Source organism: Dendrobates tinctorius, unplaced genomic scaffold (genome assembly GCF_039654945.1).
Source record: "Dendrobates tinctorius isolate UK_male_01 unplaced genomic scaffold, ASM3965494v1 ptg000290l, whole genome shotgun sequence".
Lineage (NCBI taxonomy): Eukaryota > Metazoa > Chordata > Amphibia > Anura > Dendrobatidae > Dendrobates > Dendrobates tinctorius.
Window position 1 is genome coordinate 6,122,094 of NW_027361957.1, and position 55,059 is coordinate 6,177,152.

General features: G+C 46.2%; 1 protein-coding gene and 1 long non-coding RNA gene across 4 annotated transcripts; both read right to left on the minus strand.

Moving 5' to 3' along the window:
* Nucleotides 1-10,196: 10,196 nt before the first annotated feature.
* On the minus strand, nucleotides 10,197-39,009 carry LOC141072839 (uncharacterized). Of its 3 annotated transcripts, XR_012226876.1 has the most exons (5): nucleotides 33,335-33,550; nucleotides 24,956-25,082; nucleotides 22,391-22,846; nucleotides 21,496-21,622; nucleotides 10,197-11,225 (listed from the first exon to the last, which is right to left on the minus strand). It is a non-coding gene; the product is annotated as an uncharacterized lncRNA (long non-coding RNA). The 3 variants fall into 3 exon arrangements; XR_012226877.1 differs by lacking the exons at nucleotides 10,197-11,225; nucleotides 33,335-33,550 and adding an exon at nucleotides 38,792-39,009 and having other exon boundaries at nucleotides 21,386-21,622; XR_012226875.1 differs by lacking the exon at nucleotides 10,197-11,225 and having other exon boundaries at nucleotides 21,386-21,622; nucleotides 33,335-33,547.
* An 8,875-nt stretch (nucleotides 39,010-47,884) lies between these two features.
* Nucleotides 47,885-54,271, minus strand: LOC141072840 (transcription factor E2F7-like). Its single transcript, XM_073560022.1, has 5 exons — nucleotides 54,170-54,271; nucleotides 52,630-53,026; nucleotides 52,320-52,524; nucleotides 51,678-52,066; nucleotides 47,885-49,438 (listed from the first exon to the last, which is right to left on the minus strand). The coding sequence occupies exons 1-5, from the start codon at nucleotides 54,217-54,219 to the stop codon at nucleotides 49,265-49,267; spliced, it is 1,215 nt and encodes a 404-aa protein (XP_073416123.1). The 5' UTR covers nucleotides 54,220-54,271; the 3' UTR covers nucleotides 47,885-49,264.
* Nucleotides 54,272-55,059: the final 788 nt, after the last annotated feature.

The window sequence follows — 55,059 nt, forward strand, 5'->3', positions numbered from 1 at the left end:
GTGTGTGACACATAAGCAGGCACATCTTGTTTCATTTATGAAGGATGGACTCTTAAAGTCCCAGAGCCTATTTTACCAGGGCATCAGGCAGCATTAATCTTCTTAAAGGGCCATTATTAAACAGTGGGTCTCCTAAACTGTTATTGCCTATGCAGTGAGTGGATTGGATGCTAAGAATTATGACAGACACATTGTAATTGTTAAGATGCAAGGCAGAGAACCGGCTCCTGTAAGCCCAATGCGTGTCGTCACTGCTGTGACTTCATCAGGAGAAGAAATTTATGTGGGGGGGGAATAAGAGGGTTTCTCAAGAAACCCATTTTACTCCTTCTCATATGTGTTATGTTTTTGATCTTTACTATGGGGCGATAATGATTATATTTGTATACCTCATTACCTTCAGGTTTCCTGCCTACCCCTACTTGCTTATTGTATTTGGTGTCTATTTATACCTACCTCATCTCTAACATTCTTTCTGGTTATGAGAGATTTTTTTGTTTAAAAATACCACTCTGGCTCTACCTATTCAGAGTCATTGGTTTATTACACTATTGGATATCTATAATCTAACATACTATTTGTAGGTGTTTCAGTGTTAATACTTTCCGGAAATGACAGGATTTTTTATCCCATATTACACGATTTAGGTTTCACCTATATGAAGACACTGATTTATCTTTTTATATCATTGGATATTTAAAATATATTGTACCATCTGTAGGTGATTTGGCACTTGAACCCCTGAAATGTTGCAATCGAACAAGATCATAGCATGCCGGGAGCTGGCAGAGGGCAAGACACAGGTTCCCGATCGTTGCCATGGTGACCCGATGTCGGTCGATAATCAGCAACTTTCTCTGTCAGTGCAGAGCTGACAGTTTCTACAGCAGGGGTCCTCAAACTTTTTAAACAGGGGGCCAGATCACGGTCCCTCGGACCACTGGAGGGCCGGAATATAGTTTAAAAAAAAATTAGGACCAAATTCATATGCACACATCTTATTTAGAAATAATAAAACAAAATAGGCCCATCAATGCGGCCTGATCAGCGCCCATCAATGCGGCCTGATCAGCGCCCAGCAATGTGGCCTGATCAGTGCCCAGCAATGCAGCCTCACCAGTGCCCATATTGGGCACTTTTACCACAGGCTCAGACTAGTGTGGTGCAAGAATCCCCAATAGGCAGGTAAATGTCCCCAATAAGCAGCACAGGTCCCCAATAGGCAGGTAAATGTCCCCAATATGTAGCACAGGTCGCCAATAGGCAGCACAGGTCCCCAATAGGCAGGTAAATGTCCCCAGTAGGTAGCACATGTCCCAAATAGGCAGGAACATGTCCCCAATACGTAGCATAGGTCCCCAAAAGGTAGCACAGGTCCCAAATAGGCAGGAACATGTCCCCAATACGTAGCACAGGTCCCCAAAAGGTAGCACAGGTTCCCAGTAGGCAGCACAGGTCCCAAATAGGCAGGGACATGTCCCCAATACGCAGCACAGGTCCCCAAAAGGTAGCACAGGTCCCCAGTAGGCAGCACAGGTCCCAAATAGGCAGGAACATGTCCCCAATACGTAGCACAGGTCCCTAAAGGGTAGTACAGATTCCCAGTAGCCAGCACAGGTCCCAAATACGCAGCACAGGTCCCCAAAAGGTAGCACAGGTCCCCAGTAGGCAGCACAGGTCCCAAATAGGCAGGAACATGTCCCCAATACTTACTATAACAGGTCCCCAAAAAGGTAGCACAGGTCCCCAGTAGGTAGCACAGGTCCCAAATAGGCAGGAACATGTCCCCAATACACAGAACAGGTCCCCAAAAGGTAGCACAGGTCCCCAAAAGGCAGCACAGGTCCCCATTATGCAGCACAGGTCCCCAATAGGACCCGGAGTTAAAAAGAAGAAAAAAAAAAAAAAAAAACAGTACTCACCTATGTCCCCTGCTGCTCTGAAGAGGCGCCCGCTCATCTCCGTCTTCTTCCAGCACAGGCACAGGGGGCATGACGTCATCAGGCCGCGCAGGCGGCGTGATGATAATCACGTCGCCTGTGTGGTCTCTGCTGCATACTAAGGGCTGCGCAACGCCTTTCCTCGGCGCCTCGTCCCGCCCGCAATTACAGGGCCTGTCGGCCCTGTAATCAGTGCAGTTTAATGTCGGCCTCGCCAGGGGCAGGATAAAAGTCCTTCGCAGGCCGCATGTGACCCGCGGGCCGTAGTTTGAGGACCCATGTTCTACAGCATGGGGATGCTACTGCATCCCCATGCTGTAGAAGCGATCAGCCTGCAAAAATAATTTTCCCATAGTCGGACTAAGTATTTTTTTTAAATAATTGTAAAAATATATAAAAAAAAAAATCAATAATAATACATCAAAAGATATTGTATCAATACATATTTTATTGAAAAAAATATAAACAATAAAAGTACACATATTTGGTATCGATGCTTCCACAACAACTGGACTTATAAAACCGTCCCACTAGTTATCACCTTTAGTGAACACTATAAAAATAAATAAAAAGCAAGGCAAAAAACATACCGCCAAACAAGAAGTGGAATAAAATACAATCAAAAAGTCAGATATACCATAAACATAGTACCTCTGAAAACATCATCTTGTCCTGCAAAAAAAAAACAAGTCACCATACAGCTTTCCCACAACTGCATACAAGATTTCTCCCGCGCATCCACCCTACTCTGGAACTCTCTATCACAACATATCAGACTCTTGCCTACCATGGAAACCTTCAAAAAGAACCTGAAGACCTACCTCTTCCAACAAGCCTACAACCTGCAGTAAGCACGGATCCACCAAATCGCTGCACGTCCAGCTCTACCCTCACCTACTGTATCCTCACCCATCCCTTGTAGATTGTGAGCCCTCGCGGGCAGGGTCCTCTCTCCTCCTGTACCAGACGTGACTTGTATTGTTTAAGATTACTGTACTTGTACTTATGTATACTCTTATCACATGTAAAGTGCCATGGAATAAATGGCACTATAATAATAAATAATAATATTATTATTAATACAGCTCCATCAGATAAAAAATAAAAAAAAATAAAAAAGTTAGGCTAGTTTCACACTAGCGTATGGAGGATCTGCGGAGGGCTGTGGGCTTCCTCCGTGAAGCTCCGCCCCTGGCCGCGCCTCCTCCATTGCACCGACCTGCGCCAAACGCAACGTGTTGCATTTTGGTGCACTCGCCGCACCGTCAAAAAGACGCATGCAGAGGCATCTGCATTCATCAGCATGGCCTGCGTACCTAATGCTAAAGATAGGGTACGCAGGCCGCTTGCTGACAGAGGCGGGGCTGAATGGAGGAGGTGCAGCCAGGGGCGGAGCTTCACGGAGGAAGCCCGCAGCCCTCCACAGATCCTCCATACGCTAGTGTGAAACTAGCCTAATAGCTCTCAGAATAAAGCAATGCAAAAATAATTACTTTGTCTATAAAATAGTTTTTGTGTAAAAGCGCCAAAACATAAAACAAGGTATAGATGAGGTATTGCTGTAATAGTACTGACCCGAAGAATAAAACCACACACAGAACGGCATAAATCCCACACTCCCCCCCCCCCCCAAGAAAAAAAAATCCTGAATTGCTGGTTTTTGTTTATTCATTCCCTATAATGGGGCAGATAGAGGCATTGTAGACACAGTCTGACCTGTGATCCGGTGATGTGCATCTTTTTAGGATTGCATAAAAGTGCCGTTGGCCACAGTTTTGTGCACTTCTGAAAAGAAGGACACAGCTTAACAGAGGTGAGACAGAGTCCAGAGTAACTCTGCTGCCTCAATATAGTGAATGGATCCCTTGGGGGTTTCACCTGAATCACGTCACTGAGAGATTTAAATGGAAACCCCAAAGTAAGTGGTCAGCGTAGAGCGCCTGATAAATGTGATCCCAAACATTATGTAAAATGTTCCCAATAAAAGCTTCAACTCAATCCACAAAAAAAAAGCAAGTCCCCACTCAGGTCTGTCATCTGTTAATGGAAATATAGGGGGCTTCCACATTACTGGTAATACAAAGGCTCTGGAAAAGTGAAATGGGTCCTCACCCACCAAAAGAAATTCAGCAAATTCTCTGCTCTCAAATCCAAATGCCCCCGCTCCCTTATGAGCCTCACAGTGTAACCTAAACCACATATTGCATCCACATTTGGCATTTCTGAAGCGATGAGAGCCCGCCTAACTTACAGGTGCATGCCTGCAGAAGAACGTACTAGGCCTAACGTACTGGTGACTACAACATACTGGTCACTACAACAGCAGTTTGCAATATTCACTAGGTAACTGTCATTGCTGCTTGTTTCTGGAAAATACCCATGGAGTCAAAATTGTCACTACACCTGTAGATAAGTTTCCCAAGGGGTATAAAATTGGGTCCATTGAGAGGGGATTCTGCTCTTCTAGCAATTAGGGGCTCTGTATATGGAGTCTGCCTACTGTTCTAGGAAAATTTGCGCTCCAGGAGGCAAATAGCACTCCATTCCTCCCGAGTCTCTCCGTGTGGCTAAGTAGTACTGTACAACCACATATGGGGTATTGCCACGTACAGTAGAAATTGTGGGACAATTTTTGGTACCATTTTTACCCACTTATTGTGTGAAAATGTAAGATCTGGGGCTAAAACAAAATTTTGATGGTAAAAATGTAGTTATTTTTTTTTTTTACTGCCCAATGGTATAAAATTCTGTGACACACCCATGGTGTCAATATGATCACTACACCCCTAGATTAGTTAATTGAGAGGTGTAGTTTGTAAAATGGGTTCACTTATGGGGAGTTCTTCTGTTCTGGCAACTCATGAGCTCAAGCGGGCACTCCTTGCCTTCTGAGCTTTGCACTATGCCTGAAAAATATTTCCCGCTTCCATGTAGCGTATTGGCGCACTGAGGAAAATATGGACCTCAGTTTGCTGTAAAAAAAAATCCTATTAGTCCTTAGCAAAATGAAAAACATGGGACTAACAACATTTTAGTGGTAAAAATGTAATTTATTCTTTCACCGCTCAATAGCAGGGTCTGATGCCCCGGGACACCGGAGAATCCACCGGTGGGCCCCGCCCCCAGCTCCTGCTTCCTTCATTAGTCCCTGCCCTGCATGTCAATAGTGCCTACAACTGACCGGTCTTGCTGTGTGCAGATGTCAGGTGCACCGGTGGCTGGGCACAACTCCTAGACTAGGCGCAAACTCACCTCATCCGGCTGAGAGCACTGTGCCAGCCATTTCCACATCATCCTATAAATCCCAGCAATGACGTCGCTGGGCTGCTCTGTGCGCACAGGACCTGTGATGAGGTCACAGGAGGGGAGGAGTCACTTGATCAGGGTCTCCGTGTGTGCAGGACTCTGCTGTGCTGGTTGTGGCAGGGTGGATGTAGCAGAGCCGTGTGTGTACGAGGTGTATGGAGCAGGGCCGTGTGTGTATGAGGTGTGCGGAGCAGAGCCACATGTGTATGGGGTGTACGGAGCGGAGCCGCGTGTGTACTACGAGGTGTTCAGTGCGGAGCTGTGTGTGTACGGTGTGTACGGAGCGGAGCCGCGTGTGTACATGGTGTACGGAGCAGAGCCGCGTGTGTACAGGGTGTATGGAGCAGAGCCGCGTGTGTACAGGGTGTACGGAGCAGAGCCGCGTGTGTACGGAGCAGAGCCGCGTGTGTACAGGGTGTACGGAGCAGAGCCGCGTGTGTACAGGGTGTACGGGGGAAGAGCCACGTGTGTACAGGGTGTACAGAGCAGAGCCGCGTGTGTACAGGGTGTACAGAGCAGAGCCGCGTGTGTACAGGGTGTACAGAGCAGAGCCGCGTGTGTACAGGGTGTACAGAGCAGAGCCATGTGTGTACGAGGTGTACAGAGCGGAGCCATGTGTGTACGAGGTGTATGGAGCAGAGCCACGTGTGTATAGTGTACGGAGCGGAGCCGCGTGTATGGGGTATGCGGAGCAGAGCCGCGTGTGTACAAGGTGTACGGAGAGGAGCCATGTGTATACTTGGTGTACAGAGCAGAGCTGTGTGTGTGTACGAGTTGTGCGAAGCGTAAACGTGTGTGTACGAGGTTTACGGAACAGAGCCCTGTGTGTATGAAGTGTACAGAGCCGTGTGTGTGTATGGAGTGTACGGAGCGGATCCGCGTGTGTACGGGGTGTACGAAACAGAGCCCTGTGTGTACAAAGTGTAAGGCGCAGAACTGTGTGTGTACGGAGCGGAGCAGAGCCGTGTGTACAAGGTTTATGGAGCAGAGCCATGTGTGTACCAGGTTTACGGAGTGGAGCCATGTGTGCGAGGTGTACGGAGCGGAGCTGTGTGTGTACGAGGCAAAGCAGAGCTGTGCATGTACAAGATGTATGGTGGGGAGTATTCATACCTCCCAACGGTCCCGGATCCAGCGGGACTATCCCGATTTTGAGACTACCCCACTGTCCTGGCCGGGAGCTTACTTTTCCTGCGGACACAGGAGTACACAGCGGAGCCCCTATGAGCACTTTAAAACTCGCACGTGACGTTCCACCGGAAGTGACATGCTGGAAACTGACCGGAAATTAGGTAATTTCAGGAGGAGATTGTGATGGAACAATGGAGGCACTTCAGGGAATGCTTCAGATCCATCACCTTGTCCTCCTCCGACAGCATGGACAGCAGGATCACCTTGGAATCGGAGATGCCGCCCATGTGAGCGGATCATGATATGTCCTGCATCGGGAGGCTCAGGTGAACACTACAATGGGAGCTGGGCTGCTATAGTATCTTAATAGAATCTTTCTCTGTTTCTTTCTCTCTCTCTGTTCTTTCCCCTCTCTAATCTTTCTTTCTCTGTTTCCTTCCCTCTCTAATCTTTCTATTTCTTTCTATGTTCTTTATTTCTCTGTTTCTTTCCCTCTCTGTTCTTTCTATAATCTTTTTTTCGTTCTCTCTCTGTTCTCTCTTTTCTCTCTTTCATTCTGTGTTCTTCCTTTCGCTCTCTGTTCTTTCTCTCTAATCTCTCTGTTCTCTCTTTCCCTCTCTAATCTTTCTTTCTCTGTAATCTCTTTTTTCTGTTCTTTCCCCTCCTTCTTTCTATCTTTCTCCCTCTCTGTGCTTTCTCTGTTCTTTCTTTCCCCTTTCTGTTTGTTTCCCACCTTTCATTCTCATTTTTTCTGTTTTCTTTTTTCCTCTCTGTTCCTTCTTTTCCTCAGTACCAGTCAGTGTGCAAACAATACCAGCCACTGTGCCCATAATGCCAACCACTATGCCCTCAGAGCCAGTGTGATCAGCAGTGCTAAATGGGTGTGGTTGGGGCGTGGACATGGGTGTGACTAGTTGTAAAATGGGCATGGTTGGGGCGTGGCCTAAAATTTACCGCATCGCGCTGCAACATTTGTCCCTCTTTCCCCTCTTCAAAAGTTGGGAGGCATGATGATGGGCCCCAAGAATTTTTCTCTGGTGTGCCCAAGGTACTCCAGTCTGACGCTGCTCAATAGTATAAGATTCTGTGAGGCACATGTGGTATCAGTATGATCAATGAACCACTAGATTAATTCATTGAGGAATGTATTTTGTAAAAGGAGTTCCCTTATAGGGAGTTTCTGTTCTGGCACCTCAGGGGCTCTTCAAATGTGACATGGCGTCCAATCTCAATTCCAGCTAATTTTGCAATAAAAAGTCAAACTGTGCTCCTTCCCTTCCGAGCTCTGCCATGCGCCCAAACAGTGGTTTACCTGCATATATGGGGTATCAGCATACTTGGGACAAATTGTATAACAACTTTTGTGGAAAAAAGTTAAATGTTAATTTTTTTTTTTTTAAACCTTCCAAAAATTACTGTGAAGCACCTGAAGGGTTAATAAACTTCTTGAATGTGGTTTTGAGCACCTTGAGGGGTGCAGTTTTTAGAATGGTATCACTTTTGGGTATTTTCTATCATATAGAGCCCTCAAAGTGACTTCAAATGTGATGTGGTCCTTAAAAAAAAAAAAAAAAAAATTGTGTTGTAAAAACGAGAAATCGATGGTCAACTTTTAACCCTTATAACTTCCTAACAAAAAAAAAAAATTTGGTTCCAAAATTGTGCTGATGTAAAGTAAACATGTGGGAAATGGTACTTAAGTTTTTTGTGTGCCATATCTCTGTGATTTAAGGGCATAAAAATTCAAATTTGGAAACTTGTGAAATTTTCAAAATTGTCGCCAAATTTCCATTTTTTTCACAAATAAACGCAAGTTATATGAATGAACTTTGAAGTACAATATGTCACGAGAAAAGCAGAATCACGGGGATCCATGGAAGCATTATTACCTCATAAAGGGACAGTGGTCAGAATTGTAAAAATTGGCCTGGTCATTAACATGCAAACCACCCTTGGGGGTAAATTCCCGAAACACCCAGACCTGATTATTGCCACACCTGTTCTCAATCAAGAAATCACTTACATAGGGGTCCTGTCCGGACCTAATACAAATAGCCTTTTCTCTAGTTGCACTGCGGGTAACCTTTTTTTTTCTCTTTCAACTTCAATATGCTGAACGGTGGTACGCATGCGCTGATTACCCAGACCCAGGCCGATTCACGGAGGCGCTCATTATGTGACTGCTTCTATTTTATAGATGCGGCTCACTGAGCGGTCTCCAGGGAATTGATGGTCACCATGGGGCGCGGCATTAGCGTGCATGCGTCAATACGCCAACATATACCGTATTTTTCGGACTATAAGACTCACCGGACCATAAGACGCACCCCAATTTTCAGTAGGAAAATAGGGGAAAAAAAAAAAAGTGTCAAATGGAGGTCCGTCTTACAGTCCGAATTCAGCTTACCTGGGAAGGGATCCGGCACAGGTGGAGAAGTAGTCACAGGGGTCATTCAGTGGTCCAGGCTCGTGCGGCTCTGTGCTGGGGCAGGTTGGTTGTACTGGGGCAGCTGCGCTGGGGCAGGGGCAGCTGCACTGGGGCAGCAGTGCTGAGGCAGGGGCAGCAGTGCTGGGGCAGGTGGGCTATGCGGTAGTGGCAGCGGACTGTGCTCCAGTGCAGGGGCGGCGGCTCCGCCGGCATTTCTTCGCAGCCCGGAGGGCCCCCGGCACTTCCCTTGCTGGCCGCCGCCATGTTGCGGTGGCCTCCGGGATCATGGCCGCCGGAAAGATGGCCGCCGGTCTGGGGACGGCGCATGCGCGGGATCAGATCTCGTCCCCCGAGATCTCGGGACGAGATCTGAAGCTGCGCATGCGCCGTCCCCGGACCGGCGGCCATGCTCCTGGAGGCCACCGCAACATGGCGGCGGCCAGCAAGGATGTGCGGGGGGCCTCCGGGCTGCGAAGAAATGCCGGCGGAGCCGCCGTCGCCCCTGCACCGGAGCACAGTCCGCTGCCACCACCGCACCACACAGCGCCGCCTGCTGCCACCACCGCGCCGCAGAGCCCCGCCCGCTGCCACCAGGTTAGTACCGTGTATTGCGACCATAAGACGCACCCCCCACTTTCCCCCAAAATTTTGGGGGAAAAAAGTGCGTCTTATGGTCGGAAAAATACGGTACTTATTATTCCGACACTGCTATTGGACACTGGGTATTTAAATACCTCTCCTCCCCTCACTAAACCACGCCCCCAGAAGAAGCAGACCGCGAAATGTGCGTCGGGGTAGGGAGACGCCGCCACTACATGCTGCCAGGTATATATATATTTATTATAAGAAGCCCTTTATAACATACTTGATATGCTTTATCTACCTCATTGTGAGAATATATGTGATTGCGGGATCATTAATTGGGCTCCTTTTTCACTATTTAAGTGAAATAGACTATATATAATATTTTATTACCTGGCACTTAAACTTTTATAGTTTCCATCAGCACATTATATTGTCTAATAACTGTGGCATTATATCACCTAATATACCCTATAATGGATGGCTATGTTTAAGCACAGTTCTTATTATAATGGGGCATATAACTGACCCCTAATAGCCTCACTTGTATGTATATATAGAGATTTTGTAATGTGAATTTAGTTTGCCATATGAATTGTATATGCTGAATCTATTGATTTGTGGTGGTTTCTTTTTGGAGACATCCTGTTTTTTGTTTTAATTTTTGTATGTCTGTTTTTTAAATAATGAAATAAATCTAATTTTAATAACGGATCTCTGCTACCTGGAGTTTATTTACTCTGGTTTATGATATATAAAGATACCAAATGTAAATTTTTGGTGAAGAATCAACAACAAGTGGAACACAATTGTGAAGTTGAACTAAATTTATTGGCTATTTTAAATTTTTGTGGAAATACAAAAACTGAAAAGTGGGGCGTGCAACATTATTCGGCCCCTTTAACTTAATACTTTGTTGCGCCACCTTTTGCTGCGATTACAGCTGCAAGTCCCTTGGGGAATGTCTCTATCAGTTTTATACATCGAGAGACTGAAATTCTTGCCCATTCTTCCTTGGCAAACAGCTCGAGCTCAGTCAGGTTGGATGGAGATTGTTTGTGAACAGCAGTTTTCAGCTCTTTCCACAGATTCTCGATTGGATTCAGGTCTGGCCTTTGACTTGGCCATTCTAACACCTGGATACATTTATTTGTGAACCATTCCATTGTAGATTTGGCTTTATGTTTGGCATCATTGTCTTGTTGGAAGACAAATCTCCGTCCGGGTCTCTGGTCTTTTGCAGACTCCAACAGGAAAAGGTTGAAAAGTTCCAAGGGGCCGAATACTTTTGCAAGGCACTGTATAAACCCTTTTCTGAGCATAGTCAGAACTATCCCTTGCCAATTTTTTTGACTGGGTGTCCTGGATCTGTTTCTCCCAGGTATCAAGGCACGTTTCCATCTGCTCATTAAAGGTTGTTAATTTCTCATTAGGAATAGATTCTTTCAGACGCACATATGAAGCGTCCAAATCTCTCTCTATATTTTCAATTACCGTTAGGTTCCGTGCAAGTAACAATTCCATAAATTTAAAGGAACTGTTATTGCAAACTTCCTCCCACTTGGATAGGAAACCTTCATCTTCCACCGGGAAAGATGGCAATACTTGGACTCTGAGACCATGTGGAATCATTTGTTTGCTAAGATAATTTTCCAGAAAAGCTTTGTTCCACCATATTTTCATACGTCTTTATAAAAGAAGTCTAGTAGTATCCTGCAGTTCTGTAACATTTCTCTGACTATCTCGATCAATATTGGGAGACCCACTCTGAAAGACCTCATTCAGTTTGGTCCGCCAGGACAAATCTCTGGCTTCATAGTCCATGGGACTGCAACAAACTGTGAAAAAACACAGAACGCATGATCAGAAACAACTTCCGTTTGCTCAGTCCCAGAAAGTAAAATGGGGGTGCACCCCATGCGATAAATGCGTGGCGTGTCCGAACATTCAATGTGCAACTACCTTCTCTTCCTCAGATGGCAACAAGAATTACAAGATTACCCAGTCCATTACATGCTCAACCAAGGCAGTCGTATACTATGCCCGCTGTCCTTGTGAAAATTTTTTTACGTAGGCCTTACGACTAGGGCCTTAAAAATACAGGTTAGAGAGCATGTGCGGGACATTCTTGCTGCCTAACAGGAGATATGTGTAGATCATCTACGCACATTACCAAGACATTTTAAGTTGCACCATCAATGCGACCCCAAGTGGTTAAAAGTTAGAGGCATTGATAGACTCCTTCTAGATATTAGAGGAGGGGAAGTGAGTCGACCTCTAGCACGGATAGAGACCAAATGGATTTGGACTTTGAAGACCATGTATCCACATGGTTTGAATGAAACCTGCAGTTTTGTTCCATTTTTGTAATATGTCTGGGTCATTTTTTATTTCACTTTGTTTTTCTTGTTTTTATTAATTTTATTTAATTCTATTTGCAGAGCATACCTTTGTGTTTCTCATGGGATCATCCTTGATAAGTCATAATACGGATTGGAACATCAAAAAATCCTGGGATGGACATTGGATTGGATTTTTTCACACAAGCGTCATCTCTTCATAAATATAAATATGTATGGTCATGTGATGTACAAAAATCCCCCATTTTGGTGTTTTTAGTTATGGATCTACTATTGTTCTAGTCTAAACGGGGATTTGTTTGTGACAGTCCCGGTAATATCCAACAATTTGTCAATATGGGATTTTATGCACTCTTTTGGCTTAATGAAACATTATCAAATATGGGATATGATATATTCTTCTGACTTTATATGTGCAGGCTATTATCTACATACTCCAATAGGGGCGATATATATGGCTTTGTTAGGACTTACTGCTACATTTAATTACTCGCCGCTATTATGTATTATAACAGTATGTTTCTTTGTGGGCTGATTATATGGCTATACTTGGGGGTTTAACCCCACTAGAGTTCATTTATTGTCTATGGACTTTTGTATGATCCAATAAGAGTTATCTGTATGCCCCTAATTATCACCAATTCCGTTATCATCTGTTATACTATTATTCTCTGTTTGGGGAATTGGCTGATTATGATTTTCTATGTACTACCATGTAAGGCTACTACTATGTTAGGATAAGGTCTAGCATTAACGCTCCCACTATGCGATTCTTTTTGCTACGTTAAAAGCCTATAATATATAAAGCTCCCTCCTGTGGCCTATGTTGTTTTTGGCTGCCCAGGATGTCTGCTGTGCGCATGCGCCCGCCGGGCGACTTCTGGGGTATCGCTGGATGCTGCATTCTGTGCCAGGTCCCGGTCATGTGATCCAGCCCTGTCCGCGTCAGACGTGGGCGGGGCCTGGCTCGCGGCCCGGGGTCTCAGCGTTCTGCCGAATCGTGCGGTTCCCCGGAGCTGCCTTCTTGGTGCAGTGTGTGCCGCTATAGCGGGACACCCTTACTTTAGGGGGGATCAACACATATTTGTTGATATGGGATATATGTGTCACGGAGTGATCAGAGGGGATGTTCATATTGAGAGCTTGTGTGATTGGTTAGATGGACAGGATAATCCTTCCATTATTCAAGTTAGGTACATCCCCATTTGTTAATCTATTGGCCCGTTTGGATTTGGGGCGTCATCATATGGCCATAGTCAGTCATACGACCAATCAGACCTCATTTAAGTTAACAGGATTTGTTATGACTTCCTATTGGGACAACTCCAATATAAAGGTATGCTCCTGCTGGTGTGATACCAACCCCCGGAAGAAGGCTGAACGCTGAAACGTGCCTTGGGGCTGGCACCATCACCCACAGGAGGTAAAGCTTATTTCTGCACTGCATGTACTACTTGTATAGGACTGGTGACTTTTTTGGTATGGAGTTTTTATTAGTGACACTCTCATGGCTGCTTAGCAGTTGAAGAATGATTATTGGGGTTCTTTGGATATGTGCAGCCTCTTACCATTTTGAATGTGGGTTGTGGTGCCCTATTTTGGGTTTCCCACTTTTTAATCCTGTATGTTATGTATGTCTTTGCAACTTAATAAAGATTGATATATTTTTGTGATGTTTTTTTCGGATATTCAATTTTATTTGAACCCAGTAATGGGTCCATTACTGAGTAAGGGGTTACACAATCTTTTTTTAACTTAATATTTTGTGGAATATGCCTCGTATTTTGACTTCAACACCTTTGTCAATCATTTAACATGTATGGGGTCTTCCCATCTCTCCGATGACAAATGTGACCCCAGATTGATTACCGTCATGGAGGAAATATTAGTGGTAGAGTTGAGCGAAACGGGTCGAAAAATTTCAAAAGTCGCCGACTTTTGGCAAAGTCGGGTTTCATGAAACGAAACCCGACCCTAGGATGAGGTCGGCCACGAGGTCGGCGACTTACGCGCCAAAGTCGCATTTCAAAAGTTTGTTTTGCGCTCTTTTTCAGCCAATCAGGATCCACGGACACTGTGGGCAAAGTGATGACATAGGCAGGGGTCACCACCATCTTTCAGAAGGGCATGCAAGTGATTGGCTTGCTTTGGTGGGCGTCACAGGGGGTATAAAAGGGCGTGCACGCCGACCGCCATCTTACTTCTGCCGATCTCAGTATAGGTAGAGGTTGCTGCTGATTCTGTAGGGAGAGCGTTAGGCAGGGAAGAAGACAAAAAAAACTGCTTCTGCTGCTAGCGATTTGGCCTGCACAACACACCAGTCACTGTGTGTGCAGTGCAAGGGGAGGCTATATAGTGGTGTATCAGTGGTGTTGGTTGTTGGGCTGCCTTCTAAGGCTTCCTGACATTCCTGCATTGCTGTTTACCCACTGCTCCGCAAACTGCTTTTTTAAAAGCAATCCCAATTTTTTTTTTTGTCCTGCTGAGAAGAAAAAAAAACTGCTTCTGCTGCTAGCGATTTGGTCTGCACAACACACCATTCACTGTATGTGCAGTGCAAGGGGAGGCTATATTGTGGTGTATCAGTGGTGTTGGTTGTTGGGCTGCCTTTTAAGGCTTCCTGACAGGCTGGCATTGCTGTTTACCCACTGCTCTGCAAACTGCTTTTTTAAAAGCAATCCAATCTCCCTTATCCTCTAGTCACTTTTGTCACAGCTGTGCCATCGAGCCTGTGACATAGCGCTCAGATATCAGTGGCCCTCACACAATCCAAAAGTGTCCAGTGTCCACAAGTGTCTGCAGAAATTCAAAATCTCCCTTATCCTCTCGTCACTTTTGTCACAGCTGTGCCATCGAGCCTGTGACATAGCGCTCAGATATCAGTGGCCCTCACACAATCCAAAAGTGTCCAGTGTCCACAAGTGTCTGCAGAAATTCAAAATCTCCCTTATCCTCTCGTCACTTTTGTCACAGCTGTGCCATCGAGCCTGTGACATAGCGCTCAGATATCAGTGGGCCTCACACAATCCAAAAGTGTCCAGTGTCCACAAGTGTCTGCAGAAATTCAAAATCTCCCTTATCCTCTCGTCACTTTTGTCACAGCTGTGCCATCGAGCCTGTGACATAGCGCTCAGATATCAGTGGGCCTCACACAATCCAAAAGTGTCCAGTGTCCACAAGTGTCTGCAGAAATTCAAAATCTCCCCTGTCCTATAGACACCTTGTACCTTGTTTTACATTACTATATAGTTTGTTGGATTTTGTCTACATTTCTACCAAAAATGAGGAAGGCTGGTGGAAGAGGCCGTGGAATTGGGCGGGGGTTGGCAGCTGGTAATGATGGTGTTGGTGGTGGATCTGATGGTAGTGGCAAGAGCAAAATAGGACCGAATGCAGGAGGTGTTGATCCTGCGTCATCGTCTGGGTACATAAGGCCTCGAACGCTTAGTTTTCTAGGAGTTGGCAAACCGCTTTTAAAGCCAGAGCATCAGGAAAAAGTTTTGTCTTACATTGCTGACTCAGCCTCCAGCTCTATCGCCTCCTCTTCTTCAGTTGTAAAAAGTAAAAGCACTGAGTCGTCATTGGAGGCTCATGTTCATGAACCACACCTTTCCTTGTGTCCTTCACCCCAACCAAGATTGAAGGATGACGCAGGCCATACTACTGATTACTCCATGGAGCTGTTTTCACATACCATGCCTGGATTATCAAGTCAAATGGTGAATTACCCAGGCAAAGATGAATCTGACATGGAGTGCACTGATGCACAGCCGCTGATGGATGATTCTGCTGGTACATTCACTCAGAGCACTACATTGTCCTCGCAGTGTACAGAGCCAGATTCTGACCCTGATGAGACTCAGGTGCCCCTTCCCGCACACTATACCACCATACACGGTGACACAGAGGAAGGTGCACATGACATAGAAGAGGAGGTGATGGATGACCCAGTTGTTGACCCAGATTGGCATCCATTGGGGGAAGAGGGTGCTGCTTCCAATAGCTCAGATGAGGAGCATCCACAGCAGACATCGACATCGCAACAGCTGTTATCTGGCAGGCCCGGAGCACTCCAAAGACAGGTTCCAAACATCAAAAGAGTTGCTGGACAGCTTGTCCAGAGGGTCAAAAGATCACAGCGTGCTAGGCCGCAAAATGTCTGCCAAAGTAGGAAGAGTGCAGTGTGGCACTTTTTTGACCAAAATCCTCATGATCAGGCCAAGGTTATCTGTAAGAAGTGCGCAAAGACCTTTAGCCGAGGGAAAAATCTGAAAAATTTGAATACCAGTTGCATGCTTAGACATTTAACCAGCATGCACTTGCAAGCGTGGACACAACACCAAACCTCAAGTGCCACATGTGCAACTGATCACAACGAAGGTAGTCAGCAACGCTACATTGTTTCCCCCACTGTAAGCCCACCGGTTAGCACAGCAGCAAATGTTGAGGTGTCGTTGCAAGGCCACAGCAGTCAGGGAATCCCACTGTTATATCAACGAAAGACTGATTCTAGGCCATCAGAAAGAACACCAACTCCATCACCATCATCAACCCTCTCTCAGTCCGCCCTGTCCACCGCTACTTCCACCATATGCAGCTCTCAAGTCCAGCTCACCCTCCCAGACACTATGAGTAGGTCAAGAAAGTACTCAGTCTCTCATCCGCGTACACTGGGTTTGAACGCCCACATTGCCAAACTAATCTCGTTTGAGATGATGCCCTTTCGGTTGGTGGAAAGCACAGCTTTCCGCGAACTCATGGCCTATGCAGTACCACGCTATGACCTACCCAGTCGCCACTTCTTCTCTCGCAAAGCCATCCCAGCCCTCCACCATCATGTGAAAGACCGCATTGTCCATGCACTCAAGCAGTCAGTGAGCGGAAAGGTGCACCTCACAACTGATGCATGGTCCAGTCGGCATGGCCAGGGCCGTTACGTGTCCATCACTGCGCACTGGGTTAATGTGGTGGATGCAGGGTCCACAGGGGACAGCGGTGGTGGGACAGTGCTACCTAGCCCACTGTATAGGAAACAGTTGGCTGTAGGCGTTCGACCCTCCTCCTCCAGAAGCGAAAGCTCGTCCACAGAGCGCAGTCGTACGAGCACTCCATCTGCAGCTGCCACTGTTGCACACGATGTGTCCCCCTATCGAGCAGCTAGTGGAAAGCGTCAGCAGGCTGTGTTGCAGATGATGTGTTTGGGCAACAGACACACCGCCTAGGTGCTGGCCGAGTACTTGAAGCGACAAACTGAGTCATGGCTGGGCAGTGTACATCTTGAGGCAGGCAAGGTAGTTAGTGATAACGGCCATAATTTTGTGGCAGCCATAGCCCTTTCAAAACTCAGCCATATACCTTGCTTGGCTCACACCTTGAACCTGGTGGTGCAGTGCTTCCTCAAAAATTATCCGGAGTTAACAGCCCTGCTCCAGAAGGTGCGAAGACTGTGCGCGCACATCCGCCGGTCGCCTGTACACTCCGTTCGTATGCAGAAGCTGCAGCGATTGCTCCACCTTCCCAACCACCGCCTCATTATCGACATTGCAACAAGGTGGAACTCCACCCTGCACATGGTGGAGCGGCTGTGCGAGCAGAGGCAGGCCAAAATGCATTTGTGGGAGGATACACGGCCAGGCACTTTGAGAGCAGACATAGAGTTGACAGGTGTGCAGTGGTCGAAGCTGAAAGACCTCTGTAAAGTCCTTCAGTGTTTTGAGGAATGCACACGGCTGGGAAGCGCAGACGACGCCATCCTAAGCATGAGCATCCCACTTATGCGTCTTCTCATGCAAACTTTGACGCACCTTAAGGAGCAGGCGTCTGCAGCCAATGTTGATGAGGAGGAAGAGGAGGAGGGAATCCTTGATGACATTCAGCCATTGTCTGCTCAGGGACCTCTCCTGGACGAGGTGGAGGAAGAAGAGGAGGAGGAGGATGATGATGGGGATGATTACTTAGGGGAGGAGGATGCATCTCGTGGGGCAAGTGAAAATGTTGGCGTGGCAAGGTCTGGTACAGGGTTTGTGCGTGACTGGAGGGATGTGGATTTGCCAGAAAGTGCTCCTCCAACCAGCACTCGCAGTGCATCATTGACACCGGGAACATTGGCCCACATGTCAGATTATGCCTTGCAGATCCTAAAAAGGGACCCCCGCATTGCCAAAATGATGAACGATGACGACTACTGGTTGGCCAGCATCCTGGATCCACGCTATAAAGGCAAATTACAAAACATCATGCCACAGGAGAACCTTGACCTAATATTGGCTAATAAACAAGCAACTCTGGTAAATCGGTTGCTTGAGGCATTCCCAGCACAGCAGCGGTGATGGTTCTCACACGAGCCGTACGGGCCGGGGGCAGCTTGGCAGAGGTGTTCGTGGTGCACACAGCAGAAGTGGCGTTGGAGACAGGGGTTTCATGACAATGTTGTGGACTGATTTTTCAAGTACCGCTCACACAACTGGTAATACTGCATCGATGGAAAGTGACAGGAGACAGCAGTTGTCAACTATGGTTACAAACTACTTTTCCTCCCATATCGATGTTCTCCCACACAGGTCATTCCCCTTTGACTATTGGGCCGCTAAACTGGACACCTGGCCTGAATTGGCACAATATGCCTTACAGGAGCTCGCTTGCCCAGCTGCAAGTGTGCTATCGGAAAGAGTCTTCAGTGCAGCTGGATCAATCCTGACAGAAAAAAGGACCCGTCTGTCAACCCAAAATGTGGATGATCTAACCTTCATTAAAATGAACCACGCATGGGTTTCCAAAGATTTTGTCCCACCTTCCCCTGATGACACATAGGGTGACAGAAAAATGGCTTGCTTTGGTCCACCTCTTCCTGGGACTTGACCTATTTCACCTTTTGCATCAGCTGAATGTCCAACATCAACATATGCCACTTTCTAAAACTCCCTAACTGTGTTGCCCCCCCCCCCATGGCCGGGGTCACCACCTAGCGCACGACACCGTGCGAGTGCCGTTGCCCTGGACAGGTGGGTAGGCCGACTCTTGGGCGCGGGCACTGGCACAGGGTCCTTCATAGTGCAATCAAGTGTCTCTGATGGTGGTGGTGCACACCCGCCATCAGACACACCGCCGTACTATGAGGGACCCAGTGCCAGTACCGACGCCCACGAGTGGGCCCCCCTTGCTTGGGCAGGGCCCCAGCATTTGCAATCTTTACCTCTCCCTGCTCCTCCGCTGTGTAGTCTGGGCCGTCAAATCCATACTGTGCCTGACACCGTCTGAGCCTGCCTCCTGATGTATAGACATATATTTTGAATGTGTACGCTATCCATACATGTTATCCGGGGAAAAGGTACCCTTTCTAACCTTTGTGCAATCACGTGCAATCCATACTGGGCCTAACACCGTCTGAGCCTGCCTCCTGATGTATAGACATATATTTTGAATGTGTATGCTATCCATACATGTTATCTGGGGATACGGTACCCTTTCTAACCTTTGTGCAATCACTTGCAAGCCATACTGGGCCTTACACCGTCTGAGCCTGCCTCCTGATGTATAGACATATATTTTGAATGTGTACGCTATCCATACATGTTATCCAGGGATACGGTACCCTTTCTAACCTTTGTGCAATCACGTGCAATCCATACTGGGCCTAACGCCATCTGAGCCTGCCTCCTGATGTATAGACATATATTTTGAATGTGTACGCTATCCATACATGTTATCTGGGGATACGGTACCCTTTCTCACCTTTGTGCAATCAGGTGTAATCCATACTGGGCGTGAGAACGGCTGGCGAGCTGTTAAGCAAGCTACAGCACCTGTGGTTTGCACACGTAAGTTTTTCATTTTTTCAGGAATGACGGTTAGGCCTAATTCCGGAACTGCGGTTGACCTGCACTTACTGGGAAATCATTGTTCGCGGGTAATAATTGTAATCAGTGATCCCCATCACTAACGTTGTTCAGCGGGTTATCTGCACCTGTAAGCGACAAACGCTGGCCTTTTCAGTGTAGCGCACATGCAGCCACGGACATGTAAGGGCATGACACACCAGTTATTGGCCAATCTCATGTGCCAGAGCCTCACGTGTCCCTCTAGTAAGCCGTACTCGGACCGCGGGGCATGACGGAGTCTCGTTCGTTAACGGAATTAAGCTTGCAATGTGTGCATCTGTTCTGTAGCTGGCATGGTTGAGGTTTCCCAGGTGGAGTCGAATTTAACCGTAGGCTCCACTCCTGGCGGTGCCCTTCTGGACATTCCTTTAAGGTTCAGCTTTGCAACCATACTGCCCACGTAAAACAAACACTTTGCCTTCATGAACGCTGTTTGGAGGGTCATGACTCGTGGGAATAACTCCGCCCAATCAGTTAACCTGCTAGAGAGATCGTTCGTTGCACCCAAGCATGACATCACACTCCCTAGGAAGAAGGTAATGCCACTGTGGCGACCGTACTCCTGGGGACGACACAAGTGCACTGATGCCCAGCCACTGCTCGATGAATCTGCTGGTACATTGACCCAGACCACTACATTCCCCTCGCACGCTACACGACCTGAATCTGACCCTGATGAAACTCAGGTTACCCTTCCCATATACAGTTCCATCTTACACGGTGACAAAGAGGAAGCTGCAGATGAAAGTGCAGGTTCGGCCCACCCGTCATCAGACACACCACCGTACTATCAGGGGCCCTGTGCCAGTGCCGTCGCCAACAAATGGGCCCCCCCTGCTTGCTCAGGATCACAGCACTTGCAAAGTTGAAATACTGTGCAGTGAGATGGAAGATGGGGACGACGAGGAGTCCAGACAAGTACAGGGATTCCCTAGCGAGGAGACTTATTTGATTGTTTTCAATGTTGGGACAGCAATTTTTGGGGAGCACTATACTCTGGAGAATGATAGATGGGGCCTACCATACACTGGAACATTCCAAAGGTGGACATCAGACACTGGAGCAGCATTTACAGGGCCCATTATACACTAGAGCATTAGAAATAGGGCCCATTATGTTTGGAGCATTATTTGGGCCCATAAGACAGTGGAGCTTCATCCATGGGGACCAACATATACTGTAGCATTATGTAGAGCTCATCATATACTGTTTCAAACATTATATGGGACCAATGATTCTGTATGGAGAAATAGATGGGCCTCGTCATGAGATGTAAAAAGTGAGGTATTTTTCATTGTACTATACCGCTATTTCTCTGCCGTATCGGAGCATGATGAGTTGTGGTATGTGTTAAAGGGGCGCTCTTTCGCCCAGGGCACATGAAAACCTGCAGCCAGCCCTCCCCCTCACAACTTTAGCCAAATAACCCCCATTTTTCAGTGCGTAACTTGTATTATGAAGTTAATTAAGGTTGACAAGCTTAAGTAAGAAGAATTGATGCTTTTGGCATTCAAATGGGCGCTGTAGGTGTGTTTCCTGTCCTCCTCTCACTGCCGACTTTTATTCCCCATTGACTTACATTGGGTTTCGTGTTTCGGGACGACCCCGACTTTTCCCTATAATCGGACGATCTTGCTCAACCCGACTTTTGGAAAAGTCGGGTTTCACGAAACGAAACGCGACCCTAAAAAACCAAAAGTCGCTCAACTCTAATTAGTGGTCCAAGTGTCATCTCAGCACAGTAGGGAGGCACAGACCAGCTACCTTTACACTTTTAGTAACATTATGAATTTGGAAAATGAGATTAAAGCTATGTGAAGCTATTATTTTTATAATATGAGTCTGTATAGAAGATCTCCTTGAATATTTACTGGCACAGGAATATGTGGCGGACACATTCTAAGGGATTCCACCGAGTCCTAGTCAATACGCTGGAAAAACTTATGGGCTCTGATGTACATTGACTCCAAGGCGCCTGGCAGAATCTTCCCAGAAGACCTACAAAATAAGTAAAATATTTTAAAATTATTTAACAACTTAGTAGATATTTAAATATAAAATTAAATGTTACATTTTATATCTTTGTGTTTTATACTGAAATCTACAATAAATGACCGGTAATATACTATATACACGATTACTACATCCCTACAGTATATTAAACACTGGACCTGCCAAGATATTGGGACATTTTTCTCCCTTCCACCAACAAAGCTGGATATTATAGTAAATTACCACTAACATCAAAATAACACAATAACAAAGCTGTAATATAACATATCATGTACTGACTTATTTAATAATGTTCTTCGCCTCCTTGCTGGAAGCATTGAAGAGTCCTTGTTGGTATTTGGACCTGCTGGTAATCATGATGTTCAAAATTATGCCAATCCACTCCAGCAATCTACTCCTCCACAGCCAGCTCTCAGGAGCAATGAAGCCTGGTGTCCCAACATATTCTGTGGCTGTCCGGTCTCCATAGATGTTCTCAAGTGCCAGACCAAAGTCTGCAATCTTTATGTGGCCTGTCGCAGCCAGCAACTTGTTATATTAGTATTTTTATGCAGAAATCTACAATAATATATGACAAGTAGTAATGACTTACTACATCCCTACAGGATATTGAACACTTAACCTACCTAGAAATTGGGACATTTATCTCCCTCTTCCACCAACGTAGCTGAATATTATAGTACATTACTGCTAGCATCATAATTAATAAAAACTAATAACATAGCTGTGTTATAACTTATATCATGTACTGACCTTTTTAATGATGTTTTTCCCAACCTTGCTGGAAGCATTGAAGAGTCCTCATTGGTATTTGGACTTGCTGGTAATCATGATGTTGAAAATGATGCCAAATGCGTACCAGTCTACTCCAGCACTGTACTCCTCCACAGCCAGCATCTCAGGAGCAATGAAGCCTGGTGTCTCAGCATATTCTGTAGCTGTCCGGTCTCCATAGATGTTCTCAAGTGCCAGACCAAAGACGGCAATCTTTATATGGCCTGTCGCAGCCAGCAAGATGTTTGAAGGCTAGAAATCTTTGTGAGGAAGCCACATGGGTTCTTATCAGTCTTCACTGCATAATTATCAGTAACGCTTTATACAGTCATAGCCAACACTAGGCTTGGGAGAATTAGATGTATCTCTAGTTACCGGTGGATGATGCCCTTAGAATACAGGTGTTGAATTCCACACACAAGTTCTGGCGTAGATCTAGAGGAAAGAAATAAGCGAAGAGAATATAATATTTAGTGGATGAGAAACTCAGAAATACACACTGCTCAATCGATTAGACAGGAAGAACTGTTCAGGATTTTATATTTATGTTTAAAGGGAATCTGTCACCCCCCAGGACATATATGACCTATTAATATGGGCATACAGGTAATAGAAATGTTACACTAGTCCTACCTGTCTGCCTCATATTAATGATCTTGTTGCTGAGAAATGTTATATTCTCTATGGTAATGATTCCTTCCAGGCTCTGGGATGTGTGGTGCCTGGAAGAAACCCCTGATACCCGTCTTCATTGTAATCCTTACACCCTCCCATCAGTGTCAGTTATGGCCCCGGAATCCTGGGCCTGCGCCCTGCACTCCCTCAGAAATATTTACCTCATCCTTGCTTCTGTGGACACTGCATTCATGGATTTTCTGTGCAGGCGAGTCATTGTGACCTCCAGTGTAAGAGGGAATAAGATGCTTTCCCCGCTTCCTCCCTGCACAGTCATCACTAAGAACAATGTGTACATAGCGATGACTATGCAGGGAGGAAGTGGGGAAGAGCACCTTATTGGCACGCACACCGGAGCGGAAAGTAACTGGCGCCTGTGGAGAAGATCCCTGAATACAGAGCCCATAGAAGGAAGGAAGGGGTACATATAGTGGAGGGAGTGCAGGGCACATGATTCCTGGGCCATAACTGACGCTGATGGGAGGGGGTAAATATTACAATGAAGACTAGAGGCAGGGATTTCTTCCATGCACCGCAGGGAGCCTGGAATAAATCATTAGCCTAAAGACAGAATATAAGATTTCGCACCAACAAGACCATTAATATGAGGCATACAGGTAGAACTAGTGTAACATTTCTATTACCTGTATGCCCATATACGTCCTGGGGGTGACAGATTTCCTTTAATATATAACATTCAGATATTTATGTGTATTATTATGGTCCAGTAGGGCAGTCACACATACAGTGGGTACAGAAAGTATTCAGACCCCTTTAAATTTTCACTCTGTTTTCTGTCCCCCCTGGGACATTGTAATAAAGTTAAAAATCGCTAAATGAAAAAAAAAAAAAAAAAAATATAAAATATATTCCCTAAAATTCATTTTTTGGAAATAAAAAAAAAATAAAATAGTACACATATGTGGTATCGCCACGTCCGAAACGACCCGCCCTATAAAACTGTGTGATTGGTTAGATGGACAGGATAATCCTTCCATTATTCAAGTTAGGCACATCCCCATTTGTTAATCTATTGGCCTGTTTGGATTTGGGGCATCATCATATGGCCATAGTCAGTCATACGACCAATCAGACCTCATTTAAGTTAACAGGATTTGTTATGACTTCCTATTGGAGTTGTCCCAATATAAAGGTATGCTCCTGCTGGTGTGATAGCAACCCCGGAAGAAGGCTGAACGCCGAAACGTGCCTTGGGGCTGGCACCATCACCCACAGGAGGTAAAGCTTATTTCTGCACTGCATGTACTACTTGTATAGGACTGGTGACTTTTTTGGTATGGAGTTTTTATTAGTGACACTCTCATGGCTGCTTAGCAGTTAAAGAATGATTATTGGGGTTCTTTGGATATGTGCAGCCTCTTAACATTTTGAATGTGGGTTGTGGTGCCCTATTTGTTTCCCACTTTTTAATCCTGTATGTTATGTATGTCTTTGCAACTTAATAAAGATTGATATATTTGTGATTTTGGGGTCATATGTTTTTTTCGGATACATTCAATTTTACTTGAACCCAGTAATGGGTCCATTACTTAGTAAAGGGTTACACAATCTTTTTTGAACTTAATATTTTGTGGAATATGCCTCGTATTTTGACTTCAACACCTTTGTCAATCATTTAAAATGTATGGGGTCTTCCCATCTCTCCGATGACAAATGTGACCCCAGATTCATTACCGTCATGGAAGAAATATTAGAGGTCCAAGTCTCATCTCAGCACAGTAGGGAGGCACAGACCAGCTACCTTTACACTTTTAGTAACTTTATGAATTTGGAAAATGAGATTAAAGCTATGTGAAGCTATTATTTTTATAATATGAGTCTGTATAGAAGATCTCCTTGAATATTTACTGGCACAGGAATATGTGGCGGACACATTCTAAGGGATTCCACCGAGTCCTAGTCAATACGCTGGAAAAACATATGGTCTCTGGAGTCAATGTACATCAAGGCGCCTGGCAGAATCTTCCCAGAAGACCTACAAAATAAGTAAAATATTTTAAATTATTTAACAACTTAGTAAATATTTAAATATAAAATTTAATGTTAGGCTGTGTGCACACGCTGTGGATTAGGTGCAGATTCATCCGCGCAGATTTTGTAAAATCCGCAGGTCAAAATACCTGCGGTTTTGCCCTGCGGTTTTTCATCTCCTCAATGGAGATAAAAGCGCAGGAACAAGGAAGCCTTCTGTACTGCCTGTGGCAGATCGCTGATCTGTCACAGCGATCTGTGATGTGACAGATCAGCTGTCACATGACAGTTATGTCCCCCCTGGGACATTGTAATAAAGTTAAAAATCGCTAAATGAAAAAAAAAAAAAAAAAAAAAAAAATATTCCCTAATAAATACTTTTTTTGGAAATAAAAAAAATACGCATGTGGTATCGCCGCGTCCGAAACGACCCGCCCTATAAAACTGTCCCATTAGCGAACCCCTTAATAAAGCAAAAAAATAATGCTTTATCATCATACCGCCGAACAAAAAGTGCGATAACGCGCGATCAAAAAGACGCATATAAATAACCATGATACCGCTGAAAACGTCATCTTGTCCCACAAAAATGAGCCGCCATACAGCATCAGCGAAAAAAATAAAAAAGTTATAGCTCGCAGAATAAAGCGATGCAAAAATTATTTTTTATGTAAAATTGTTTTCATTGCATAAAAAGCGCCAAAACGTTAAAAAAAGACAAATGAGGTATCGCTGTAACCATACTGACCCGAAGAATAAAACTGCCCTATCAATTTTACTGCATGCGGAATGGTGTAAACGCACCCCCCAAAAGAAATTCATGAAATGCTGGTTTTTGTTCATTCTGCGTAAAAAAAAAAAATAAAAAAAATAATCGGAATAAAAAGCGATAAAAAAAAGTCACGTGCCCGAAAATAGTACCAATAAAAACGTCAACTTGTCCCGCAAAAAATAAGACCCCACATGACTCGGTGGGTCAAAATATGGAAAAATTATAGCTCTCAAAATGTGGTGATGCAAAAACTATTTTTAGAAGAAAAAGCGTCTTTTAGCGTGCGGCAGCTGCCAAACAAAGACCCGCTATAAATAGTAAATCAAACCGCCCATTATCACCCCCTTAGTTAGGGAAAAATAATAAAATTAAAAAAATGTATTTATTTCCATTTTCCCATTAGGGTTAGGGCTAGAGTTAGAATTGGGGGGTTTCCACTGTTTGGGCACATCAGGGGCTCTCCAAACGCAACATGGTGTCTGATCTCAATTCCAGACAATTCTGCGTTGAAAAAGTCAAATGGTGCTCCTTCCGTTCCAAGCTCTGCCATGTGCCCAAACAGTGTTTTACCCCCACATATGGTGTATCAGCCTACTCAGGACAAATTGCAAAAACTTTTGGGGGTCGAATTTCTCCTGTTACCCTTAGGAAAATAAAAAATTGGGGGCAAAAATATCATTTTTGTAGAAAAAAAAAATATGATTTTTTGATTTTCACGCCCAGGCATTATAAACTCCTGTGAAGCACTTGGGGGTTCAAAGTACTCACCACACATCTAGATAAGTTCCTTAGGGGGTCTAGTTTCCAAAATGGGGTCACTTGTGGGGGGGGGTTCCACTGTTTAGGTACATCAGGGGCTCTCCAAAGGCAACATGACACCCGCAGACCATTCCATCAAAGTCTGCATTCCAAAACGTCACTACTTCCCTTCCGAGCCCTGACGTGTGCGCATACAGTAGTTTTCTCCCACATATAGGGTATCAGCGTACTCAGGACAAATTGGACAACATCTTTTGGGGTCCAACTTCTCCTGTTACCATTGGGAAAATAAAAAATTGGGGACTAAAATTTTATGTTTGTGGAAAAAATATGATTTTTTTATTTTCACGCCCGGGCACTATAAATTTCTGTGAAGCCCTTGGGGGTTCAAAGTTCTCACCATACATCTAGACAAGTTCCTTGGGGGGGGGGGGGGGGTCATTTCCAGAATGGTGTCATTTGAGGGGTGTTTCCACTATTTTGGCACATCAGGGGCTTTCCAAACGCGACATGGTGTCCGATCTCAATTCCAGTCAAAAGAGTCAAATGGCACTGCTTCCCTTCCGAGCTCTGCCATGCGCCCAAATAGTCATTTACACCCACATATGGGGTATCAGCGTACTCAGGACAAATTGCACAATAACTTTTAGGGTCCTGTTACCCTTGGGAAAATAAAATTTGGGGGTGAAAAGATCATTTTTGCGGAAAAAATAAGATTTTTTAATTGTACGGCTGTACGCTATAAACTTCTGTGAAGCCCTTGTGGGTTCAAAGTTCTCACCACATATCTAGATAAGTTCCTTGGGGGGGGGGGTCTAGTTTCCAAAATGGGGTTACTTGTGGGGGGGGGGGGTTTCCACTGTTTAGGCACATCAGGGGCTCTCCAAACGTGACATGGCGTCCGATCTGAACTCCAGCCAATTTTGCATTGAAAAAGTCAAACGGCGCTCCTTCCCTTCTGAGCTCTGCCATGCGCCAAAACAGTGGTTCCCCCCCAGATATCAGGTATCAGCGTACTCAGGAGAAATTGCACAATAACTTTTGCTGTCCAATTTCTCCTGTTACTCTTGGTAAAATAAAAAAAAATGGACCTGAAGTAATTTTTTGTGAAAAAAAGTTAAATGTTCATTTTTTTTTTAAACACTCAAAAAATACTTGTGAAGCACCTGAAGGGTTAATAAACTTCTTGAATGTGGTTTTGAGCACCTTGAGGGGTGCAGTTCTTAGAATGGTGTCACTTCTGGGTATTTTCTATCATATAGACTCCTCAAAGTGACTTCAAATGTGATGTGGTCCATAAAAATAAAATGGTGTTGCAAAAATGAGAAATTGCTGGTCAACTTTTAACCCTTATAACTTCCTAACAAAAAAAACTTTTGGTTCCAAAATTGTGCTGATGTAAAGTAAACATGTGTGAAATGTTATTTATTAAGTTTTTTGAGTGCCATATCTCTATGATTTAAGAGCATAAAAATTCAAAGTTGGAAAATTTTCAAAATTTTTGCCAAAGTTCCGTGTTTTTTTTTTTTTCACAAATAAACGCAAGTTATTTGAATGAAATTTTACCACTAACATGAAGTACAATATGTCACGAGAAAACAATGTCAGAATCATCGGGATCCATGGAAGCGTTTCAGAGTTACCTCATAAAAGGGACAGTGGTCAGAATTGTAAAAATTGGCCCGGTCATGAACGTGCAAACCACCCTTGGGGGTTAAAAAAGAAAAACTGAAATATCACATGGTCATAAGTATTCAGACCCTTTGCTCAGACACTCATATTTAAGTCACATGCTATTCATTTCCTTGTGATCCTCCTTGAGATGGTTCTATCCCTTGATTTGTAAAGGCACATACCTGTCTATATAAGATCTCACAGTGCATGTGAGACCAAATGAGAATCATGAGGTCAAAGAAACTGTCCAAGGAGCTCAGAGACAGAATTGTGGCAAGGCACAGATCTAGCCAAGATTACAAAAGAATTTCTGCAGTACTCAAGGTTCCTAAGAGCACAGCGGCCTCCATAATCCTTAAATGGAAGAAGTTTGGGACCACCAGAAGTCTTCCTAGACCTGGCCGTCCAGCCAAACTGAGCAATCGTGGGAAAAGAGCCTTGGTGAGAGGTAAAGAAGAACCCCAAGATCACTGTGGCTGAGCTCCACAGATGCAGTAGAGAGATGGGAGAAAGTTCCACATAGGCAACTATCACTGCAGCCCTCCACCAGTCGGGCCTTTATGGCAGAGTGGCCCGACGGAAGCCTCTCCTCAGTGCAAGACATATGAAAGCCCGCATAATGTTTGAAAAAAAACAAAAAAAAAAAAACAAAAAAAAAACCACACACAACACATGAAGGACTCCCAGACTATGAGAAGTAAGATTATCTGGTCTGATGAGACAGAGAACTTTTTGGTGATAATTCTAAGCGGTATGAAAGGAGAAAACCAGGCACTGCTCATCAAATGCCAAATACAATCCCAACAGTGAAACGTGGTGGTGGCAGCATCATGCTATGGGGGTGTTATTCAGCTGCAGGCACAGGACGACTGGTTGCAATTGAAAGAAACATGAATGCAGCCAACTACAGCAATATCCTGGATGAAAACCTCTTCCAGAGTGCTCTGGAACTCAGACTTGGCCGAAGGTTCACCTTCCATCAAGACAATGACCCTAAGCACACAGCTAAAATAACAAAGGCGTGGCTTCATAACTCTGTGACCATTCTTGACTGGCCCAGCCAGAGCCCTGACCCAAACCCAATTTAGCATCTCTGGAGAGAACTGAAAATGGGGGGGGGGGGGGGTCCACCGAAGTTCACCATTCAACCTGCCGGAATTGGAGAGAATCTGCAAGGAATAATGGCAGAGGATACCCAAATCCAGGTGTAAAAAAACTTGCTGCATCATTCCCAAGAAGACTCATGGCTGTACTAGCTCAAAAGGGTGCTTCTACTCAATACTGAGCAAAGGGTCTGAAAACTTATGACCATTTCAGTTTTTCTTGATTAAATTTACAAAAATTTCTACATTTCCCTTTGTTTTCGGTCAAGATGGGGTGCAGATTTTACACTCAAAATGATTTTTTTTTTAATTTACCAAATGGCTGTAATGAAGCTAAGAGTGAAAAATGTTAAAGGGGTCTGAATACTTTCTGTACTATATATATTATATATATATATATATATATATATATATATATGTCTCCTCACTCCCCAATGTGGGGGTGGTTTTTTTTTTTTTTTTTTCCCCCCTCTCTCATTTTTGGGTCCTCTACCAGAGGTCTGGAAGTTTGAGGGTTCTGCGCAGGATCTTAGTTGTTCCAAGCATTGCGCTTAGTAGTTTTCTCCATCATATTGGGTATCGGCGTACTCCGGAGAAATTGCCCAACAAATTGTGCAATTTCTCCTGTTACCCTTACGAAAATGCAATATTTTGTGCTAAAAACATTTGTGCAGACAAACATATTGTGAAGCATCTGAGGGTTCAATGTGCTTACCACACATATAGGTCAGTTTCCTGAGGGATCTAGTATTCAAAATGTGTCACTTGTGGGGGATTTTCATTGTTTAGGCACATCAGGGGCTTTTCAAACGCAACTTGATGGCATCCTTCAATTGTGCCAGCAAATTTTGCATTCAAATGGCGCTCCATCCCTTCCGAGCTTTGCCGTGCGCCCAAACAGTGGTGTTCTCCCTCATATGGGGTATCAGCATGCTCAGAAGAAATTACACAACACATTTTGAGGTCCATTTTTTCCTGTTACCCTTGTCAAAATAAAAAAGATTGGATCTGAAGTAAATTTTGTGGAAAAAAAAAAAAAAAAAAAAAAAAAAAAGTTTAATGTTGACTTTTTAAAAAAAAAAAAAAAATTCCTGTGATGCACCTAAAGGGTTAATAAACTTCTTGAATGTGGTTTTGAGGGATGCAGTTTTTAGAATGAAGTCACTTTGAGGGGTCAAAGTGATAGAAGATACCCAAAAATGACGCCAAATGTCATGAGGACCCTTAAAAATGGTTTTGCAAATTTTGCTGGGGGGGGGAAAAAAAAAAAAAAAAAAAAAAAAAAATCGCTGGTCAACTTTTAACCCTTATAACTTCCTAACAAAAATAAATTTTGGTTCCAAAATTGTGCTGATGTAAAGTAGACATGTGAGAAATGTTATTAACTACTGTGTATGACCTCTCTCTGATTTAAGGGCATGAAAATTCAAAGTTGGAAAATTGCAAAATTGTCACCAAATTTCCATTTTTTTCACAAATAAAAGCAAGTCATACCAAAGAAATGTTACCACTATCATGAAGTACAATATGTCATGAAAAATTATTCTCAGAATCACTGGGATCCAGAGTTCTCAAACTGACAGTGGTCAGAATTGTAACAATTGGCCGTTATTGACGTGCAAAGCACTTTCGGGGGTAAAGGGGTTAATGAGTGAAAAAGTGAGACAGAAACTGAATCCATTTACCTCCATAACAGTCAGGCTGAGTTCACACGTGGCGTTTTTGTTGCGTTTCCGCGGCGGTTTTAACCGCGCGATTTTGCCGCGAAAAATAAGCATCCCATGCATTCCTATGGGATTCCGCAATGCTGTACTAATGCTGCGGTTTTTACCACGGCGGAATCGCTTCGCGGTAAAAACCGCAGCATGCTCATTAATTTGCGGAATCGCGGCGATCCCGCACCCATAGGAATGCATTGTTCCGCTTACTTCCCGCAAGTGGCTGTGCCCACCATGCGGAAAGTAAGCAGAACATTTGCGGATGGTACCCACGGTCTGGAGGAGAGGAGACTGTCCTCCGGGCTTTGGGTACCATATCCCTGCAAAAAATAGAATTTAAAAATAAAAAATATTGTTATTCTTACCTTCCGACGTCCCGCGCAGTCTTCCTGCTTCTCTTCATGCTCTCGTTCCCAGTAGTCCTTTGCGAAAATGCCCGCGATGGCGTCCGTTCTCGCGGTCATCGCGAATGACCGCGAGATGTCGCGATCCCGCTAGAACTGACGTCATCGCGGGCATTTTCGCAAAGGATTACTGGGAACGCCTGCGCGGGACGTCGTAGGGTAAGAATAACACTATTTTTTACATTCTATTACTATTGATGCCGCATAGGCGGCCTCAGTAGTAAAAAGTTGGTCACACTTGTCAAACACTATGTTTGACGAGTGTGACCAACCTGTCAATCAGTTCTCCAAGCGATGCTACAGATCGCTTGGAGAACGCTAGCATTTTGCAAGCTAATTACGCTTGCAAAATGCTAGTTTTTCCGCGGGAATTTAAAATGCGATTTTCCCACGGACTGGAATTCCGGAATTCTCACGGTAATTTCCGCGAGAGTTCCGGTACGTGTGCACTTAGCCTCACAGTTCCTCAGTATGTATTCTCAATGAAACTGGTGCTGTATCTTCCATACCTTCAGTGTATTGGGTATACGATAAACAGTATAGATGCATTCAAATCACAGCAAAACATAAAATCAATCCGCTTTGTGGACAGTATAGAACAAAGATTGATCTCACCCACACAGAAGGCCAATAACGGTGACAAATTCATCAGGGTATTGGAACATGATCCATGAGTATTTACCCGACGTGTTTCTACCCATTAGGACTCATCAGGGGATCAGGAATACTTCATTAAAGGAAATAGCGAATTGCTAGAGAAAAGTCCTGCCACTGTCTGTGGTTAACAGGACATAATGGATCGGGTAACGCTTTCACCCAGCGCACACCAGATTGTCATTTTCAGGAGTTCTGGCCCGTCACTTCCAGTCTGTGCCACGCATGGTGGAATGCAGGCGCCGCCAAGCATCACTGCTTGTTTGTGCCACGCAGGGTGGAATGCAGGCGCCGCCAAGCATCACTTCTGGTTTGTGCCACGCAGGGTGGAATGCAGGCGCCGCCAAGCATCACTGCTGGTTTGTGCCACGCAGGGTGGAATGCAGGCGCCGCCAAGCATCACTGCTGGTTTGTGCCACGCAGGGTGGAATGCAGGCGCCGCCAAGCATCACTGCTGGTTTGTGCCACGCAGGGTGGAATGCAGGCGCCGCCAAGCATCACTGCTGGTTTGTGCCACGCAGGGTGGAATGCAGGCGCCGCCAAGCATCACTGCTGGTTTGTGCCACGCAGGGTGGAATGCAGGCGCCGCCAAGCATCACTTCTGGTTTGTGCCACGCAGGGTGGAATGCAGGCGCCGCCAAGTATCACTTCTGGTTTGTGCCACGCAGGGTGGAATGCAGGCGCCGCCAAGCATCACTTCTGGTTTGTGCCACGCAGGGTGGAATGCAGGCGCCGCCAAGCATCACTTCTGGTTTGTGCCACGCAGGGTGGAATGCAGGCGCCGCCAAGCATCACTTCTGGTTTGTGCCACGCAGGGTGGAATGCAGGCGCCGCCAAGCTTCACTGCTGGTAGCGCAAGTGCCACCAAGCAATTCCCGTCTACCTTGGCACTATAGAACATAACCAGACCACCTTTGGAGTGTCCTATCCGGATGGTGGAACGCATGATGAAGCGAAACAGCTAACGCGCACTCTAGAAAGTATGCACTCTATAGTATAACTAATCAAACATAAGTGGGGACACAGTCAATTTATATAAATATCACTTAGAGATAATGATTACTATTAGCGCCCAGCAGTAGGGTAGCTACTGGGGGGAGAGGGCCATGGGCCGATCCCATGAAGGGGCCCACTCGGAGCAACAGCCACTCCTGTCCTCAGGCAGCACTCACCCACTCAGGGAGACCACAGCAGATTGCCTGCTCCCCTAGCTTCCTGAGACGCTGCACCCTGACTAGCACTGTGGCAGAGTCTCTGTGCAATGTATGTAGTGGGCGGCCAGAGGTGGGCTGATAAGTTTCTGTCCTGCTCCACACTTCCTGTGTGCTCTGGTGTCTGGTTCATGCACGCTGGAGCTCCCCTGGGTCCTAGTGCCCACATTACAGGTACCTCAGTCACTGCCTGGCCCTGTCTGACCTCATCATATGCTCTGCGCCTGCAGCACTTGGATCAGGCATTGCAGGTGCCTTCCATAAACCACCCGCCTGCAAACTGCATCTGAGGGTGGCCAGAATGTATTAGATTTACTATATTCAGGTATGTAATGGTCACTGTGGCTTGTATGAGAGAGGATAGGGGACCTTATTAGTAGTTAGTGTTATGAACTCCCTCACATGTGATACACGCTGTTTGGGGGGCTGATGAGGAGGTAGGGGGCTTATTATTCTTACAGCCGGGGTCTTATTATAAGCCCAGCCTGTGAGTATAACAAGCCCCCATACAGTAACCATGGCATGAGCTGTGTATATATATATATATATATATATCTGTTATAGTATGTAACATTATTATAATAAAGTTATTAAAGGGAGCCTGACAGGTGATACAGGCCACTCACGGTCTGTGCAGCGTGTATCAGCCCCGGCTGTAGTCTCTCAGCTGGTATGTTGGGCTCTATAAAGCTGTGGTGTGTCAGAGAAAAACATAATTTTAATAGCTGCTGAGGAGCGAGTGGTGCTGTGCACTAGTCCTACAGACAGGTCCCCGGCAGCTTCTCCCCGCCCGCTGACAGTGCAGTGCTGTGCACTAGTCCTACAGACAGGTCCCCGGCAGCTTCTCCCCACCCACTGACAGTGCAGTGCTGTGCACTAGTCCTACTGACAAGTCCCCGGCAGCTTCTCCCCACCCACTGACAGTGCGGTGCTGTGCACTAGTCCTACTGACAAGTCCCCGGCAGCTTCTCCCCGCCCGCTGACAGTGCAGTGCTGTGCACTAGTCCTACAGACAGGTCCCCGGCAGCTTCTCCCCGCCCGCTGACAGTGCAGTGCTGTGCACTAGTCCTACAGACAGGTCCCCGGCAGCTTCTCCCCACCCACTGACAGTGCGGTGCTGTGCACTAGTCCTACTGACAAGTCCCCGGCAGCTTCTCCCCACCCACTGACAGTGCGGTGCTGTGCACTAGTCCTACTGACAAGTCCCCGGCAGCTTCTCCCCGCCCGCTGACAGTGCAGTGCTGTGCACTAGTCCTACAGACAGGTCCCCGGCAGCTTCTCCCCACCCACTGACAGTGCAGTGCTGTGCACTAATCCTACAGACAGGTCCCTGGCAGCTTCTCCCCACCCACTGACAGTGCGGTGCTGTGCACTAGTCCTACTGACAAGTCCCCGGCAGCTTCTCCCCGCCCGCTGACAGTGCAGTGCTGTGCACTAATCCTACAGACAGGTCCCCGGCAGCTTCTCCCCACCCACTGACAGTGCGGTGCTGTGCATTAGTCCTACTGACAAGTCCCCGGCAGCTTCTCCCCACACCCTAACAGTGCGGGGCTGTGCACTAGTCCTGCAGACAGGTCCCCGGCAGCTTCTCCCCACACCCTAACAGTGCGGGGCTGTGCACTAGTCCTACAGACAGGTCCCCGGCAGCTTTTCCCCACACCCTAACAGTGCGGTGCTGTGCACTAATCCTACAGACAGGTCCCTGGCAGCTTCTCCCCACATGCTGACAGTGCAGTGCTGTGCACTAATCCTACAGACAGGTCCCCAGCAGCTTCTCCCCACACCCCAACAGTGCGGTGCTGTGCACTAGTCCTACAGACAGGTCCCCGGCAGCTTTTCCCCACACCCTAACAGTGCGGTGCTGTGCACTAATCCTACAGACAGGTCCCCGGCAGCTTCTCCCCACATGCTGACAGTGCATTGCTGTGCAATAGTCCTACAGACAGGTCCCCGGCAGCTTCTCCCCACATGCTGACAGTGCGGTGCTGTGCACTAGTCCTACAGACAGGTCCCCGGCAGCTTCTCCCCACACGCTGACAGTGCAGTGCACTAGTCCTACAGACAGGTCCCCAGCAGCTTCTCCCCACATGCTGACAGTGCGGTGCACTAGTCGAACAGACAGATCCCCGGCAGCTTCTCCCCACACGCTGACAGTGCGGTGCTGTGCACTAGTCCTACAGACAGGTCCCTGGCAGCTTCTCCCCACATGCTGACAGTGCGGTGCACTAATCCTACAGACAGGTCCCCGGCAGCTTTTCCCCACACCCTAACAGTGCGGTGCTGTGCAATAGTCCTACAGACAGGTCCCCGGCAGCTTCTCCCCACATGCTGACAGTGCGGTGCTGTGCACTAGTCCTACAGACAGGTCCCTGGCAGCTTCTCCCCACACGCTGACAGTGCGGTGCTGTGCACTAATCCTACAGACAGGTTCTTGGCAACTTCTCACCCAATGACAATGTGTTGCTGTGCACTAGTCCTGCAGACAGGTCCCCGGCAGCTTCTCCCCACACGCTGACACTGCTGTGCTCTAGTCCTACAGATGGGTCCCTGGCAGCTTCTCCCCACACGCTGACAGTGCGGTGCTGTGCACTAGTCCTACAGACAGGTCATTGGCAGCTTCTCCTCGCCCGATGACAATGCGTTCCTGTGCACTAGTCCTGCAGACAGGTCCCCGGCAGCTTCTCCCCACACGCTGACAGTGCTGTGCACTAGTCTTACAGACAGGTCCCTGGCAGCTTCTCCCCACATGCTGACAGTGCGGTGCTGTGCACTAGTCCTACAGACAGGTCCCCGGCAGCTTCTCCCCACACGCTGACAGTGCAGTGCTGTGCACTAGTCCTACAGACAGGTCCCCGGCAGCTTTTCCCCACATGCTGACAGTGCAGTGCTGTGCACTAGTCCTACAGACAGGTCCCCGGCAGCTTCTCCCCACCCACTGACAGTACGGTGCTGTGCACTAGTCCTACAGACAGGTCCCCGGCAGCTTCTCCCCACACGCTGACAGTGCAGTGCACTAGTCCTACAGACAGGTCCCCGGCAGCTTTTCCCCACACCCTAACAGTGCGGTGCTGTGCACTAATCCTACAGACAGGTCCCCGGCAGCTTCTCCCCACATGCTGACAATGCGTTGCTGTGCACTAGTCCTACAGACAGGTCCCTGGCAGCTTCTCCCCACATGCTGACAGTGCGGTGCTGTGCACTAATCCTACAGACAGGTCCCCGGCAGCTTTTCCCCACACCCTAACAGTGCGGTGCTGTGCAATAGTCCTACAGACAGGTCCCCGGCAGCTTCTCCCCACATGCTGACAGTGCGGTGCTGTGCACTAGTCCTACAGACAGGTCCCTGGCAGCTTCTCCCCACATGCTGACAGTGCGGTGCTGTGCACTAATCCTACAGACAGGTCCCCGGCAGCTTTTCCCCACACCCTAACAGTGCGGTGCTGTGCAATAGTCCTACAGACAGGTCCCCGGCAGCTTCTCCCCACACGCTGACAGTGCGGTGCTGTGCACTAGTCCTACAGACAGGTCCCTGGCAGCTTCTCCCCACACGCTGACAGTGCGGTGCACTAGTCCTACAGACAGATCCCCGGCAGCTTCTCCCCACACGCTGACAGTGCGGTGCTGTGCACTAGTCCTACAGACAGGTCTTTGGCAGCTTCTCCCCACACGCTGACAGTGCGGTGCTGTGCACTAGTCCTACAGACAGGTCCCTGGAAGCTTCTCCCCACACGCTGACAGTGCGGTGCTGTGCACTAGTCCTACAGACAGGTCCCCGGCAGCTTCTCCCCACACGCTGACACTGCTGTGCTCTAGTCCTACAGATGGGTCCCTGGCAGCTTCTCCCCACACGCTGACAGTGCGGTGCTGTGCACTAGTCCTACAGACAGTTCATTGGCAGCTTCTCCTCGCCCGATGACAATGCGTTGCTGTGCACTAGTCCTGCAGACAGGTCCCCGGCAGCTTCTCCCCACACGCTGACAGTGCTGTGCACTAGTCTTACAGACAGGTCCCTGGCAGCTTCTCCCCACATGCTGACAGTGCGGTGCTGTGCACTAGTCCTACAGACAGGTCCCCGGCAGCTTCTCCCCACACGCTGACAGTGAAGTGCTGTGCACTAGTCCTACAGACAGGTCCCCGGCAGCTTTTCCCCACATGCTGACAGTGCAGTGCTGTGCACTAGTCCTACAGACAGGTCCCCGGCAGCTTCTCCCCACACGCTGACAGTGCAGTGCACTAGTCCTACAGACAGGTCCCCGGCAGCTTCTCTCCACCCACTGACAGTGTGGCGCTGTGCAATAGTCCTACAGGCAAGTCCCCGGCAGCTTCTCCCCACCCATTGACAGTACGGTGCTGTGCACTAGTCCTACAGATGGGTCCCCGGCAGCTTCTCCTCACACGCTGACAGTGCGGTGCTGTGCATTAGTCTTACGGACAGGTCCCTGGCGGATCATCCCCAAACTCCAACAGTGTGGCACTGTGCACTAGTCCTACAGACAGGTCCCCGGGTGCCTTCTCCCCACCCGCTGACAGTGCAGTGCTGTAGTCCTACAGACAGGTCCTGGCAGCTTCTCCCCACACGCTGACAGTGCGGTGCTGTGCACTAGTCCTACAGACAGGTCCTTGGCAGCTTCTCTCCACACGCTGACAGTGCGGTGCTGTGCACTAGTCCTACAGACAGGTCCTTGGCAGCTTCTCCCCACACGCTGACAGTGCACTAGTCCTACAGACAGGTCCCTGGCAGCTTCTCCCCACACGCTGACAGTGCGGTGCTGTGCACTAGTCCTACAGACAGGTCCTTGGCAGCTTCTCCCCACACGCTGACAGTGCACTAGTCCTACAGACAGGTCCCCGGCAGCTTCTCCTCACCCAATGACAATGCGGTGCTGTGCACTAGTCCTACAGAGAGGTCCTTGGCAGCTTCTCCTTGCCCGATGACAATGCGTTGCTGTGCACTAGTCCTGCAGACAGGTCCCCGGCAGCTTCTCCCCACACGCTGACAGTGCTGTGCACTAGTCTTACAGACAGGTCCCTGGCAGCTTCTCCCCACATGCTGACAGTGCGGTGCTGTGCACTAATCCTACAGACAGGTTCTTGGCAGCTTCTCCCCACATGCTGACAGTGTGGTGCTGTGCACTAGTCCTACAGACAGGTCCATGGCAGCTTCTCCCCACCCACTGACAGTGCGGTGCTGTGCACTAGTCCTACAGTCAGTTCCTGTCATAAGATTATTGTTGTTCGGATGTTCTATGGAGACCGGTGACTTGGGTCAGAGTGAAGACAAACATGGTATATTAAGGCTTAATAAAGTATATTGCAGGAAAACAGGCTTCAGTTAACAGGTGACAAGTAAACAGAGGCTCTAAGAATCAAGCAGCAGACAAATGCAGACTCAGAATATACAGGTGTAGTAGTACAGACCAATGACAAGAGTTCAAACCCAGGAACGCAGGGTCCAGAGATCCGGAGCCTGGACTGGGCTGCTTTGGGGAAAGCAGGCCGCAGCAGAGGTGGGTGCAGAGCTGATCCGGCAGAGTAAAGTCTTTCAGATGGGAGGCAGACCAGTAGCAAATAGGGAATCCCAATGAAAAGAAGAGACAGGCAAGATACAAGTCCCTCTAGCATGGCAACAGGTGAAGTATGAGATACACAAGCAAGGTATAGTGTGCAGAGTCCCTTTATATATGCAGCAGACAGGAAACAAGGCATATCAGACAGGAAACAAGATGGCCCCGGTGAAGCCATTAACTCCATCTTAGGTAAGGTCAAAGTCCAGCAGAACTAAGGGCAAAACAGGTACACAGTTCAGATCCTTACAGGTTCCTGGCGGCTTCTCCTCACACGCTGACAGCGCGGTGCTGTGCACTAGTCCTACAGGCAGGTCCCCGACACCTTTTCCCCACACGCTGACAGTGCGGTGCTGTGCTCTAGTCCTACAGACAGGTCCCTGGCAGCTTCTCCCCACACGCTGACAGTGCGGTGCTGTGCACTAGTCCTACAGGCAGGTCCCCGGCAGCTTCTCCCCACACGCTTACAGTGCAGTGCTGTGCAATAGTCCTACAGACAGGTCCCCGGCAGCTTCTCCCCACACGCTGACAGTGCAGTGCTGTGCACTAGTCCTACAGACAGGTCCCCGGCAGCTTCTCCCCGCCCGCTAACAGTGCGGTGCTGTGCTCTAGTCCTACAGACAGGTCCCCGGCAGCTTCTCCCCACACGCTGACAGTGCGGTGCTGTGCACTAGTCCTACAGACAGGTCCCCGGCAGCTTCTCCCCACACGCTGACAGTGCTGTGCATTAGTCCTACAGACAGGTCCCCGGCAGCTTTTCCCCACATGCTGACAGTGCAGTGCTGTGCACTAGTCCTACAGACAGGTCCCCGGCAGCTTCTCCCCACCCACTGACAGTGCGGTGCTGTGCACTAATCCTACGGACAGGTCCCCGGCAGCTTCTCTCCACCCACTGACAGTGTGGCGCTGTGCAATAGTCCTACAGACAAGTCCCCGGCAGCTTCTCCCCACCCACTGACAGTACGGTGCTGTGCACTAGTCCTACAGATGGGTCCCCGGCAGCTTCTCCTCACACGCTGACAGTGCGGTGCTGTGCATTAGTCTTACGGACAGGTCCCTGGCGGATCATCCCCACACTCCAACAGTGTGGCACTGTGCACTAGTCATACAGACAGGTCCCCGGGTGCCTTCTCCCCACCCGCTGACAGTGCAGTGCTGTAGTCCTACAGACAGGTCCCGGCAGCTTCTCCCCACACGCTGACAGTGCGGTGCTGTGCACTAGTCCTACAGACAGATCCCCGGCAGCTTCTCCCCACACGCTGACAGTGCACTAGTCCTACAGACAGGTCCCTGGCAGCTTCTCCCCACACGCTGACAGTGCGGTGCTGTGCACTAGTCCTACAGACAGGTTCTTGGCAGCTTCTCACCCAATGACAATGCGTTGCTGTGCACTAGTCCTGCAGACAGGTCCCCTGCAGCTTCTCCCCACACGCTGATAGTGCTGTGCTCTAGTCCTACAGATGGGTCCCTGGCAGCTTCTCCCCACACGCTGACAGTGCGGTGCTGTGCACTAGTCCTACAGACAGGTTCTTGGCAGCTTCTCCTCACCCGATGACAATGGGTTGCTGTGCACTAGTCTTACAGACAGGTCCATGGCAGCTTCTCCCCACACGCTGACAGTGCGGTGCTGTGCACTAGTCCTACAGACAGGTCCTTGGCAGCTTCTCCTCGCCCGATGACAATGCGTTGCTGTGCACTAGTCCTGCAGACAGGTCCCCAGCAGCTTCTCCCCACACGCTGACAGTGCGGTGCTGTGCACTAGTCCTACAGACAGGTCCCCGGCAGCTTCTCCCCGCTTGCTGACAGTGCGGTGCTGTGCTCTAGTCCTACAGACAGGTCCCCGGCAGCTTCTCCCCACACGCTGACAGTGCGGTGCTGTGCACTAGTCCTACAGACAGGTCCCCGGCAGCTTTTCCCCACATGCTGACAGTGCAGTGCTGTGCACTAGTCCTACAGACAGGTCCCCGGCAGCTTCTCCCCACACCCTAACAGTGCGGTGCTGTGCAATAGTCCTACAGACAGGTCCCCGGCAGCTTCTCCCCACACGCTGACAGTGCAGTGCTGTGCAATAGTCCTACAGACAGGTCCCCGGCAGCTTCTCCCCACATGCTGACAGTGCAGTGCTGTGCACTAGTCCTACAGACAGGTCCCCGGCAGCTTCTCCCCACACGCTGACAGTGCAGTGCTGTGCAATAGTCCTACAGACAGGTCCCCGGCAGCTTCTCCCCGCCCGCTGACAGTGCGGTGCTGTGCTCTAGTCCTACAGACAGGTCCCCGGCAGCTTCTCCCCACACGCTGACAGTGCGGTGCTGTGCACTAGTCCTACAGACAGGTCCCCGGCAGCTTCTCCCCACACGCTGACAGTGCAGTGCTGTGCACTAGTCCTACAGACAGGTCCCCGGCAGCTTCTCCCCGCCCGCTGACAGTGCGGTGCTGTGCTCTAGTCCTACAGACAGGTCCCAGGCAGCTTCTCCCCACACGCTGACAGTGCGGTGCTGTGCACTAGTCCTACAGACAGGGCCCCGGCAGCTTCTCCCCACACGCTGACAGTGCAGTGCTGTGCACTAGTCCTACAGACAGGTCCCCGGTAGCTTTTCCCCACATGCTGACAGTGCAGTGCTGTGCACTAGTCCTACAGACAGGTCCCCGGCAGCTTCTCCCCACACCCTAACAGTGCGGTGCTGTGCAATAGTCCTACAGACAGGTCCCCGGCAGCTTCTCCCCACACGCTGACAGTGCAGTGCTGTGCACTAGTCCTACAGACAGGTCCCCGGCAGCTTCTCCCCACACGCTGAAAGTGCGTTGCTGTGCAATAGTCCTACAGACAGGTCCCCGGCAGCTTCTCCCCACATGCTGACAGTGCAGTGCTGTGCACTAGTCCTACAGACAGGTCCCCGGCAGCTTCTCCCCACATGCTGACAGTGCAGTGCTGTGCACTATTCCTACAGACAGGTCCCCGGCAGCTTTTCCCCACACCCTAACAGTGCGGTGCTGTGCACTAGTCCTACAGACAGGTCCCCGGCAGCTTCTCCCCCCTCGCTGACAGTGCAGTGCTGTGCAATAGTCCAACAGACAGGTCCCCGGCAGCTTTTCCCCACACCCTAACAGTGCGGTGCTGTGCAATAGTCCTACAGACAGGTCCCCGGCAGCTTCTCCCCACATGCTGACAGTGCGGTGCTGTGCACTAGTCCTACAGACAGGTCCCCGGCAGCTTTTCCCCACACCCTAACAGTGCGGTGCTGTGCAATAGTCCTACAGACAGGTCCCCGGCAGCTTCTCCCCACACCCTAACAGTGCGGTGCTGTGCAATAGTCCTACAGACAGGTCCCCGGCAGCTTCTCCCCACTCGCTGACAGTGCAGTGCTGTGCAATAGTCCAACAGACAGGTCCCCGGCAGCTTTTCCCCACACCCTAACAGTGCGGTGCTGTGCAATAGTCCTACAGACAGGTCCCCGGCAGCTTCTTCCCACCCGCAAACAGTGACTGACAAGTGTCTTCCTATGTGCGCGTATAGCACAGCAAAAACAGTTGAATGGAGTCCTGAACTGCTACAATTTTTAGCCCACAGATAGATGAGGCGTCTGACAAAGATACCATGAATGTCAAGGTACTTGCAATATTATAGATCCCCCTTTATTGTTTTTTCCTTTTGTTGTCTTTTATGTCCCATAGGTAGGATAATTTTATGGGCTGGTGATTATACTGCTGTCTGGTCTTTGAAATTTATACTATCTCTATTCGATTGATTGTAAAACAAGCAAGGAAATTGCTAACTCACCAGTGGGTTATGATTATTTATACCTTGACATTCATCTTTTGAGGTGCTGACAGATTACATTCTAGTAGCCTATACGCATGTGACAACTATAGGGAATATTGCGTCTCATGTCAGATCTATAAATGCCGCATGGATAGTCCTCATATACTTTACAGATGGGCTTATGGCCTGGTGTAGAGTTCTCTACCATACGCTCATGAAATGTCTCTTTGGTCTTCTTTGATATTCTTAGGCTGATGGAACGCAGGATTATGGCGTGACGTTATGCCCTAAATAACGCCTTCATATATGTTATTGGTAGAGACAATTATCCATATTATATTAAACTTACGGCGATTTGGGCAATACTACAGTACAAATATATGATGTATCTGTATAAAGGACCTTGCGGTCATGTGGTGTTACATCACACAGGCGCACCCAAAGTGTGTGTCTCCTTAGGGGATTTTCCATTCTATGTGCGCAGACGCTGGTTTTTGAGTCCTGGGTTTCTATAACGTCTGCGCATGCGCACCTGTACTAGTACTCATCATGGAACTACTTCCGATTTATGTGGCGATATCGCCGCCAATGTACGTGTACTCCATGCGGCAAGCTCAACAACTGTTGAGATTTGCTAATTATTTGATTGTGTATATCGTGATAAGATTCACAGAACCCTCTACATTCTCTTCTGCCCCTGATGAAGTCACAGCAGTGACGATACGCGTCGGGCTTACAGGAGCAGGTTCCTTGCATTGCACCTTAATGATTGCAGTTCATGTGTGTTCTTCTGTGAGCATGCCTATTTAGGTTACAGCTTTTTGATTGGTAATGTATGTTACAAGCCATCACGTTATGGGGCTATTAGGAAGGTCTTATTTGACAAGAGCATGTACAGTGGAATGCAAAAGTTTAGGCACCCCTGGTCAAAATTACTGTTATTGTGAACAGTTAAGCAAGTTGAAGATAAAATGATCTCTAAAAGGCCTAAAGTTAAAGATGACACATTTGTTTTGTATTTTAGGCTAAAAAGTAATACTCATTGTAATTTTTTCACATTTTAAAAATTACAAAAAGAAAAATGGTCAGATGCTAAAGTTTGGGCACCTTTGGAGATTTGTGTGCTCAGATAACTTTGACCAAGGTTTCAGACCTTAATTAGCCTGTAAGGGATATGGCTTGTTCACCCTCAATGTTAGGAAAGGCCAGCTGATGCAGATTCCACAGGTTTAGAAACACATAGCCTCCTCTAACCTTGTGCGAAAAAACAGCCACCATGGGTTCTTTTAAGCAGCTGCCTAGCACTCTGAAAATGAAGATGGTGGAGGCCCACAAAGCAGGAGAAGGCTATAAGAAGATAGCAAAGCGTTTTCAAGTTGTCCTTTCCTCAGTTCAATATGTAATTCAGAAATAGCAGTTTACAGGAACAGTGGAGGTCAAGATAAGGTCTGGAAGGCCAAGCGAAATTTCAGAGAGAGCTGCTTGTAGGATTGCTAGAAAGGCATATCAGAACCCCCACTTGACTGCAAAAGACCTTCAGAAAGATTTAGCAGATTCTGGAGTTGTGGTAATTGTTCTACTGTTCAGAGACACCTTATCAAATATGGCCTTCATGGAAGAGTCATCAGAAGAAAACCTCTCCTGCACCCTCACCATAATATTGAGCATCAGAGGTATGCAAAAGAACATCTAAACAAGCCCAATGCATTTTAAAAACAAGTCCTGTGAATCGTTGAAGTTAAAATAAAACTCTTTGGTCGCAATGATCATAGGTATGTGCAGAGAAAAAATTGCATAGAATTTCAGGAAAAGAACATCTCTCCAACCATTAAGCATGGGGATGGATCAATCATGCTTTGGAGTTGTGTTGCAGACAATGGCACAGGGAACATTTCACAGGTAGAGGGAAGAATGGATTCAATAAAATTTCAGCAAATTCTTGATGCAAACATAACACCATGTGTAAAAAAGCTGAATTTGAAAACAGGATGGCTTCTACAAATGGATAATGATCACACACATCAAAATCCACAATAGACTACCTCAAAAGGCGATAGCTAGAGGTTTTTCAATGGCCCTCACAGTCCCCCCGATTCGATCATCATTTAAAATCTGTGGCTAGTCCTCAAAATAGCAGTGCATGCAAGACGACTCAGGAATCTCACAGAAATGGAAGAATTTTCCAAGGAAGAATGGATGAAAATCCATCAAACAAGAATTGAAAGACTATTGGCTGGCTACTAAAAGTGTTTACAAGCTGTGATATTTTTAAAAGGGAGTGCTACTAGGTACTAACTATGCAGGGTGCCCAAACTTTTGCATTGGCCTATTTTCCTTATTGTAATTTCTAAAATGACAATATATAATTTTTTTGGCCTAAAATACAGAGAAAATGTGTCATCTTTAACTTTAGCCCTTTTAGAGATCATTCCATCTTCAACTTGCTTAACTGGTCACAATAACAGTAATTTTGACCAGGGGTGCCCAAACTTTTACATGCCACTGTATATTCTATACTTCAGATGGCTTACTGATGTGCCTTTGCTCATGTATTATGGTGTTAGGTGTCTGTTTTAAGACATAAGGACTTGAATAATTTTGTATCTACATTCAATTGCTTTATATAGTTTTGCCTCCTTTTCTATTTGGTGCCAATCTTTACAATTTCCAATTTTTCAAGGCATGTGATGATTGTTTCTTAAAATCATGAATTTGGGTATATTTATATAGAGACATGGGTTTTCCCATTATATATTGAATTGGAAATTTCATACATTATTTATAGGTGTTACCAGGCTAACCATTGCACCTGTATGTGTTGGTTACACTTGGTGTAACTGAGTGTGTATTTTAAATGTTTTTAAAATTTCTTGTTGTAGTTTTGTGTGTCCTAATAAAATTTGGTATTTTTTATGGTGATCTTTGCATTTTTGTATGTTTCTTTGGCTGCTAATTGTCTAATTTTGGACATACTGCAGGTGAATCCCATTAATATCTAAAATCAAATATATTTGATGGTGCCCTCCTCTTCTATAATACAATAAGGGGGATTGCTGATCTGATCGATTCCATTTTGAATCGTCTGTATTTGATCACCCGGTAAAGGGGCTTCAGATTTATGATAACCCTGTATTTCCCTGATGGCTTCATTACCAGGAATAGGCGAGAGTAGTGGCCTTTTCCTATCTTCTGGTGAGGTACTTGGGAGATCACCTCTGCTTGGAGTAGACCTCGCAGATCCAACAGCAAGGATTCTTAGAGGTGTGGAGACTGAAGGGAGGTAATCGCCAGGTGTTTGGGGGGGGGGGACTCAAATTGTAGCCTCAATCCATACCAAATGGTGCGTAGAACCCACTGGTTTGTGGAGATGGCCTGCCACTGAGTGAGGAGAGTCAACCCCCGACTGGAGAACAGTCATTGTTTATCAGGGGTCTGTTGGTGGTGGGGAACAAGGAGGTTTTTGTTCTTATCTTTTGGATAACTCAATCGACCCGTTTTACCTTTCCCCTTGTACTCCCTCTGGGAAGACTGGTCTCGGGAGGGACTAAAAAAACGTTTCCTAGAACTTTTCTGCGCTGGAAGAGATTACTTTTTATCTAGGATTGCGTCAAGGGCTGAGCCAAAAACATAGTGATCCTGAAAGGGAATATCCCAGAGTTTAGTTTTGGAGGTAATGTCCCCTTCCCCATGACTTCAGCCAAAGTGCTCTCCTGGATGAATTGGAGAGGACTGCTGACCCTGCCGCTACTCTGACGGACTCAGCAGAAGCATCAGCAAGGCGCCGGAGTCGCACGAGAATCGTGGAGATGGGAGCAGACACCGGAGTAGGGGACCAGATCCCCTGACCCCAGCATGGACAGGTAAGATAGTGCTTCCGATCGCCGGCCACGGCAGCACTATCAAGGGCCTCTTCATGCCCCATAGGGCAGGGCTGTGGAGTCGGTAAGCCAAACCTGCGACTCCGACTCCTCAATTTCCCTTACACCGACTCCGACTCCACGACTCAGACTCCGACACATATTGCTTATATTTAAGTGAAAAATTTATTGTAGTACAATGTGAACCTCAGACATTTAATCATTTTTATGATCCAATAATCTAGATATTTAGATAGAATATATATTGGTGTACTACCCGGTTTTCATTCTTTTTGGTACAGATACGATATGGATAGACAGATATGGATAAATGGCTAGATAGAGCAGATTTCTAATCTGCTTTTGCTATTGAGAACATTATCTATGAGCTCAAAAACCTTTCAGGTGATGCAGTTTTTTAAAAAGATGATCAGCTTTTGCAGCTGATAAACGTATCCTCAAAAAACACAGGAAAAACGCTGTGTGTGAATGTAGACTTAGATCAGGAATAGAACAGCCATTTATAGGACATTTCATAACTTTCCCAAACTCCTATGAAAAAATATTCAGCACATCCTGCATTGAATTACTGTACCCAATTTATTATATATTTTAGGAGTCGGTCCATTTTATACCGACTCCAACTCCGACTCCACCAAAATGAGCACCAACTCCGACTCCACAGCCCTGCCATAGGGGACAGGAAAAACACTGGTGGTGGTGGTAGGAAGGGGAGGGGTATTTAACCTCTTTGTGTTTCCTGTCCCCCATTAGGGCAGGGAGACATCCTCCGATACGGCTGTCGTGGAAGTTGACTTGAGAAATCTAAGTTACTTACCGTTAATGGGATATTACAGAGCCCATGACAGCACCCTTATATTCCCTCCCCCACTTTGTCACTTATGGTGTGCACTTTTAAGGGTGTTAAGAATGTATTTGGTGATGGTTGTATTAATTAACTGTCTGGAGGTGCTCTGGAACCAAACTGATGCGGAGGAGAGGTACTGCCTTTTTATTCAGTAGGTTTCCTGTCCTGGTGGGCGGATACCCTCTCTCTCTCAGGTGGTGCTGTCATGGGCTCTGTAAAATCCCATTAACGGTAAGTAACTTAGATTTTCTCGCACACATTGACTTGGTGAGACTCTGCCATTCTGTGCAGCATGCTGCAATTTTTTCCCCCTCACCTCACTTTCAGCTGAGGAAACTCACAGATGAACACTCCCACATTGAATAACATTGGTGCAAGTGCAATGCAAATTTTTTTTCTGGCATTGTACTCGTTGCATTTATAAGCGAACCCTTACTGTGATGCAATAGTAAAGCTCTGACACACATTTTACATCCATTTTATTGGTCATTTAGAATTACATTTCATAAGTGATGCATAAAAACCACGTACAGAAGTTTAGAGCTATGAGGAACATAGCTAAAAGGGGGGTATAGAAGATGAAATTGGAAGAATTGATAAAACTAGCAGTGCAATAAAAGTATCACACCAAGCAGCGCTGAGTACGAAAAAACAGGAACCATGAAAGAGGTGGAAATAGCACCATGTGATTAATGTAAACTTGGTAAGATATTCAAGTATTGACAGTCCTAGTAACACTAAACATATGAAGGGAGATGGTTTGGTGACCACCCAGCAATTTAGTCAGTGCAAATAAGCATCACCTTGAAGCGGACAGTGTGATCGCTATTATATAGTGCGCAAGCATATCCACCTTCTGTAACTAACATACATTAAAGCTAGCTTTAGCATATGCTAAAGGGTGAAGAGTGGCCTTAGATTAAATAATCAAAGTGAATATATCCCTAGAAATACTATTCAATGCAATAATAAATTGGTAAATGGCAATAACTACCATTGTAGTGTTAGCACCTAGCAAACATAACTTATGTTCATACTATCCTGCTCAAGTTTTACTGGTCCCACAAAATGCTCAATACAAATAGAAAACAGTATTAAATAGTCAAAGGGTAGGCCATCTGGTACCCATGTACTAATCTCATGACATACATCTATTTAACAAGCATTTACCATTAACATTGTCAGCTTACTTTTATAAAGTAAAAAAAAAAAATAAAACTAAAAAGACACCCTCCATGTAAACATATAAAACTAGACATTTTATATACAGAATCCCAAACCGATGGAGGTGATGGCAACAAGATTCACAGTGAAGTTGTGTGGTCATACGCAGAATACATTCTTTTGCCTTCAGATACTGAGGCTTTTCCTATTCCTCTTTAGTTTACAAATAATCTTCAAGTAGTAATTCAAGGGTGTACAAGATCGTGTGTTCATGAACAGTACTTGGGACAGGTTATATCAGAATTCATTTAGTGTCTTGGGATTTCAGGTTTTGGATTAAGCTCCCATTCCCATTTGTAAGCAGCAGTATGGATGACAACTGAACAAGGCAAAGCCTAAGTGCTAGGTTGGATTTGTTCACGGTTCAGTCCACTAAAATGGCATGTTACAATTCATCAAGAAAAATCCTAGGCCATTAGGATTATGGTTTAGACTAAAATGCCAGTTTAGGCCATCTACAATTTAGGTAGAGTTAGACTTATGACCCCCCCCCCCCCCCCCCAGGGGAAAAAAAAAAAATAAAAAAAAAAATTATATATATATATTTTTTAGTATTAATTAGATCTAAGGAATGTGGCCAAAAATAAGTCTTGCCAAAAGGAGCCTACAATATCAAAGTCAATCATCAGTGGTACTGCAGATGTCCAGTCTTCTCTGTGCAGTGCTGGAATGTCTAGCACGAGGTCTTTCATTTTTCCGGAGAGCTGGAGAAACTGCTAAATTGCCAGGTGTCTTAAAGAATGTGTCTTTGTGAACTGGACGAATGCTCTTTGGCGTTAATGGAGTAGGAGACTATAAAAGAAGGAGAGAAAAAAAAAAAGAAAAATAAGACTATGTATCAAAAACAAATATATAGTTTTATATTACTGCGGAAACTTCCAACTAGTGAAAAGTAATAAGTAATACAACCTGCCTAATATGAAGATAATACAGCTCCAATAGGATGTCACAGATCCAAAGAGATGGAACCAGTGATCTATCCATGCATTATCCCACACTCCATCATATTTATACAATTTGTCTCTCTGTAACTCATTGCATTTGTAATAGTTTTAGTTTCAGGTCATTACACTAGAAAGCATTGTCCATAATGCCCTAACCTTAGTGACAGAGTCAAGTTTAGAACTTAATGACCAGGCCAATTTTTACAATTCTGACCACGGTCACTTTATGAGGTTATAGCTCTGGAACTCTTCAAAGGATCCTGGTGATTCTGAGAAATGTTTTTTCGTGACATATTGCACTGGATGTTAGTGGGTAAAATTTGTTTGCTATAACTCCTGCTTTTTTTCATAAAGAAATGCAAATTTGGCCAAAAGTTTTACAAATTTAGCAATTTTTAAACTACTTTATATCAGCACAATTCTGGAAACAATTTTTTTTTTTGTTTTTGTTGTTAGGACGTTACAAGGGTTAAAAGTTGACCAGCGATTTCTCATTTTTTCAACAAAATTTACAAAAGCATTTTTTTTTTTTATTGGGACCACCTCACGTTTGGAGTTGGGTGGGGGTAAATATAACAGAAAATACCCAAAAGTGATACCATTCTAGAAACTGCACCCCTCAATGTGTGCAAAACCACATTAGTAGTTTATTAACCCTTCATGTGCCTCATAAGAACTAAAGCAACGTGGAAGGAAAAAACTAACTTTTTTTTTTGTGTGTGAAAAAAGTTAAACTTTAAAACCAATTTTTTTTTTTTTCCCATAAGGGTATCAGGAGAAAACTTGTAGTGCAATTTCTCCTGAGTATGCCAATACTCCATATGTGAGGTAAAGCCACTGTTTGCGTGCATGGCAGGGCTCAGAAGGGAGGGAGCACTGACTTTTTGAACGCAAAATTGTCTGGAATCATGTCGCATTTGGAGACACCCTGATGTCCCTAAACAGTGGAAGCCCCCCCAATTCTAACTCCAACACACCCCTAATCCCAACATACCCCCAACCCTCAACATAACGCTAGCTCAACCCCAACCCTAGCTAGCTCTAAGCCCAACTCTAATGAAAATAAATACTTTATTATTTTTACCTAACTAAGGGGGTGCCGGCTGATCACGGCGGGAGCACTGTGCATGCGCCCGCCATTTTCTTCATGGTAGAAGACCCCATTTCGCTCTCCTCTGATGTGCTAGATCATATCAGAGGAGAGACAGAAATTAAATGAGAAATCTAACTTTTTTTTTGCAGCTGCTGTTATTTGGTGAATAACAGCGATTGCAACACTGGGGGTCGGTAAAAACCAACCCAAATCATGTTCTCCGGGGTCTCTGCTACCCCCAGAGAATTTCCGACGCTGGGGGTGCTATAAACTTATTTATCAGCGTCGTTAAAAGCATCGCTGAGGAATAAGTACCCTTAGCTGCCACCGTTGAAAGGCGTATCGGTGGTCATTATGGGATTAAAGGGTTATCTGATGCAGCACGCTTCTGCAGATCAGTGGTGTTAATGACACTACAGCTCCATACACATGCATGACAGGTAGGTTTCATCCATGTACCCAGCTCTAGTGAACAGATCCAGGCAGGTGCGAGATCAGAACGTCAATGACAACGATGACCTCTGATACCGAAGTGAGAAGTGCCAGATATCAATTTGAAAGAGGTTATTACAATTTTGAAGCTGTTTAAAAGTGTTTGTTCAATGAGGCTGAACAGCCATATTCAGCCCCAACATGCCCTTTCTTCAATAGTTTAGGGATATTTAGGAGCTTTCTCAGACTAATGTTTCCTTTAGCAGGAAATATTGGGGGAACTGAAAAAAAACAAAAAACAACTGGGTTCAAACTTTGTGGCCACGGTTTTTTTTTGCCCTGGTTTTCAGAAATCAGAGCAAAAAACGCACCAAGTCAGCATTGAGTGAATCCAATCTTGGGGATTGTGGTAGAGAATGGAGCAGGCAGGTCCAGATGATGCCCTCAATGTGCCCGCTGAGTATAGTTAATAGGGCCTAAGCCAAGGTTTTTTTATGTTTAAATTAACTGTCTATTAGAAAAAAAAGACAACACATTTAATCAATGATATATTGATTTTTACCTTATGATTTTTAGCAGGAAGTTGGTTAACAGCACAAATGGAGGAGTCGACTGATGCAGGACTAACAGTCTGCAGGTTTGCACTAGCTGGGGTACCGTTTGGCTGCAGGTCTGGAGAGGATGAAGACATTCCGAACATGATATGAGGTGGTGGTGTGTTCATGCCAGGTGGCAAGCTGTAATTCATGCTTCCAGTACCCAAAGCATGGTCACTGGAGGCAGCAGAAACGGAGCTGCTGACTGCAGGGGAGCAAATAAATGGAAAAGCAGCCAAGGCTGAAGATGGAACCATTACATATGGTACATTGAGATGTGATAAAGGACCTTGAGAAATACTCATAGCACCTGTGGCTTGACTCGCAGGCAAAAAGAAGTTGAAGCCATTTAATCCTAGAAGGAAAGAAGATAAAATACTCATCAAAAACATAAGATTTAGTACAAACCCACAGAAGAAATGACTACTACCAAGGCTTTAAAACGAGGTGATCAAATTCACTGAGCAGAGACGAAAGTGAACCTAAGTGATCAATTATTAAAAGTTTTCCTGTTTAATGGGAAACTAGTGAGATTAATGAAGAGAGTTCAGTCTTAAGTAGGTGATGGGGTAAATCCCTGCAGAATGCCAGGATATATCGCTACTCACCACTGGAGGAGGGAACATAAAGATATTGGGGAAGTGTAGCTGATGAAACTCGCTCTTGTAATTCTTGCCGTTTAGTTACCATCGGCTCAGTGGTTTCTTCTTGGCAGACAGGCGAGGGGACCATGTGCAGCCTCTCTTTTTTACAAGACTCTGGTGACTTCTGTGGCATACTTGCAGAACACAAATTTCTCTCAGATGTATAAGCCTGAAATTGAGAAAAAAAAAAAAAAATAAAATATACTTATACTTCAGTGATTAAGTCTTTCTGCAGTGTTCAGTGGGTCACTGCCTAGACCAATTAAAAACGTACCTTTGGCACTACCAAAGGAAGCGGAACGTCATCAGTACTACCAATCCTCTGTCGCTTAGCTGGTCGTTCCCCATCTTGTATTGTCTTTTGATCTGAAGGAGAGGAGCTGCCAGCTCTATGCTGTACATCTACAGATTTTTCTTTGCCAGTGTTTCCACACAGCATGATGGATAACATAGATGTTGATGGCACATACATGTAAGGTTGATTAGGCAAAAATCCATGTTTATTATATTCTACGTTTGAGGAAGCCATAACTTTTAGCTTATTTGGAGATACAGATAGATTTTGGTGGTCAGAATCTTGGTTACAATAATCTGGATCAACTGGGACAGGCAATACCACAGAAAAGGGTAGCTGGTCTACGTTTCCATGTCCCGAATTATTTGTTGCAGATCTGGAACACATGAAATGGATGAAAAAGTTAGGGAAGGAATAATGTAGATATTTGCTGTGAAATTATCACACTAATCTGATCTTTGTCCCCCATTTTGCCTATGTGGAATCAGTGTTTTTTTCCTTATAGAAGGTTTCCAGAAATCCAGGCTGTCAATGTGTTTCAAAGTGCCACACTTCATCAGGACCAACCGTAGTATTTTGTCCAGATAAAATATGGCACTCCGAAACGCGATGACAAACAACATTCCTGGATTTCTGACTCCTTTCTCATCATTCACAGGCAGCGAGAATTTAACCCATTTCACTCCATTCTCTGATGTTCTCCAAGCTGCGAGTCTGCAGCAGCCTTTTTTTTACCATATGAGAACCAATACCTACAATCTTCCCATTTTACCCGGATAAGACCGTTTTGCGCTTGTTGTCTTTCCAGGTTTCTACACTATGATTTTTTTTATAAGAAACATATCATTAGCATATTCAACATAGAAACGGGTCCCTAAATCCAAACTTGAAAAGCTGAGCCTAAAGAACTAAAAAGACACCTTTAACATGTTCTGTCAAGAGTCCCAACATGTCCCAAGTATGGACCGTGATGTCCAGACCAGAGCTCAGACTTTAAAGGCATATAGGTGGCTGTTGAGTTCAGGGCAGGAGAACCACCATCAATCTCTACTTGTACTGTGAAACTCGGAAGTGTCAAAATGGACTTAGTCTTAGCGATTTGGCTATGTAAACAAGTCACCTATTGGAAAATTGGCAGCGTCTCAGGCGAAGCCATTTCAGGAAGGAGACGGCCAGAGCTTTCCTAAAGCAGGTTCACTGGAGGTCTTGCCGTCATTCTTGCGGCGTCCAAAATCTTTTGCTCTACGTTTTCAAGTATACAGAGTGTGTGGCTTCATTGAAGAATGAACACGTCTCTTCTTTTAAAAGAGTCAGGATTTCTGAACTTTTGAAAGAAGTGACACAAGATGGAACAGGTGCACAGCAATGTTGTTCTGATATTGCTGTGCATTATGTTCATTTTTCTACGGGGCGCTTTTTCAGGTTTTCCCCCTCAAAAAGATGACGTGTACACATTTGCACACTTTGACTAAATGGGCATCTCCAACAATTCACATGCATTTGTTTATTCTGAACTCACTTGGAATCTTCTTCAATCTTCTGTCTGCAAATAGCTGCTAAATGTGACATCTTTGAGTAGCCATCATGTTCCAAAATATCTTTGGGAGAAAAAAAAATAAATAAAAGATGAACACCACACAGTTATGAAGGTAAATCATTTCACTGGTGTGGTGCGACAAACCGGTCCAATTGTATTTCAAGTAGTAATATCCTACCCCTATTGACATTTTGGTTTTCTTAACTAAGAACCCACTAAATAACGATCCTCAAAAAAAAAAAAAAAAAAAAACTCCTTGAAGAGGGTTTTACCCTGGTCAAATGTCAGGATATTTCATGAACAGCACCTTGAGAACACCTAGTCATTTTAAGAATTTGCACTGCTGAGTTAAAGTGAGTCTGCCACCCCCAAACTGAACCATTTCCTTTTTATAAAACACTAGATTATGGCCCGATGCTATCGCATCGGGAGGATGCGATAGCATCACACCTCTTGCCATGTTAACCCTCAACACACACACTCCTCTCACCATCTCCACTCACTCCATCTCTCATACTCACGCCATCATCGCCGCTGCTCCACGATCCCCGACATCTTCCGCCGGCGCCATCCTGGATCCAGACGTCCTCCACGCCGGCGACATGTTCTTGCGGCGATGCCACTTGAGTATCGCGGGATTTCTCGATACTCAAAATGGCGTCGCCGCAAGAACATGTCGCCGGCGTGGAGGACGTCGGGATCCAGGATGGCGCCGGCGGAAGATGATGTCGGGGATCGTGGAGCAGCGGCGATGATGGCGTGAGTATGAGAGACGGAGTGAGAGAAAGGGTCGTATGTGGAGTGAAAGAGTGAGTGGACGTGAGTGGAGATGGTGAAAGGTGAGAGGAGTGTGTGTGTTGAGGAGGAGTGGT

Coding starts and splice junctions, on each gene's coding strand:
- LOC141072840 (XM_073560022.1), bottom strand. CDS start 54,219: ATGTCACATTTAGCAGCTATTTGCAGACAGAAGATTGAAGAAGATTCC. Junction 52,525..52,629: donor TTCCTTTGGTAGTGCCAAAG/GTACGTTTTTAA, acceptor TCTCAATTTCAG/GCTTATACATCTGAGAGAAA. Junction 52,067..52,319: donor TTATGTTCCCTCCTCCAGTG/GTGAGTAGCGAT, acceptor CTTTCCTTCTAG/GATTAAATGGCTTCAACTTC.